The sequence below is a fragment of the Melanaphis sacchari genome, unplaced genomic scaffold (genome assembly GCF_002803265.2).
Source record: "Melanaphis sacchari strain LSU unplaced genomic scaffold, SCAv2.0 Contig91_pilon_pilon, whole genome shotgun sequence".
Classification (NCBI taxonomy): domain Eukaryota; kingdom Metazoa; phylum Arthropoda; class Insecta; order Hemiptera; family Aphididae; genus Melanaphis; species Melanaphis sacchari.
Genome location: NW_020271649.1, coordinates 271,995 through 344,083, shown reverse-complemented (window position 1 = coordinate 344,083; position 72,089 = coordinate 271,995). Strand labels below are relative to the sequence as shown.

Sequence of the window (72,089 nt, the reverse complement as noted above, 5' to 3'; positions counted from 1 at the left end):
TAGTTAAATTTAATTAGTTTCAATAGTTAATAAGGTGTTGGTTATAGGTCAAATATCTAAGAAAAAAAATCCCTTGAAATAAAATTTTATTTATCTATAATATTTAATTAAATATTTAATTAGAAAATAAATTGGAATAATAATTATTCATGTATTTAATTTTGTTTCAGACTAAAAAGTCAAATAAAATGAGAAATAAAAAATAAAAAAATAATAATGGACGTAGAAATTGAAAAATATGTGAAAAAGCAAATCCAACTCCAAGAACAAATCAAGGAGTTATTTGTCGAGAAAAAAATGTTACAAGACCAAATCTGTGTACTTTATGAATGTTTATCATTAGAAAAGGTAAATCGTAAAATTTCTGAGTTGGAGAATAAACAAAAAATATTAACATCGTTAGAAAGTATGGTTAATAATTTAAGAACTGACATTGAACCATTAGAGTATTTAAAACAGGTGTTGCAAAGGCAACTTATGGTTTCAACTCTACCTACTAATGATCTAAATATCGAAGAGCGGAAATATTCTGATAGTTCATTATTAACAACAAATAGCTCATGTGCCATTGAAACATTGGACTCTTTAAGTGATGTTAGCTCAGAAGAAAGTATCATGATTTTATCTGATTATGATGTGGTTTCGGATGAAGAATTTTTTAACAATACAGAAAAACCTGTTGAGAACAAAGTTATGTATGATGAAGCATTACTGATGGCATCTAGTGTGCATTCATCATTGGTTGATCATCTAATCCCAAATATTGATTCAAATCAACCTTTAATAAATATTAGTGATCAAGTTAAAAGCAATAATTCTTGTCTTCAATTTAGTTCTAAAAACACAGTTTCATCGATCGATTTAAGCAATAAGAGTGAGCACCTCTTAGAATTATATGATGTAGTCAACGAACTAGACCTTCTAAATTGCAATCAAAATGTTAGTATATTATTTATATTTATTTGTTACAGTATTCTATCTAGATAAAGAAGTATTTTTAATAGTTAAGTTTTTATTATTCAATAGGAAAACATTGAAATTAAATGCGATAAAAGAAAAATCAAACCAATTCTTAATGAAGCACACCAGCCATGTATATTTGATAAAGAATTGAGTGATAGTGAAATAAAATTGTATAAAAATGCATCAACTTCGGTTAATGATTCATGGGTAAAAATCAGTCCCAATGAAATTTCTAATGAACAATTTGTTGATATTTTTCAATCAATTACTGACTCACAGAAGGTATTGTACAATACTATAATTTGTTCATACTTATTTTTATAATTTAAAAGACTAATTATCTATTTTTTTAATACTTATGTAGGATAATACAGTGTCAAAAGTAAAAATGGATATAGATATTTGTGAAAAAAATATTGATAAAATTATGAGTTTTGATAATAGTAACAATGTTGATTCTAATTATGAAGATGAAATTCAAAAACCAAGTTCGGTTGAAAATAAAATTCATGTCAACTTGTTACCTTTTACTGAAGATTCTAATGCACTTAAACAATTAAATGGATCAAAAGAAAATTTAAATGTAGAAATACAAGGACAAAATGATCACTTATATAATCACCAGTTTGCATCAAAATATAATAATGAAGTTATGAATTATAAGAATAATTGCAATGCTGTTATTCATTTTAGTGAAAATGAAATTAATAATCCAGTTTGTCCATATGATAAAGTTAAAATTACACCTTCATTGTTATTTACTGAAGGTTCTAACGTATCAAAAGAATCAAATAATTTGTTTACCAATATTAATGATAAACTGTCTTCTATTAATAATAATGTAAAGCCTATTTTGTTATGTCATACTATAGACTTGAAAGATGAATTATTAAATGGTATTCATCAGTATGGCATTCAGAATCTGATGCCCTTGCAACAGGAATGTATGTCCCATTGTGTTAATGGACGTGATGTTATTTTTCACTCATACCCTTGTGTTGGGAAATCAACTGTATGTCTCATTTCAGTGTTGCAAAGGATTAACACTAGTTTAAATGAATGCCAAGCAATTGTATTAGTACCAACGTTAGAATTGGCATTGTCTGCTCAAAAGGTATTTAGTTTATTATTAGGACCATTTGCAGTTTTAATATTTTTAAATAATTAATATTTTTCAGACAATGAAATCAATTGGGAAATTTTTAAATGTTTCTACGTGTATTGGCGGTACCAATGTTCCTCGTAAACTTTCTCCAGTCCCTCATGTAGTGATTAGTACTCTGCAAGGTTTATGTGAAATGATCAATTGCAACTCGTTATGTAAAGATTTTATAAAAATGCTTGTAATTGATGATGCAGAAGACATGTTAAAATGCAATGGATTTTTTAACAAAATTAGATATGTTTTGTTGTTCCTTAACAATAATCGTCAATTAATTATTCTATCCACTTCAAAAATAGAGGAAATCTTAGATCAGTTTTCTGATTTAATGCAGAATCCTGAGTATATATTAGCACCAAATGAAAAACCTTTGTTGAATGGTATTTATTAATCTTCAATTTTTATATTGTTAACTATTATACATTAATAATAAAATTATTTATTTTTAGATATATCGCAGTATTGTGTTTATTTACCTGAAGAATGGAAATTTGATGCATTCTGTGAACTCTATGAAGTACTCAATTTAACACATGCTGTTGTTTACTGTAACACATGGAGCAAGGCTTTGGAAATAGCAGAAAACATGCGTCTTAAAACATATTTAGTATCAGCTGTACATAACGATATAGATACACATCTGCGGAATCTCATATTACACCAGTTTCAATGTGGTACTAACAGGGTGTTAGTTACTGCTGAATTACAGAGAGGCGAGGATTTTTCAGATGTATCTTGGGTTATTAATTATGATCTTCCTAAAAGTCCAAAAGATTATGTGCGTAAAATTGTTGGTTGTTTTAGCCGCAGAGTGAAGGTAATTAATTTTATCACTACAGATGACAAAACAACTAAAGAAGCTATTGAGACTGCTTTTAATGTAAGTATGCTTAATATGCCTCAGGATCTAACTGATTTATGTGTATCTAACCTGTAATCTATAATATATTAATAATCCAATATTTAATTTTAAATATCAATAAATTTTATTACTATTTTGGGATTATATTTTAATTTTTTAGTTATTATTATTTATAATTACATATTTACTATATTGTATAGTTATATAAATGTTTTCTATGCATGATCAGACGAATTTGAGATGTTGGATAGATATACAGTACATCCTAATATTATGTTTACCTTATTTATTTTTGTTTTATTGTAACATTTATAGGTCATTAAATTTGTAAACATTTATTTTTGTGATCTATTTTTTTTTATTTTAAATATTTTTTTTTTTGTTTTTATTAACATTGCCAACTCTAACCACATTTTTATTTTAAAAATAAATCATAAGATAAGATTTAATATAGATTTTATTTGTAGCATAAATGCTAAAGTTATATTCTAATAAATGTTTATTTCAATTGAATTATTTAGTTTGTTACATTTCAAATAATATTTATGACATATTTTTATTATTATTTCTGAGTACAATTATCTTATAAAATAACAGCTAACTAAAAGACATAAATACATTATTATTTTTTTGTTTGTAAATCAAATATTTTTTTATGAAAGTTCATTATAATATATACATTTTAATTTTAAAAATTTAAATTAAATAAGAAAATATTTGATATAATTAACTTGTCCATAATCAAGATGATTATGATAGTATTATAATTTTGAATGTGTTATTTTGTCCTCTGCAAATATAGAATACATAAGTTATAAGTTATAACAAATGTTGAAACAACATTTTTAGTTTAATAAAATATGAACAATAAAAATTATATTAAATTTAATCACATAAACTAAAAAAAATTGTTACTTATGTTGTTACATTTAACAATAGAATGAAAAAATATAATATTTTATAACATATTAAGATGAATCTTATTAAAGCAATATATTAAGATAATGTTTGTGATAACTGATAATTATTGTATTATATTTTATGAGATTAATTCATTCTAAATTAAAACTAACAATACTCTTATTGAATACAAATTTGTTATACTGCACCTGGGTAAGAGAGAAAGTAAGCAGTTTATTGACAAACTACATTTTTTTCATTCTATTTTAATTTTTGGATACAAAATATTTGCATTTTTTCATTAAATAATATTTTAATAATTAAAAAAATCTAAATCTTATTGTTTTTGTATAGACATAATATACCTATTGTGCTATGTAATTATTTAACTATACTTATAGAATTTATTCACATTTACTGTATCTTGATAACTAAAAAGCCTTATAATTTAGTGTTATTATTAATAGAAAAAAAAACTTTGTTAGTCTACTAACAATAGTCAAGCTGTTTAGGCTTATTATTAGTATACTGTTATGTGTGCTTAAATTTTGGAAGAAATGTTTGTACATTATTTTGTTTAGTACGGTATCAGTACATATTTTTAAGTTTATAAGGAAAGGTTAGGTATGTACTACAAGGCTTTTAGTTAGTAGTCTTAGCTTAATTAATTGGAATGCCTGAATTGGCCTGATGTTTGAGGGCTTGACAGAATCCTAGATTGTGATTCTATGGAAAAAAACATCCTACTGCAGTATTGTAACTAATAAGACAATCTAAATTTGGGGTTGGGAACATGCGTCTCCTTAGCATGCAATTTGAAGCTCTTTGGAGTATATCTTAATATTGATACCCATAAAATATAAATTAAAATTTAACATTATAATGAATTAAAGTTTTTCTTAAATTTATGATTTATTATTATGATTTTAATACCTACCAATTCTCAATTAAATTGTTTAGTTAGATACCTATATGTAATTTTTTACCATGGTTTATTTTTATATTTACTTGTGCACTTGAGCACTTCTGAAAGTCATGATTTTGCAATTATTTGAAAACGCTTCATTTATACAAAAAAATTCACCACCTCTGATTTAGATTGTAAGAAAAATATCGATAAATAAAACAAATTTATATGTTAATAATACCTATTACGTGTATTGTTATTATGTATTAAATAGTCTTCAGAATAAAAATATTAAAATTCTTTTCGTTCATATCTTCACTATTATTATAGCACTCTTCTAGATTTAAATTATTGAGTACTTATCTTAATTAAAATATGAAATTATCACGTATAGTTATAACATATTTTACACTATTACAGTACAACATGTTAATTATAAAATGACCTATGCTAATTTATTTCTTGAGTTATAATATTTAACAATATTTAGGTGATAGACGGAAGACTAATTTGGTACAACTAATATTTACTATTTTATAATTTGTAAATTATACTAATTCGTTAGTGAAAAAAAAAAAACGAAAATACTCATGAAAAAAAAAATTGTCGATCCACGTAAATTTAGTTTAATATATTATAAATTTTCAAAATTATATATTCGCCACTACGATAGTGGTAACTTTGTGTTAGTAAAATAATAATAGAACTGCGGTCGTATTATTTTTATATACCGCGGTCGATATGACGATATTAAATTTGTTTTAACTTGGTCCTGCCCAAAAATACACATTAATTAAATGCTGTATAACAAAGAATTAATCGCTTTTTTTCGTTTACACGTATAATCGGAATAACCTACAAATGTAGATTACTCAGCACTTTTCAGTTTTCACTGTTTTCTGTTTGACGTTTGATGAGTTGTCGCGTGACGCGTATTCGCGTGGTAGTCGGCAGCTAACTTTTGTCCATTTCATATTATTTTGTTGCTCGTTGTAATCTCGTTGATTGTTCGTATTGTATCTGTTGACTGTTCTACAGTGTAGTTGTAGTGTCACTCATAAATAATTCATCATAAAAATAATTATTTCTTTCGTAGTGTTGTAATAGTGTAATTATACTACAGATAATATTTACATTGATTTTGCCATGGTATTTAGAGTTCAGACTTCAGACTTTAGTATCTATCGGAGGCTGATCATTGATCTCCATGTTAACCGCATTGGTAAATTACTGGAAATTATAAATATTAAAATATATAATTTATTTTGACATTTGATGTGGCTAGATTATGTTTGGGGGGATGGGGGTTAGGTTAGTCTCCTACAATATCCGCCTTTGTTAAGACTTAAGTGTATAGTTGTCTATTGTATTTATTTTATCTGAAAGTTCTAATTTAGCTTCTTTAAGTTTACTTATTAAACTATAAAATCTTTACTTGGATGTATTACATTAGTTGAATTATGTTAAATTATTTAAAAAAATATTATATTGAATACTACCTCTTAAAGTCTAATAAAATTTTGAGTCAGGAAAAAGTGTTATTAGATTTATTGTAAAAAAAATTTATCAGGTATGTTTGTTCTGAAAATGTTAAGGTACTACTAGATTTATTATATTATGTAATAAAAAAAATTAATTAAATAATAATTACTGCTAGGTAGGTACTAAAATTATTAGACATAAATTAACATAAGAAATCTGATAGTGAAATTAATAAATTATGATTCATAAAATATAGATTGCATACATATAAATTATAACCGTTATAAATTATATTGAATGTGGAAAACATAATTTTATGGAATTAAACTGTGTGTACACATACATACTTGTATACACAAAATTTTCTGGCCGTGAAATTTTAATTTGACAAAAAAGAATTGTTATTTGACTCATAAGTGTCCATTATGTGATATTTGTAAAACATACAAGAAATTACTTGTAATTTAACCTATTAAATATAAATTAAAGATTTAATTAATTTTAATGAACATTGTGAAATTTGTAATTAAATGAGTTATTTCATGATTTGTTTCTTTAGTTAATAAATTGTTTTACAATGTAGGTAATTGGGGTATAATTAGCGAACCACGTTAATAATCAAGTAACTCAAATCAATTATTTTCATAATAATAGCTGTCAGTTTTTTCCCTATTTTAATACAAAATTTAATGCAGCATGCTCACAAATAGTTCAAAATAATCAAGAAACCTTTTAAAGTAAATTAATAATTATTTTTGAAGATATCAAATTTGAATATTTAATATTTTTGATATTATTTAAATTAATGTATGTAGGTATATTAGAATATTTTAGTTAATTATTTAAACTAAATTGGTTATGTTGGTTTGTTCTTTGTTTTATATTTAGACTTTAATTTTAGTTAGGTTTGGGTATCTACTATTCAAATTATTTTTTAACTACAACTTTAAATTTATTAGTTAGATGTTATTATGAACTGTAAACACAAACTATTAGAATCAATATTAAATTAGACATTTTTTTAAATAATACAATAATATATCCTAATATTAAATAAATTGTATATTATTTATTGTAACACTCAACTTATTGTAATGTATTTAGGTAAAATAAAGAAGTATAAAAATGTACTAATTCAATATGATAAAAATACTGTAATTAATTATTTTTGTGAAGATTGAATAAGTTAATAATTAATTTGAACCTCTGGCATGACATAGCGTTCTGTAAGTTCAAAGTTCTTAAGGGTTGATTGTTTTAGAACCATTAACGTGATTTTGCGTCTCCGAGTTCAAAATTAAGTGTTTTTATTGTTGTGAGTATTTGTGTTACCATTGTTGTTTTAAAGTCTGTTATTTTTGTATGGTATGGAGGAGTTGACACTTCAAACCCATCTTGTAGGTACTGTTATGCAGTTTTTTTGTATGCTTGTTTTTGGATGGGTGACCACCCAAGAATTGAAGTGTATAGCATACTATTTATCATAATGTAGCCTTTATTTGAGCTTTAAAATAATAACTGTTGAAATAAAATTTAAATCAAAAAAAAAATTTGTATACTGAGTTTTACAAATTATATGAGTTTTATCAACATATTATTGACCTAATATATTACAAATATCTTGAGTGTTATAAATAATCTACAATTATAATTAAATTTTCAATTTGATAATTTATAGGTATATTAAATTTATTTATTTATGCTATTTAAAATTTTTTTTTAGTATAGAAATGCTGGATAAATTTAATTAGGGTATTAGTATTCTTGTAGTTTAATTTCATTACTTAATATTTATCAATGAATAATACATAAAAAAAAAAAAAAAAAAATTAATAAATAAATATAAATTTGTTAATTTAAATTTAGTAAGTGATCAATGTTTTTTTAAAATTTTTTAAATTTTAATTTATGTAACAACCTAACTTGACCATTGTGATAAAATGCCTTACATTTAACAAAATATGTGTAGCCTGAGATTCTTTAATAAATTGTATTGGTTAACAGTTATTAAATTTTCAAATTCTTGGTGATTTGTTTTAAAAAATTTAAACTATAAAGCCCTGAATCTTAATATCAAGATTTCATAAATGATATATTTATTGTTTTTACAATTCATATACCTACTGTTTTTTTTTTTTTTTACTTAAAAAGACATACAAGAAACTTATAAATTTATAAATATTTTATAGTTTTAATCAATTATCGAAAAATAATTTAACTAATTCAAGTATGAGCTACCTACAATGGAAATTAATTTTTCTATACACTCCAAATTAATCTTGTGTAAAAAATTATTGTAGATTGTAATGTATGTGTATATACATCTGTATATTATGTTTTTATCCTTTTTTTTTGCATTTATAAATAGATGACTAGGGGTTGGTACTAAAGTTAGTCATCATGATTTAGATTAAAAATTAACTTACAAATTACAAGGCAAGTTTAAAAAATAAGGTTTTCACATTTTTAAAATTTAAACTTGTTTTATTAAAAAAAAAAAGTTGCAGTGTATTTCATGAATTCATAATATATAATATTTAACTATTTTTCGACGTGGTAGTCGTTTGTTAGGTATAGAGACACCAATCTTCTGTATGTCCTCATCGAATAACTTTCACTTTACGCCTTTTCTCTAATTCAATACAGTTAATTTAACTTCGTACTCTTCATGGCGTTCGTTTCCTCAGTTTGGAAAATGAACCTAAATTTCATCACTCCACCATAAGAAAGTTGTATGCTTTTTTTCGAAAACGCTGCAAAAATTCTCAGCAGCAGCCGCTCTATTTTGTGTTCAGTCAATTGTTTTGGAACCTATCGCGCAGAGTTGGCGGAATTTCAATTTTTTTTGTGATTGCTTTATGAATCAGACTCCGAGAAAGTTCAGGGATAAGTGCTCGAAGTTCATCAAAAGTCAAAAAATGATCTTCGTAAACAAAATGTTCAACTTTTGCAAACACCTAGATTGTTGTTAAAATGAAGAGCCGTCCATTTCTTTATTCATCATGAACATTTATTGTCCGTTCCTTAAAATCGTAAACCCACTTCCTTTTTTATCTTTACTCATCACACTTTCTCCATACAAATATTTAAGTTCTTGAAAAATTTCAATTGGGATTTTACTCTTTGTGACAATAAACGAATAACAGAACGCATTTTACACCGAACGTATTTGTAACAAATGTAAGATGGCTAACGCATTTTCGGTATTTACAAAGTAAAGTGAATACCTAATTAATCAAAAGAAAAAAAAATACTACGGGAGCATATGAATTCATATGCGCGCCGGACGATTGCTATCTTAGAACTCTATTATAAACTGAAATGAAAAAAATAACATGTAAATAAATCGTTCGTATTTTACTGTGAACAATGTGCATACAAATCTCTACGAATAAACGAAAACATGGTTACCTGTGAAATCGAAAATACCAAATTTAAACAATGGGAATAACTTTGTTGTTACCACTCACTACAGTCTACTTCTCTTTTCACTAATTATTTAATGACTTAAACATGTGCAGTCATATTGTGGTCTTTACTCAGTTTACTCGACTGGAGCACGTGGTGGCCGCGCGTGCTGTTTTATCGGGTCGGTATATTCATGCTTATGGGCGCATGTGTGCATTTATCCGTTCTAGTCTGTATGTCAGCGCGCAAACAACGGCGGCGTAATTGTGATTCTATTTTACGAACGTTTTGTTTAATTTTTGGACGGAACACGGAACCCCAAGGTTTTGCGGACTACCTTTCGGAAAACGCTTGTACCACTCAAAAGAATGTCTGTCTTTTCCACAAAAGTAAGTTTTCATCAATTACAAAGCTTTGAAATGGAATTATAGCATCTCAAAGTTTTTTACTTCATTTAGAACCATTTGTATTTTATATAGTGTAATAATTGTAAAAGGCCTTTTTTATATCGGGGTTCGATTATATGCCTTTAAATTAATTAAAAATCATTACATTACCTTTCTTCTCCTGGCAGCGACTTATCTATTGATGCTATAGTGAAGGTTTTTAATATGTAGTAGGTAAGGTGACCAGTATATATTAAATAATTACAAGACTTTCTTTACTCAAGTACATTTATTAACTTTATTATAACTTTTCAATACATGAATTATTCGATAATTTTAACACTTACGTCTTCTTGTATATTAGATCTGCGTAATCTTTTACACTTGCTTGTGATCGTCTATGCAGAAAGACCGGCGATGATCGTGCTTTCTTATAACTAATGTACTGTATGAGTATGAGTGTATGACATACATTTTGTATACATGTGTACGTGTGCTATCTATTATCCTTATAATTTTATCTTATTTAATATTAACGACTTATTATAATCCTTAATAACTATTGGTTATCATAACTATTTTAAATTATTTTATTATACTATATTTAAATATTTAATTTTAATTATACATGATTGCTTAGACGCACATCATTACAATAGTCTATCATTGGCCACTAGTTAATTTATTAATTCTGAAATAATTTTATCTAGCATTTTAGCACTTGTATCTACATTATGTTAATAAGTTCATTATTAATATTAGCTGATAAATATGAAGGATTTCCTACAGATCTCTCTGTATCTTTCTCTTCAGAGGACTAAAAAATAAGAAAGTTTATTATATTATAAAAAATACAATATATGAGTTATGAATTAATTATTATTATTTTAAATAAAAACTTAGAGTTTTTCTTTGATAAAAAGGTAAACGTCTTTTTTTATCAGTGATTTCCATTATACAGAGTGCATTTAGTTTGAGAGTTACGATCCTTAGTACGTCATGCTGTTAGCAAATGATGTTTGTCAGTTGTCGCAAAAAAAAAAAAAAAAAATGGAAAAGTGATTACTAATTACAGTAATTACAAGTGTGATCATATACTTTACAGCTGTGATGTTGCAGAATTTATTTTTTGGATAGGGAGTTCAAACTTTAATTTTGGTCTAACACAGTAAAGTAAGTTTGAAAATATCGACGTTTGTTGGACTTGGTTCGATATCAATAAAAAATATCGTCAAAGGTGTTTTTGTGAACTTGGGAGTTACAGGCATGTATTTTTGGTGAAATGCCTTTTTTTCAAGAGTTGTTAATAAAAGAGATATCGGTGGAATGTTGTATGTTTTTGGTTACGACGCAATATGCTTTTTCTTTTGATTAGGAAGAGTGAAATGAGACATTATTATTTTTGAATTATTTAACGAATGATCTATAAGAGTCACTATATATTTTAAGTTTGAGACCTTTGGTAGAGCTTTTGCAATAAAACCAGGAGGTATAGTTAATTCATTAATTTTTTGGCAACACAAACCACAATTATTATAAGATAATTGTGGATAAGATGTAAATTAAATAAATTCATTTTTATTTGTGCTTTTGGGGTAGGATTTAATATTGTAATACATTAATTTGGTTTATTAATTTATTTATATTTTACAATTATTAAATAAAAAATGAATCTTCTTAAAATTCTGAAGTTGTTGCTCAGATATGCGGTCTATATATTATGTAGACCGCACACCTATAATACGCAGTAAATAGTAATAGTAATATGTAAATAAGTAATCAAATTATTAAAATAAATATTTAAATATTTTAAAAAAAGCAAAAAAATCTTGCTAAGAAAATTAAAAAAATGTGTAAAAAATATTAAAAATAATTTTATGTATAAAAACCTTAACGATAAACTGCTTTAATGTCACTCATAAATGTAATAAATAAATCAGGTTCTTCTTTTCTAGCAACTTTTCAACAATAGTGGTCGAGATGTGATTGCAAAAGTTGCATGATTGTGCCTCTTATCGTTTTCATGGTTTTTGTTTTTGCATCCAACTACGATCTCTTTATGCTCTGAGTGTGAGCTTTCGTCAAAGGATCAACGTAGTCTTACTGGTGGTTAACAGTGTTATGAATATATCCATTATCTTTCAAACATTTATAGGCTACCCACTCGTCTGAATGAATAACAAAGCCAGTTTCACACTCTTGTAGAATAATTGGTGGTAATGTGTTTTTGTCTCTTCGAAGAACATAAAAATATCGGCAGTCAGAACCATTTTTAAGCCTAAAAACCCAAAGTCCATCGACACTTCGTCCATGGTTTCTACCGTTGTATAGTTCAGCATCACTGTCTTCTGATGAAGCGGGTTGATCACCATTAAGTAACCTTCCACGATTATATTTCCTTTTTCCAGCAAATCTTGCCTCATCAATCTGTATTAGATATATGACAGTTCCCAGCATCTTTGGTCATTTTTGAACAATACTTGAACATACTTCACGACACATATTAAACCAGTCGGTAAACTATCTCCTGGCATCTACCTGTTAGGGTGGCTGTTGTTCTTAAAGGTATGTCCAATAAAAAAAAGAAAACCAATTCTAATATTTCTGTCAGTTTTAGCTTACTATTAGACTTGTTCAAGTCCTCATAGTAAAAAAAATTATTGCCTTGTCGTACACTGCGCGAAGTCTGACACCTTTTTTTTTTGCACCGAAGAACCGGACGAAATTCACCCATGCTATCGCGTTTTCTACTATTTATCATTTCACTACCGTACTTATGGTAACGCATGGTAACGTTTCGTTGGCAGTGTCTAATAAGCCATGCTCCCTTAAAAATGCAGTGGCATTTTCTTCACTACAGGCGACGGTCGAATAGAACATAGAACTCTTAATTGCATGATGATATGCACTAATAAACGGTTAGGTTACTAATCGACGGCTGTTCGGTTACTAACAAACTTATTAAATACACTACCACACCATAGGCGTAAATTTGGCTTATTAGAAGGGGGGGGCTAAAATTATAAGCATAGAACAGGCCCGCGGAGGGCTTCGCTAACCGCACCCCCCACATACGTTTTACAATTTTATTACCTATAACATTTATTTAAAAGATATATATAAATACATCAAATTTATTGGACCAGATTGCAAATTGCCAACATCAATTTTTTCGTCATTTTTTGATGAGTTTGTATAACTAGAGTTAGATTCATAATCGGTTTTATTTAAACACGATGTGCTTCTAAAAAAGCTAGAGAATGCTAATAAATCAGAATCAACGCTATCGGAATCATCCGAATTTTTTTTAAATTTATCTGGTTTAGGTTTTTCAATATTAAAAATATCAAACACACGTTTACTCATAGTCAATGCTGTTATAAAATAGTAATTGATCAATCAGTATTTAGTGTGTACCTACTGTTTACTGTAATACCGTCGTCCGTCATAATAATGTCTTCAGTTATCGTAACAGATTGTTAATTGTATTGGGATTTTACTTAAATATCGAAGATAGTGATTTTTCCTATTAGCGAAATAATAGATAATAAATACACCAAACGTCGTGTATACCATTTCTAGAAACCTATTTTATCATGACAATTAAAACGTTATTGTTGTAGTTATAAAATATTAACGTAATTCAATCATTTTAATTTTATTATAAATTTACAATACAAAATTCATACATGATGCATGAATCTTAAAGTCTATATTATAACACATACTTATCGGATATACTGTTTAGGAACTACATGGTGTATTTTATAATTTTCTTTAATAAAAAATCTGAAATTTGTTGAAAAATTAAAAAAAAATGTAAGGGGGCTATACACTTTGGGGGGGGGGGGGGTCTAAGCCCCCCTAAGCCCCCCACAATTTACGCCTATGTACCACACTGGTATATCAGTGATTTTGTCTTTTAGTACCCAACAATAAATATAGGCGGAAAATACAAAACTATATCGTAGATATTAAACATTATATTACAGCAAATTATATTTGGTCAATTTTATTTTTTAATGTTTTTTTTTTATCGCTGCTCAGATATGCGGTCTACATACATGTTTGTAGTCTGCGTCCCGTCGGTTGACCGCATATCCGAGCAGCACCAATCTGAAAGCTCGATTTGAAACCCGTAACTTATCGATCGGCAATCGAGTCATCGATGTAGATTACGTAATCAATGTAATGCAGGAAGCGGAAACCGTATTTAGATTGGCGGTACGTGTGCGTTGATAAATGTTGTGATGGCCGATGGGTGGTATATGTTCAATGTATTTCTCCCTAAATTAATGTCATCTCAGAAGAGGTTTTAACTACAATTTAGGGAAAGTACCTCCAAACATACTATTTTATTTTTAATATTTTATTATGTTTTATTTTTTGAGACCGGTCCAACGTGTGATCTACCCAGGGCCCTATTTATGCAAGGACATTGTGGGTATTTTTTTCTTTTTGTCCCGGGCCTACAAAACGCTAAATTAGACTCTGGATTTACCGAAAAAATGGGTGGATCAATGTATAATTTACCGACTAAATTTTATGCTTGTTATATTCTAAAAGTATTTTTTAAATTTGATAAACAAATCAAATATTTGATTTTTTATCGAATGGCATGACCGCCACCATTCTTCTTTAAGTTGTCGGTCTAATAGTGGAGATGCACCATTAACTTTTATAAAATATTTAGACTTAACTAACTTTCACAATGATTCTATTATTTGATTATGAGCTTCAGGATTTGAATCCACAAAATTGTCAGTATGATTTACAGTTTGACGAATAAATCAATGGTCGTTCAGAGAACTATATGCTCGCCACTGATCGCTGTGATTCGTCTTATGAATTTCTACCTCTCTGTTAATGGTTAGAGTGTTAGTCGATCTCTCTTTTCTATAATGAAAACTTGACCATCTGTTTTGTTGTCATTATTACAACAGAAATCAAATACCCATGGTCCCTGTATTCTATTTCCGTAATTTCGTTGGTTATTTTCTATCGGAGTGAATGAACTCGATTATATTTTCATTTCCTTTGAAAGAGGGATTCATCTATCTGTACAATGTAACCAGGACCTCCCATTTTTGGTCTTTTTGAAAACTAATCGTTGATCAAAAATCACGTCGCGGTTCAGATTGTACCAGTCAATTACACTAGATTTATTTCTACTTGTCCATAAAACTGTATTATCATATACCCATTACCAGACAAGTTCTATTATTTCTGTTAGAGCTAAATTACTATGACATTTACCATTGAGGTCTGTGTTAGAATAAAATGTTCCTGCGCGGATTGACTGATATGTTTGACATCCCTTTTTAATACACTTCATAGTCATAATTTTACCAAGTACCGTTCGAATATATTTTTTTACTAATTCTTGTTGTTTCACGTAATTATCCAACACATTATCGGTGCCATCAATATTCTTTTTAGAGAAAACCAAACAATTGTTTTTAAAATGTTTTTACTTTTTAAATATTCAACGCATTTTACTTCATCAATAATTATTTTTCTGCCCCATTGTTGAAATAAAATTCATTTTAAATCGGGGCAAAACATACGTGACATTAAATCAAAACATATACTCACTCGTGAAAAAAAATGGAAAAAATTTACTAACAAACGAAATCACTCAGAATAAACGCTAAATGGTAACTGAATGTCTAAATTATATTTTAAAAATACAATATAATCGTAAATTCTATAACATATAGATAATTATGTAGGTGTAGCACTATAGAATGAAATATAGGTATCTGTTATCGGTAGGATCACAGAACACTTAATCGTAGATAGCCATTCATTGGTAGATCACACATTGGACCGGTTTCTCTTTTTTTATTATTATTTATTTTATTTAAAATATATTTTATGTTTTTTATTATTTGTATTATGTATTTTTTTTAGACTAAACAATAAAAAAATGATATGAAATAAGTTTATATATATATACCTATTTTATCATTTTTATCTCTATTACTATTATAGTATAATTATTATTAAAATCATTTTTAAAATGTATGTAAAATCATTTTACAAAGAAAAATATTGATATATTTTACGCATGTACACCGGTGTATTGTATTGTTAAAGGAAATGCACGCGATATTATTATAAGTTCCCCTCAATTTGCCTAACAATATGATGAATTGTTTAAACTCAACCGGAAATCTCAATTGATTATGTGCACTCAGAGGAAACGCATTTTTCCACTTTGTTATAACACTGAGTATTTTAATGAAACATGCACAGCTATCACATAAACTAGTATATATTATTACAGTTCTGTATACATTAGTATATTATATGGTTGTGTTGTGCGAGTGTTAAATAATAATTGAATGGTAGTTGTATTTTTTAAATCACGATTTTAAGTATTCAGAAATATTCATTTAGTAAACTATACAATTATTTACTTATTACAATTTTTTTAACATTTTTATCTCATAATTATTTGTTTATTAATTATTGTAATTGTTATATTGTTAAATATCAATCGATAAGTATGTCATGTACAGTGTCGGATTTAGGACTTTAAACACCCGAGGCTAATTAAAATTTAGTACCTTTACATAGTATTATTAGCTACGGGGGTTAGGGTGTGTGGGTTATCAATACAAAACAAAACGTTTAAACAGGTACAAATCAAAAGTATATTTTTATTTAAATCGTCTTAACTTATACCTATTATATTTAAAAATCATTAAAACATTTAAAAACTTAAACATAGGTAAATAAAAAAATCTCTTGGTTATTTTAATTAAGTAAAAATAATTGTATTTCTGAAAATTTAAAAATTAACTTTTTTAACTTTTTTTGTGACTAAATTATTGATTATGTCTTTATAATTGAGTCTTGCAATTTTGTTTTGTATAGATATAACAGATAAGTGGTTAAGTCTTGTTTGCTTTATTAAGGCATTGTTAATAACAATTTTCATCATTATTAAAAATTTATTTTCTTCACTTATGTTACAAAACTTAGAAATCGACGATTTCGGTAGTTTTGTATATATTTTTTTAATTTTTAGTTTTATTTTCTGTTTTCAACCCCACTAAGATTTTTTTTGAATTATTTATCTTTTTTTTTTTTTTTAAATAATGTTAAAGTTAAAAAATTGTTAAGTTTAAATAAATCTGACAATGACTATCGGTTATATGACACGAACAATTGACAATAAAAATATTATCGTACATTCGAACATTGTAAATATATTAATATACATTTATCGTCGACTCGATAGCCAGTTTGGGTTTTCTCCGAAAACTGACTGATAAAGATTGGGCAACTATAAAATTTATAAAAGATGTTATTATTGGACAAAAATATAAACATACGAATGTCTAATATTATTTTTTCTGTTTAAAAAAATAATATAATTTATACATATTTTATTAGATATTTTTATTTTTCATCTATTTAAGAACGCCCGGGGCAAGGATACCCAATAATTGCTCCACCCCTAGATTCGGCACTGGTTATATATTATATATTTATAGCATAATACAATTATTTTTTTTGTGTAATTTAAATTTTGGGCGTCCATAAAATTTATAGAATAATATTTCGTTTGTTTAATGACTTCTGCCACGCTTTGATAACATGAAGTAAAAATTCAAAAGAAATTCAAAAATTTTTTTTTGTTCAATGTCCATCCTGAATATGGATAAATATATTTAATATAGTGTTATTAAGTATTGTATAGGTACTGTTCGGGAGACCTACACAATTTCTAAGTGATTTATTTAATTAATGTCTATACTAAATTTACAAAATGTACATTATGATAATTTAAAAATTGTATCTACATGTATGACATTTTACAGTTTGTATAATATGGTAATGTACGATTATACATTTGATGAAAATGTTTTTGACATTTGACCTTGGCGCATTAAAATTAACAGCACTTCATCAACTACACTATTGGCTGCGGGCACAGGAACTTACCTGTTTATGTATACATTTATTTAATATATACATGCGCACATACACACAAAATTTATTTTGTAACTAATGTAGGTAGTAAAATTAATATTAATTTAGTATAATGTCGAAACGTGTTATCAGTTGGGCAGAACTCGATCTAATGATCTTTCCGGTTGTCGCAGCACACGATGTACGAGATCGACAAAAACAGTGGTCGATTGCATAATAATATTTAAGTATTATTATCAGTTTTTTGTTGTACAATGTACACGAGTAATTAGCGAGACTGTTGATAATGGTGGAGAACTCATCGAAGGATTTCGATAACAATTGATAATCACCGCCACTACCGCTCAATATATTATAAACTACATAATATTATGTTCATCAATAGATTAACAGTTCACACATCGATCATTTGTACTCCGTCGCTGTTGACGGCTTGCAGGAAACGTTTTGAAATCTTTGAAGCTATGAGCCACTTGTCGCACGTTTCCACGGACTTGGCTGGCCCGGCGGTCGGGATCTACAGGTAATTTTAATATTGATTTAATAGTAATTTTTATATAATATGTACACCATGTTATATTATATTATTACCACTATCTTATAACTAGTTTAATATTGACGTTAACGACCCAATCGCACATAAACCGAGTTTATTACTTTCTTGCGAATTTTTTATAACGGTCAAAGTTTTCGATTTCCGTTACTCCTTGTGTAGCCGTTTAAAATGTACGTGTCATTTTCACGGTAACAATATATGATAGAGTGGCGCAACAAAGTACCTACGTCAACTTCGCAAAACGAGGCCGTTAGCGATAAATACCGTTTTCATACAGTTTGTGTTTGTGATGCTGCTTTCGTCGTGGCCTAAAGTAGTGTACTATGAGACATTAAGTTGAATTTATTATTGTGAAGTTTATTTTATGAAATGCATTTTCTGAATAGATTACACATGTCTTGTAAGTTGTCGGCTCAATCTGTATGATACGTATATAATTCTCAGAATACTTGAGATACATTATTCGAGCTTAAGTATTGTAGTTATTTGACCTGGAACGGTCACTAACACTGTCTGTTCTGACTATTTGGAGTATAAATAACTCGAGTAGAACTAACTTGAGTATAGAAATATAAATTCTGATTGAAGTGTAAAGTAATTCTTATAGTAATGTCATAGAAAAAATGTATTTTAAATCTGCGTGAAAATATATCTTTGATATATAAATATTATATCATAATAATTTCATAGGTAAACATGAATAAAGTTTCTGTGATATTTAAATAAAAAAATTTACTTTAATATATTTCGTACTAAACACCATTTTTGAATTATAATTTTAAAATTAATGTCTTAAGGTTGTTAATAATAACTATAGTTAAATATCTGTAAGTTTATTAAATATTAAGATGATAAATTTCAAATGTATGTGTTTATATTTTATATATTTTTTTAGTACCTACACTAAAAGAATCAACATTTTTTTTTGTTTTAATTAGAGCATGTTATTATAATATTTTTACTTGCGTTAAATAGTTATTATGCATATTTTAATGGAAATAAATAATAATTTTTATGAAGTATTGGTTACAACTTTTCATGAAATCCATTCCGAGTTTTGTAAATGTAAAAGTACATAATATTTACTTATTGGTTTTAAATACGTTTGAAATTATTAAAATGAAATTTATAATTATCGAAAATTAGTAGTTTATCAAACTTAAAAGAAATTGTTTAAAGTATCAATCTTTAATGATCATAGTTTATTTCTTATTCAAGTATTAAATATTACAGATTAATATTGTTTAGAATGCAACAAATTATTATAATTAATTTGCTGTTAGCTCGTCGACTTAAAAATTATATTTTATCATTTATGGTATTCTAAATAAATTAGTTATGGAAATTATATGTAACTATTTGATAAGTATTTGTTTATCAAAGAATAATTATTTTTAACTTTAGGTCAAACTGTTAACATTATACCTAACTATATAATATATTTTTTTTGTACTTATCAAACATTATTGAGTAATTAATTTAATGTTTTGGTGAAAATAGATTTAATATGAGGTAGGTATAACTAAAAAGATAAATTGTATAATCAAGTATTTGTACTTCATATATTATGGATTTATTAGTGATATACTTACTTTATTATATGGTTTATAATTACAATGTATAGGTTATAATATTTATAAGTTTATAATTATAATTATAATTTATAGCATTGAATCTATTTGATTTAATGTTAAAATTAAAATAATTTTTATAACCAAAAAATGCATTTACATTTATTTCATTTTGAATTAATATCGATAACAAAATAATATTTGTATGTATTTAAACTATAATGATATGTTTTTAAAATAATTAAAAATTAAAAAAATAAAACATTGAAAATTATGGTTAATATTTAATGATATGTTGACCAAATATTTTGTCTGTAAATAAGGATTTTTTATGAATTTAAAATTGATTCTCAATTGTTTGCTCTTTCGATATAATTGAACTGTGGACGATGCAATGTGTTCTTGAGTATGTATAATATTATCTCTTTTCACGAAGAATTAAGTATATAATTTTATTCTAATCTTATCATTTTAATTAGTCTAGATTCATGTAATTATTTTGAATAATAATGTGAAAACATGAAACATTTAACACTATAAATTATTTTAGGACGCATTCAATTTTTTTTTTGGATTACTCTAACCTTGTTTACAGTTGATATAATGTTAAAATAAATGGATATTTATGAAAGTATCTCTAAGTATGTCATCAATATTAACAGGAAAATTTTCAGTTTTTAGTTAAGAACGATTTTAATTTTATTTGCAGCCAAGCAGTTAAATACGGCGATACAGTTTATTTGTCAGGTACCTTGGGCTTGGATCCTAATACAGGTAAACTAGTTGAAGGCGGTGCCGCACCCGAGATAAAAAGGGCATTAGAAAATATTAAGCATGTTCTTGAAGCATCTCAATCGTCTTTCAGTTCGAGTAAGTACTTAAAGATACGCAACAGATCAGTAGAAACTTATTAATCATATTTAACATTATATTTAATCAGTTAAACCAGGTAGTTATAAATTTTATCATTTAACAGTAATTGCATATTACTATTGTGCGTGTATTGTTTTTTTTTACATTTAAGTTAATAGGAAGTATAATTAATATAATTCGTATATTCCGTATAAATTCCATTATTCAAAGATTATTATTCTGGAGTTTTCATATCAGCATTTGATTGACACGGATCAGTATCACATAGAACAATATTTATAGTTTTTTCTGTAAATATTACGAAGCCTAAAGTATCAATTGTTCTTTTATATCACATAATACAAAGAATTGTTTTCCAAATCGATGACGCTTACTTTACATAAATTGTTCTAATTTAAGTCGACTTTTTCTTGTTTATAGCACCAATCTTTCAACTAGAACAAGATTTTGAAATGATAGTACAATAGAAGATCTGAAATTGTTCTGTTTATCGTTAGTTACTACAAGCATTTTAAAATTAATGGTCATTTGAAAATTGATTTTTGTTATTGCAAAAAATCAATTCACGTAACGTAAAAGTAATTGAAATTGATTTCTTTCATACATTTTTCAAAAATAGTTTATTGAAGTAAAGGATCTGTAGAAGTGTAGACCAATATTTAATTTATATTTTTTGCGCTTTGCCATATTTAAGTTCAACGTCATTTTTTAGCGTAGATTTTAAAATTCATAATTTATTATTATCATACCTATAGTTGATTTTTATAACTGATTTTATTTTACTCTCAAATTTCAGCGATCATTGTAATACATCAAGTAGTATAATTAAAAATCTAGTAGTGTTTTTTTTTTTTAATACCTTTAGTGTGTATAGCTATATAATATACAACACGGTATTGTTTTTAAAAATATTTAAATTTAATCATGATTTATATTTAATGCCTATAGGTATTAGGTATGCGGTATCAGCGGTGGGTATCATATTTAATACTATAATCACTGAATTTGTTGATATTCATCAATTAAAATATTAAATACATTTACCTTTTTTATGCTCAACTTCTTTAACAATATATAAAAAATAATGGTAGTTACCGCAATACATTATTATATAATTTATAAAAACGAAAAATACATGACAGCACATAATTTTGTATTAATGATGAAGTGATAAAAAAATGTTAATTGTTCCTGATCAATTTTAAAATTCTACTTGAAAAATGATTTGTGCCTTTTGAACTGTTGCATATTGTATAACCGTATTTGTTCATTATTCGTTATACAGCAATAGATCTTAATAAAGATTCGGTGAAAAAGTAACGCCATGATGGTGTATTAAAATTGTGAAACTGCATATAGAATTTAGCTTACATAAAAAGTATGTGTTAGATATATTATACTATTATAAATCCTGGTTAATTGATTTAAAATGTTAACTTTGACCAACAAATATCCGTAGTAGAAATGTTTGAACAAGCTAAAAACATTGACCTAGAATATTTTATCAAACGTTATACGATTCGAAAAAAAAAAATAAAAAAAAAAAAAACGTGGTAGTCAAAGTCGTTTACAATATATCTGATTTTCATATATTTATTCTTGTTGCAATATTCTTTGATATTTGATCCCTAAGCAAATAATACCGTATCTATAGTACCTATACACTGTCTAGAAGTTATTACTTTACTTGTATACAGTATATCTATATAAAACTGTAATGTCTTGAGTTTTATATATTATTACACTGTTATGATTGATTCATTAAATATATGTTTTCGATCGCTATCGTTGTACGCAGCGTCACATCATTAGTTGATTTCCTCTTATTTAATTTTTTTAATATTGGGTGAAAAAGAAGTATTTTTAACAAGTAAAACTTCATCTATGCATCGGAACTTTAGTACATGCATGATACACATAATATTTCGTTGGCATGTATTCAAACTATGTCATGTTATTAATAAAATATGAATTATAATTAAGGATCTGCTATAGATTTAATTAAGTTTTTTTAAACTTATAACAATAAATAGCTATTTATTATATATTTTAATCCCTATTAATGTTTTACTTTTTTACTCTGACCAAACATTGATTGTAATTATTTAAGTAGAAATTCGATTATAAACCATAACGGTATGAGAATTAATAATATAATGTAATAACCTTATAATTATAAAATTGTTCATTGGGCGACAAGTTATTTTTATTATTCAATCAATTAATTTGTACTAAAAATTAAATCTTTAATTTTTGACTATTTGCTTAGTTATTTGATAAAATGTCTGCAGGTATGACTTGGCAATACTTACAAATTATATATATATATTAATATATCACATACTTCTTGTGACATATTTTGTTATATAAGTGTGTTTTTCTGGCTTTTGGCAAATTTCCACAACTTGTAAGGTATTTTTGACTAGCTGCTTGGCCAATTATGCGTATTCATTAGGGAGTAATTATCTGTTGATATCTTCATTCACAATAAAAATTTGAAAAGCTTATATAAATACATTTAGATATTAAATTTTTATTTATACTTTATTTTTGAAAGAATTTTTATTATTTGTTCGAATACTCTATTAAATAATTACAATAATATAATATATAGAAATAGTCAAATAGAATAACAAATTTATATTTTATATATGTGATGAACTGATGAAAATGTAAAAGATGAATAATTATAGCAATATTAACGACGAATAAGTATGTAATTTTATTTGTATGATTTAAAAACTCAATAGTAAATAAAAAAAAATAGAATCAAGTAAAATTTGTTTTATTTATAAATTATTCAATACACTTAAGTAGACGATAACACAAAAATAATAGTCACATTTTAAAACAAAGCTATTTTGGTTAAATATAAAGGGTAAATTTATTTATTATGAATACAGTTATTCTTGTGATTACGTAAAAAAACGAAAAGAGACCCCTCTATTTTGGTGGTAACATGTTTGATAATTCTTATAAGTATATATTTTTATTATTTCCAGTCGTTAAGACCACGGTTCTGTTAGCTGACATAAAAGACGGTCCAACGGTAAACGAGATTTACAAGCAATGTAATTATGCGGACTCATTTGAATTTCAAAATAGATAGCACTAAGTACTGATTAAAAACAATAATTTGTCTCTTTATTTTCTCTTTAATAGTTTTTGTGCCGCCATATCCGGCTAGAGCAATGTTTCAAGTAGCAAAATTGCCTTTGGTAAGTATTAAAAAAAACTGACAAGACATCATTGATGTGATAAATTATAGTTTATGTTTTTTTTGCCATTATTTATATGAGGGCACTTGTGGCTTATTTTTTTTCGGAGGTCAATAAAATCACCAAATTATATTTGTGTCACTTGGGTTGTTAAATATGTAATGATTAATCTTTTTGTATTTTTATTTTTATAGGACGCCAAAGTCGAAATAGAAGTTATTGCAGCGGTTAACAAGTAATCGCAATAAGGTTTATTTTAATTTTATTTGTTAAAATGTTTTACAAACTTGCTCCGAGCAACAGAAATAATTTAAATATATTATTTACAAAACAAAACGTGCTGTATACATATTAAAGCGAGGATTTAATGCCTATTCGAAGGATAGAATTATCTGTCTCAGTATAATTAGAAATGTGACAAATTCATAGTTTTTATTTTATTTATTTTAAATACCTCGATAGATATTTTAAAAAAAACATGCAGTAGAATAATATTATAACTGAGTTATTCATTTAACAATTTTATTAACTCAATTAGAGCAACTAGGTACATAAGTTCTATATTACATTCTTAATTTTTTTTTTTTTTTTTTTAATATATGTTTTTCTAATCGTACTTTTTAGTCGTTTTCCACGTAAAATTAATTAGAATTTCAAGTGTGTTGATACATATTGTTGAAGCAACGGGAAAATGCTAATTTCCTTAACGTATAGTTATCGAATAGAGGAAATAAATTTAAGTGTGGAGACGCAATCGTATATGGAAATGGGCTTTACTATGGTCTCCACTAACAACCAAGTACCAATCTCTGGTTTTAATATTTTTCATGAGCATTTCTGGTTATGACATTAACTGGTTAGGTAACGCTAAATAGGAACACTAAATTTAATTCGGTGTCATCAGCATAGTGGTTGTCCTGTTGTTGTTGGTCAATACACCAACGGTAATTCCGTTTTCCAGCACCATGGTGCCGTTTTCTTTGATAGGGTCTTGTTTGCTTAAGATCATTTTATGTGGAAATCTCAGCGTTTTGTCCACGGTTGACGACGTACCCATGTCGCTAGTCTCGTTGATTGCTACGATTGTAGGTTTCCAGGATTTGTTGGTTATCATTCGTTTCATCGAACTTACCTAAACAATTAAAAAAACAATAATAATAATAATAACAACCGTGCGGGCAGTAGAACAATAAAACATATCTGTTATGAGAAACAAAATAATCATAATTGTTAGATAAGTACCTACTTTAAACAATTATTTTATAACTTATTATTCAAATCCTATATTTAAAAAAAAGCTTTATATTATAAGCAAATACATTTAATTATATTTTTTAGAGTTTAAAACCTTTTTTAATTTTATTCTAATGTATTGTTGGACATATTTTCTATGTAATTTCTACCAGTAACAAATGAATGTTGAAGTAATAATTTATAAATCGTTATTTTATTTTCAAAATGAGATGCACCATAAAGATAAAGAGAAAATGTGTATCATACTAAATACGCAAACCACTATCTTGGTTATATCTAAATCTTTTTAATTGTTTGTAAATACTAAACTATTTGTTTAATATTTGTTCTACATTGAAAATGGCATACTATTTCCGATTTTAAATATTAAATAAAAAAAATGGGAAGTATACTTATACAACATTGTCTATAATACTATACATGTTAATCTCTATAGGTATACGTTTATTGAGTATCGCAAAGTACGCTTCTATTTTTGATTCATATATATAATAAATAAGATGGCTAATTAAAATTGTGATTTGTCTCAAAAAGCTAATTAAATTTAGATTAATAAAATTATTTAGCGATAATCAGGAAAAGACTAAAAAGTAATAAATATGTAATGTAAACAATTTGAAATATGTGTTAAATTAATTTTTATTGTACTTCATATTATATTTCCTTTTTTAAGTAAATAAATAAATATAATGTTACGATTAAAATAAAAATGAAGATAACAAAATGAAGCAGGTTAATTGGCTACAGTCAGATATTTTTTTATCACAACTTTTAACTCATTTTCAATTGAAAACAGTTAATCAGAGTTTTTACTCTTAACGTGATAATTTTAATTTTCAACGGCAATAATTATTATTAAATAGCTCTCTGTACCTCGTCAAAATGACTACTGCTGAAACTTCTACTATGGCTGTGGTTTCTCTGCCATTTGTAGTCCAGATTAGGCATACTGTGATCGGGACTTAAACCACTGGCTCCTTTGCAAGATCTCCAGGTTTCCTGAAAATAAATAATTAAAAAATGTTGATTGAAAAGTATTTGTATATCACTTAAGATAAATATTTGAATTAGATATATTATAAACTATTACGATGGTTTAAAATAAACGTAAAGGCATACAATGTCAATTTTTACTTTTAAATTTGTTATTAGGTATATTAACAGTTGCATTATGGATAAAAGAGTTAAAGATCTTTAGTTCATACAATTTACTTTTCTAAGCATTTGTAAAACTAAGATAACGTAGCGTGGCCATCTTAACAATAATTTTGGTGAGACTAATTTTAAACTTTTTACAGCGTGATTGCTATTTATTTTTTCCACGTTAGTACTCTGGGAATGTGGTGCCTTTTCAGAGTAACGCCACATACATACATTCACATACATAAATAATAAATATATATATGTTAGGTATTTAAGTTAGTCAATTAATTAATACAGTGTTGTGAATCTGAAATATTGTTTAGGGTTTAGGTGCTTAAATTAATAATAAATAAAATTATAAATCCATTAATTACCGGTGTTAAAAAGTTAAGTGTGTTTAACTTTCAAGTATAAAGGTTTTTGTTGATAATTTATTTGTAATGTTTTTTAGTCAAATAAACCTATATTAATAAACACGGTGGCTAAAATGTAATACAAATATTACCAATAATTAAATATTTTTATATGACCTCTAAATACACAAATATAGATTACTCATAAGATTATTTTAGCATTTTAGTATTATATGCACCTTAATAAATATTGCTCATCAAATTTTATTGTTGGACCATCTGAGTCAATTGATATAATACAATTGATAGTATTTTAATTGTTCTGTGCCTTGAATTTTAATCCTAAATGTTTGACTATGGAAATATTATAGAAGCAGTCCCGTCAAAAGTATTAGTATTTACGATAGCACCGTTTTCGTGTATAATGAAAATTTTCCAATTCGAATTAAATGTAATAATTAAAACGAAATAAAAGAACTTAGGTAGTTTTTGGCATTGCATCAGAGTCATTCATTTTATAGTCATAATGTATTCTGGAGTACATAATACGTATTTATACCGTAGTACATACAGTAATGTTTACATAACAAATCATAAAACTTAACCAAACCATTTCACCTTTAAAAAAACAATATCGAGATTTGACAACATATATTTTTAGATATTAGGTATACCGTATTTCGCATCATTCTTTTCTATCACTCCAATGTCGTTTAATTGCTCTTTACGAGTATAGTAAATTAGTTATTAGGTTTTGTATCCACTATTCAGTAATATTATGCACTGAAACATTATCAACTATGCATGTATCTCACAAATAAAATTTACAAATTATTAACAGTACAACCGTTGAATATAAAAATAATATATTAGACTAAATAGAGAAATCTAATTTTTTATAACAATAATAATACCTACTGCAACAATAACCGTCAGCTTAACTTTACTAATATACTCGTTAAATGGTTAAAGGCTTGTCAGCGACCGTTTTTGGATAACATGCTAAATACATAATATCTTTACCTATACTTGTTATATGATACACTTTGCAGGGACTGTACACAATAATATGTCACATAAATATATTCTAAATGTCTCGTTACGTATTATTATAAAATCATAAAAATTGCTTAGTGTGAAGCATTGTGTCATATTATGTTATGTTATTAACGGTTTACTACTACTCACTTTGAATGCAGTCCGGAATTTGTATGACATGAGATTATACAAAAGTGGGTTTATGGTAGCTGATAAGTAGTACAAAATTCCCGATACATAGTTCAGCACCTGATAGACGTTTACATCGATTATCGAAGTGCTCGAGTGGTCCTCGTGATTCGCGTTTCCGTAGATGGCGACCAGTCTTTGCGCTTGGAATGGCGCCCAGCAGACGAAGAAGGCTACCACCACGACCACTGCAATGTACAATTGAAATTCGTTTTAAAAATAATAATTCCAAACCGCATATTTGATCTATGTTTAAATAATATTATGTTAAATGGAAGATTAAAAAAATGGTAGATAATGTGTAGGTTAGTACCTGATACTACTATAAATAATTTCAATAATGAAATAACAATAAATACAGTTTACCATATAAATTTTATAAAAATAACGTATCATAAAATATTAACTAAGTTCATACATTTGTACATCTTATGCGTCTCACATATCTTCATACACATAGATATAATATCCCTTTAAATATATTTTTGAAGTGTCAAAACCAAATTTATCGTTTGTTTTCTGCCGTCATTCTTACTTAGATTTACAGCCACTTTGGAAGATATTTATTGTTGGTTTGGGTATAAAAACATTCAGAATAATTACTAATTACTGAGAAAGAATATTGAGATGAATTATTTTTTTTATGTGTTAACTACGAAATATTAATTGGAAATGTTATCATTCAGTAAGACATAGAGTTAAGTTACAAAAGAGAATAATCGCGGAAATTTCGTAAACCTCTAAAAGTTAATAATATTATTGTAAGTTGTGCTGTATAATTATGGATTCAAAGCACGGAACAGTGGATTTTCGATTTAGATTGATTGTTTCTTAAGTTTGGTGTGACCTATAAGGTTATAACCTTCACAAAAAAACTTTAAGAGCTAACTATGCTTATATCGTTATAACTTGTTTTCAAAATCTTAGGTTAACGTTAACTTGTTTTTAATTTACAATATTATTTTTAGCACTGTTACACAGAATTATTCAATGAATACAAAAAAACATTTTAAGTAACTTGAGTTACTAGAAAATAGTGATTATGCGTTATTAATAGATGCAGTTATTCAATACATATAAAACAAAAATTAGTAATATGCTTGATTAATTTTTTTTAAACCTAAGCTCGACAACTAGGACCATTAATTGTGAGAAGGCACGGTTGGTTTTTTTAGCACACGGAGTATAATATTACCCATGGTGACTAAAATTGTTCAAATTAACAAGGTGACTAACGAAAGGTTAAATAACTTACGCGATTTTGCAACAAAACAAATCTATTCAAAGAAATACTCCTGGGATAAAATTTTATGGAAAATTAAAATATTTCAAATGACATGGTCCAGAGCAATAAACGAAAAATAAACTCGAAAAAGTGATCTTGTCGCATTGTGGGTTAGGATGCTCAACACGTTCGGGTGTGTTAGATAGCTGCTATAAATGGCTTTATTTTCTTGTGTTTTTATGATAATCTAACGTGGAAAGTCTTGAACAGCCATGTTGACAATATTATGTTTTATTCATTAACCTCTATTTGTGGTTCACTAAAATGTATTAAACATCATTTCGCAAGAAAACATAGTTTGTAATAATAAGCACTATGTAACACTATCTTAGAAATTTGGTCAGCTCATGCATCAATCAGTGTTAAACTGCTTATTCGTTCAACGAAGGAAAGGGTCTAGTCTAATGTGTATTCTTCCCAATCGTAATATTTTTATCGTTAATTATTTATTTTTTTTTAATATAGTAATTAATCATTAAAATGTGTAATTTATTAAACGACTAGCGTTTCATTTTTTTCTTATAACAGTAAGTTTTCAATATTTGAAAGATCTTTACATTCACCTTCCATCTAGAGTATCTAGACTACAGATTGGTTTAGGACTTAGGACAGAAAATTACTGGTATTATCCTTTTTTTAGAAATATGTACTGGCAAGTCTGAAAAGGACGATAAATAGCGTTTAGACTTAATATCATGTTAGGCGTTGGTGATGTGAAGATCACACCATTAACTGAGCATTTTTTTAATGTAATTAATGAAACATTATGAGTTGGCCTTGATTAAAAAGTTGGTTACCAGTAGACTAGGGTTGATATGGTGCCCTTACGAAGGATCAGGGGAAGGAGTAGGAGTAGGACTATAGAAAACATATAAACATCAACATTTTTTTGTTTAAAATAAAACTTTTTTATATTTTATAAAATAATATACAAAAGCATTTAAAATTTTAAAATTTATGATTGAATTGATTATTATTCATTAAAAAATTAAGTTTTTGTTTTACATTACACTTTTACATGAAAAAAAGTATTTTTTCCTTGATTTTAACGTTGCAAAAGACTCCACTATTTCATCGAAAGAAATATTTTTCATGAATTCACTTTCAATAAACAAAAGTGCAAGGGCCTTTGTTTTAACATATCACTATAGTAAAACCAGAAATAACCAATGTCGGCTACGATAAAACACAATTATTATAAACCTTGATGTAATAAAACGTTATCGTAAATATTTAATTTTCAATTATATTTATTATTTTTCCTCATATTCCATAAAAGATTATTAATGAAAATTTAATAATATTATGTGTTGAATTCTGATACATTGGGACAGTCAAAAAAAAATAATTTTACCTTTAATTGAAGTATATATTTTGCAAACGTTCTTCATTCATAATAAAAATCATTTTTTGATGCCTCCAATTTAACATTGGCCGATTGGTGCCCTAGGCTGTAGCCTACTCAGTCTATTGGTTAATGAGGCCCTGATTATGAGGCTTTGTCATAATTATAGTAATTATTATCTCGTAGATTTTATAGATATCTAAGTACTTCACCGGTATTATTTTCCTAAACACATTCGTTTTGATTCCAAGTTTGATTGTACAATCTAGAACTTGATACAGCAATGTTTAACTTTGCCCTGTACTGCTCATAAATGAGTAAACCACTAATTCAACATCGTACTGATGTAGTTTTTGGTTATTTTTTTATGTTTTATTTTTTATACTAACAATATTTTCTTAAACTATTATTTTGTTATTTTATTATTATTGAAGTACATTTTATTGTATACATATCTATTCTAAGAACTCTGTGGTTTACCCATACATGAAATCTCCAAACGGATCGTAGATAATGACATGAATGGATAATATGCTTCTGCTCCAACAATATTAAAACGATGCGTATCGGAACGTCATATGTACATAAATTAATAAAATTCATTTAAATATTATAGTAAATTAATTTCATCTACGTCTACTAAATACTCATTTTTTATGCGTACCTATATAATGAATTTAATTCCATCAATATTACGTAATGATATTTATATACAAAAATTAAGTCATCTTTTAGTTGATTTTTATTATACGGCGTTTGAGTAGGAAAAGGATTTTTTTAATTAAAACAAGAAAAGTATTGATTACGTAATATTATTCGTGTTTCAATAATTTTGGCATTTCATTTTAATAAATAACTATGCGTAAATAATATCAAGAGTTTCATTTAATTTTATTGCTAATCCTCCAATACTCGGTCATGAATTTAATTTTTAATAACATAGGACTTAATTTAATTCGCATTTGTTATATTATTTTTTATTTATTATATGGTGTATAGTGCAAGGATTTAGATATTAAAAGTGGTAGCATGACAAGGGAGGTACTGAAAGTTACTTTATTTTTTTAAAAATGGATTACAATAAAATTATAAATCTCTATGAGACAGTGTAATCTTTTTGCATGCATTTGTTATTTGACAGTTTTTACTATGAGTTTTCTTGAATTACATGTTTACAGTAACCTGTGATGGGCGTGGTAAACTGGTACCTAACTGTCTTCTTGTATAATATGCATTCGTTGAACATTTGAACAGAATGTATAAAATATTTTTCTTATAATCTAATATTAATAAATGCTTAGGTTTATATTTTCAACTAATGAAATAATATCCAATTTCAGTTTTAATGATTAACTAAGAGATAATTAATAATGTATTGATATCTTGAATATTAAACCGATAATATACTTATAATAATATTTTCTTTATCAACTTTATCTAATATCAAATAAAGTCAAGTTTTCTCTCATGTAAAATATTGAACTGGCTGTTTTCAGTTAGGTATGCATCTAAAATAACTGTTATAAGCATAAAAAAGTGAAATTTAAAAAAATTCAAAGTTTCATTATTTTATTAATATACCTAATTTTATTATTTCTGTTTTAAATTTGAAACGAAATAAAATTGCTTTTTAATTTTAAGTACATATAATACTAAATATGTAATATTTCATAAATGTATTATATTATGTAAAATTCTTCTTATTGAATTTTCAGAATATTTTGGAAAAAAAAATTTTCTTATAATTTAATATTTTGTATTTCAGCTAGTTATAAATACCTGTAAGTTGCAATCAATATGATAATTTTCTTCTAATGTTAATTCAAAACTATACATATTCAATCATATTCGCTATAGAATAGCAAAAACCAATAAAACCGAACAATAATATACAAATAAATATCCTTAAATTGACCCTAATTAGTGACTATTAGGGCATATTTTAACTACTAAACGCCAATTATTTACTATATAAAACCGTACAGCAAGATAAAATATTAAAACACATGATCTATCAGTCACAGCCACCAGACGCATTTATAATAATAAATTATAATCTAAATATAAATTACATTTATAATCTCATATTTAAGAGTAGAAATAACTTCATAAGCATCAATAAGCATATTTATAGGCTTGATGAGCCATCAAAGACTCTCTATCATTACTTTCTTGTCATTCCCTACTTCAATAAAGTAATTAACTTTAACGTACTACACTCTACGTATATTTAGTTATATATTACAATAGTTTGAATTACAAAGTTCATCATTCAAGAGTAAAGTTGTAGGTACTATTTTACAACTGTGTTACATTTATTTCAATTAAATGTTTTTAAATTATTTGTACTACCTTATTCTTTATTAATTGTAGCATTATTAGAATATTAACTCTGTTTAATAAGATTAAAAGAACAACTCTAATTACAATCTATTATCTAAAAGAATTCAAAGTAATCGCAAGAATTCGGAGGTTTTATTAATATAAACAGAGATTTTGAGTAATTGATTCGAATCCCGTTGGATTCTAGGGTTATCTCAACACATCTATGTGGTACAATTTAGTAAGACTTATTTTGTAATCTTATTTTCATTATTTAGCATATTATATGCTGAGGTGCAAAACCAGGTCGGATATTGATGCCTAACATCGGGCTCCGGTTCAAAGCTTATGCTAAATTAAATTTTATTAAAAAGTATTGAGGTAGTCTAAATAAATCTGTCTTATAATGAAAATAATGGTTTCTGGAACTACCGTTCGCCAAAGCGCCACACTTCTTATTCTGGAAAAACTCCAGTTCTTATAAATCATAAAAATCGCCAGCGTCATGCAAAAAGTAGTGAAGTGAACATTTTGATATTGTATAGTCGCTTATTTGTTTTCTATTTGTTAGTTTTTACACTACGAAGACAATATCAAATATATTTAAAAAATATTTTAATTAATTAAAAAAAAAAAAATCAATTAATGATATTGGACTTAGCTACCCGTATAGAAGTTTATTGTGTATATGTGAAAAATAGATTAAAAAAACGCCCATCATTTGACAACATCAATTATTTTCTTAACAGTTTGTCTCTTCTATTTTCTATCAATTAATAATCAAAATTATTTTCATTCACCCATAATAGATATTTAACATGATGTTCACTAATTTCACATTTTTAAGTGTGTATCTTCAATAAAATTACTATCTTAGATATTACATTTTCACATTTCAAAACTATTTATTGATTTATTTTAAGTAAATCATGTAAATTCAAGGGAATTCCTCACCTGCTCGGATATTCTAAAGTTAATATCGATGTTTACTTTGTGTAATTTATTTTTATAAATTAATGTTATAATTTACAGTAGGTTTTGTGATTTCTATTCTTCCAGAACTTTCTATTTTTTCCTCCTTATATTATATTATAGTACCTATTATATAAATCTATATTCTTTATTATCATTTTAAAATAAATTAGTGATTATTATAATTCTATATTTGTTTTGATGATTAAATGTTGAAATGTATTTATTATGAAGTTTCCTGATTTTGTGAATAAGGCGAAACAATAATTTAAACTTACGTCAAAAAACAATTAACAAGATACAATAAATTTCAAATAGAATATAAATTGCATAATATTATTATCATAATTTTTCAAGTCAAGTCCATGATTTTTAAAAATTGTTTAAATATTATTTCAAAAACTTAAAAGTTAATTAAATTGTGTAATATTTTTTTTACATTTGATATTAAATTTTACTATAAACTTTAATTAAAATGCCGTTGTTTATTATTGAACCTTTTATTATAGGTTTATTTCAATAGCTGTTATTCCATAAAATAAAATTATTGGTTCAGTACAGATAATACATTTATAAAATTATGAAAGTGTTATAATGATATAGTTTTCAACTGTTTTAATATTTAAATATAAGACAAGTAGTATAGACATTCTTTAAGACTAAACAATTGAACAATTAATGTTCGTTAGTTGTTAGTTTCTTGTTTGAGCATTATAGAATTTGCTTCATCATTTTCTTGTAATAGCTTAGGTTATTTGATAAAATTTAATTCGCTAAATTTTAAAAATTTTGTATTATTAAAACTTTCTAATAGTTTAAAATACATTTTACGGATTAAATCGTAAATTTTTTTATTATATAGATATTTTTTTATACTGGGATGGAAATAAAATAAAATTGAGCATACATAAAGGCTGTATAAAAAGTTAAGAATATAGTTTATCAAATACTTAACGGTTTTAGTAAATAACATTCCTAAAATTAAAATTAAAGCTTGTTTTTTTGAATTTTAACTTATTACTCAACACTTTTGCCAATTACCTATACATAAAATTTCTCAATTAGTAATTTTTCATAAAAATGATATCTGAAGACTAAAAAATAGACACCATATAAAGTTTTAAACTTTAAACGAGTTTTTCAATATTCTATAGTAATATTAGTAATGCACCTATCATAATACACATGATTAAATTCACTTCTTGGATGTATGTCTTTACAGAAATCATATGTTAGCGTTTCCTTCTAACTTAGATTGAATCAGAAAAGTATCTATACCATCTATAATAAAGTACCTGTAGGCTACTAGTAGATTTGATTTATTTTAAAAATAGTCACATTGTGGTAAAAAGTAATATAATAAGTTATATAATAAACCTAACATTTATTATAAAACTGAACTTTTATAGCAAATTTATTTATTTCAAATAATTATTATTCTTTAAATAGAATATTCACGTTTATTTATTAATGAGTCTTTTCTTATCAAGATATAATTCTCGTCTATAATGTATATTTTCAATTAGTAAGTTTACTTATTTTTCACTAATTGTGTAAAATATAAACTAAGGAAAAACATTTAATTAGGTACTTGAAGGATCATAAAACACTCAAAATCGACCTGTATTTAGAAAATTATAAAAAATGTGACTAAAAAAATGATAAGTATCTATAATATTTGTTGAATAGTTTCCGAGTTGAGACGTTATAAGATACTACTTATTATCGGTGGCCTATACAATGTTTATATGTACTAAAAATCTGGTGAGTTCTCAGTTGATTGATTGTTTGTTTAAACAGTATTAAGCTTTTAAATATTTTTTATACATTTCTAAACTTGTATTATTATCATTGCGTTATAATATAATATTATTAATTTAATATGAATAATAATAATAATAATAACAAATAACAATGTATTTTATTACCTACGTACTAGTTGTTTTAACTTATTATTATTAAAATTATTGTATACAACCGTAGTTGACAATTTAAATTATTTTAGAATTCGCAAGTATTTTATTTTATATGTACTAAAAAAAATCAATAGCTTGTATAACAATAATATATAGTTTAAATATAAATACATAAAACATTAAATTTTTATATATTGTAAGAAATTGGGTAAGAAGATTATCGTTGGGCTGAAATCCTACATAAGCACAATTTTTTTTCTGGATAAGCCTGTCTAATTTTATGAATTTCACATGATGGTATTTCTGTTTTGTGACTTTTGTCGATCACAGTTTATGCATTTATCCATGAAATAAATTCTTTGTAAGCCAAGTATTGCCAAACTTTATTTTGTGGTTCACTTATGCTCAATTCTTTTTTTCTTTAGATTTTAAAATTAATTTATAACGTGAAATATTTAATACATCACGTTCCAATACTAATTTTTTGTAACGTATTCATGTTTGTCACTAACTTGTTTTATTTTATTATTTTCTTGACAACAAACACTTTCTTGATCCGTTTCTATAACTACATACTAGTCATATTTACATAAATTCAATGTATCACTGCGATTATTTATATTTACTTCATAAGTGTTATTTTCAAACAAATTTGTTGAATTTCATTCATATTCACATTTGAGTTCGAATGGTAAGGTTTTACACCAGTCATAACGGAATCGTTCGAACTTTGTTACAATCATGATAATACCGATTAGAAAATCCCAACTAAGTCTGATCATAGTTTGTATGCAACAAAAATTGTATGAGGCACGCGTTCTAGCGTTGATTATAAACACTATATCATTAAGTTTATGATATTATCATAGAATATACTAAATTGGTCTATTCTATGCTATAATACTAATATTTATAATTAATGATTCTATTTATATTTTGTTATTCATTATGAGTAATGACATAGGAAGTAGAAGAATTTGTACATAATTAATAATATAATAATTAATATATTGTATTACGACTTTAATATTATTATAATATACTTCGTATAGCGTATTAGTGTATACAGTTAAATTTAATGTTATAATTATTATATTTACTTTAAGTTACAAAATTTCAGTTTTTATAAAAGAATATATTTTAATATCTTTATAAATATTTACTTACTAGATATTACGGACAAATTAGTCCGTGTTAGATATAAATTAAAATTAGAAGAATACAGACTAAGTACCAACTTATCGGATAGTTGTTTCATTTTGGTCATTTTCGATTAGGTTAGTCACTGGTAATTGGTTGAAAATATTGTAAATATATATTACTGCTATTTAGTAAAACAATTCCGAATAAATTTAAAAAAAAGATATTGAATAAATATTTTTTAATATCTATTAAATATAGTTATGAATATTTTGAGAAACCGCATGATCAAATGTTAAATCTGAAGTTTTAAATTAAAAATTATATCAAAAGAAATTAAAAAAAATATTAGGGCCACAAATTAAATTCTTAAATATAGTAGCAATTCAAATTTTAAATACAATTAAATAAATTTAATAAAAAAAATAATTAATAATTTATAACTAATTTATGATCTATGAAAATACCATGTATCGATTTTGTCTATTAAGTAATACATAAACATATAAAAGTTCAATAATGCATTTTCATATTTATTAAATATTTGACGGTTTTTTAATTTTACATCGCATTAAAATTGTAGACATTATAAATAGAAATATTATTTTTATTTAAATAGTATTTATGAAAATAGGTAACCTAATTTTTATAGTTTATATATTTGTATGATATTATAATGGAAGTACCTGTAGAATTTCGAAAAATAATAAGCTACTTTATATATATATATATATACGTATATATATATGTACCTATGTATATACATATATAATGAAAACTTTTGGTATTCTTGTAATTGTTTAATTTTGAAGCATGGAGTGAATCAAAACTTGACATCACTTGAATTTGAAATAATGGTTTTTATTACGTCTTTAAATTGCATTTATGTTGACAACGTCATGTCTTATGTTTTAAAATTAAAAAAGTGCAGAAAAAAATATAAAGTTCAAAATAATCGTTAAATGTATTTTTGCCAACTTAATGTATTTCTACATTTTTTTTTTTTGATCTCCATTCCCTATAAATGTCAACAAACATTTAAAACAATATAAAGTTCCGGGAAGACGTACACCCAGTTAATATTGAATGCGCTGTACACTTTATTCGTTAAGGCTGTATTAGATGGTCTGAAAAGAGTGAAGTAAACAGTTTATTTTTTTTTACTTACGTATGTGTTTAGTTATTTTAATTATTAAACGATATTGCGCAATACATTTTACAGTCAAGACCATCAAAAGACTTCCACAAAAACTAAAAAATACACTATTGTATTTTCGTTATCATAAACTACATCAGGGGTCGGCAACCTTTTTAACCACACGGGCCATTTTTTTTTCAATTGTTCATCAAGGGCCACATTAAAAAAAAAAAATTACATATTATTATGATATAATACTTATAATTGTATTGCTATTATGAAACGGTTAGATTAGATTTTATTTATAAAGGAAAAATAATTATATAATATTCAAAATTATATGAAAAATGTTATTGAACAAAAGTAAAACACAAAAATTAACCACCTTTGTGCGGGCCATCAAAAACTGCTTTGCGGGCCGTGGGTTGCCTACCCCTGAACTACATCATTGGTACTGAAATTGTTCACCGAGGTTTGACGAAAATGCATTTGATATGCCCTGCGCAGTACGCCAGTACGTGAGACTTATCACAGCGTTTGCGATAAGCGGTATATATTATTTGACAATACGCGTTTTTAATTATTAAACGTGCATCTATTTCAATGTAATATATCGAACTTACCTAGCATTTTGACCACGCGCCCAGTAGCCCTGGTATTGGTAGAGCTCAAACACGCAGTGTGCCTGCAGTGAGCCGAGCATGTTGTCCTGGACGAGTCGCGCTTAGATTTGTACAGCTTGAGGCCGATGAGTATGTACAGGACGATGATGAGTGTCCACGGAGCCAGGAAGAATAGTACCGAAGACAGTTCAAACGCGTACGGGAGTTTGTTGGCCAGCGCACACGTGGACAGTTCGGGTATGATAGAGTCGTCCTGTGTACGAGCGTACACAAGTCCCATCTGTATGGCCTGCACAATCAGAAACGATACTTATTATTGTTCATACGATGCAGTTTGCGATGAAAAAAATAAAAAAGATTCTAGTGAATTTATTTTTTATTTTCACCCACAACCGCTCTTAACTTTAACCCCATTGCCACCATCATTCACAACCGCGAGCTTCAATCCTGCCGGGGTTAAACCTTTTTTGTTTGTTAGAACTTTGTAAATCTCGTTGTGCGTGCAGTTAACCTCAAAAACCCCGTGTTACCCCTCTCTCCCTCACGTCAAAAATGTACGTAAGTAAGTTTTTTGTTAAGTCTCGACAAGACAAATAGGCAGTAACCAGTCGTGACTAGTTTAAGCGCAATACTACGGACTCAAAAGTGCGATTTAAACCCATTTCGTCAGCGGTGTGTATATAAATATAATACTATAAAACTACACTTGAAACAAACCATGGATATTATTTTTTTTAAACACTAGAAAATATATTTTTTTCTATTAGTTTCAGAAATAAGTATTCAAATCAAAAAACTTCCGTGTATATATATAAATAATGTACAGACGATATAATGTCATATCAGACATTGCGATTGCCTTTTCAAACCTAAGACGATTGCAGATTGAATTAACTCTAATACCATGTATTTTGTTTCTATAATATAGGTATACTATTTCACTAATACACATTTGTTCTGTAATTTTGTCAGTGTTTTCATTTTATGTTAGTAATAACATTCATGGATTGCACACAATGAACTATTGAAACCAGACAAATTGTTAGTGTCTGGATGGCTTGGGAAATTCAAATCCTATATCATTGTGTTTTTCATTACATTGTCATTTTTAGATTTTTCTACCTCAGATAAAAATAGAAAAATATTAAAAATAATATTAACTTTACAAATAATGCTAACCGAACGAGTAAAAGTTCATCGAATAATTAAGTTGTATGAATAAAAAATAAATACAAATTTTTCTGATAACTGCAATGACTGTATTGTTATAATACATATTTTATTCTATTATCATAGCAGTGTGTATAGTAATAACAATTTGTATATCGAGTAGGATTTTCAACAAAATTTTACTCATGTAATATTTCATAAATGCTATAATAATTATTATTTTAAAGTTAGATTTAATAAATATCTTATTTAAAATGTTTATATAAATTGATTTAAATTTGTGAATACTTATACATATAATTGAATATACTTAATGCACCATTTAAAAACATATCCCGAAACACGAAAAGCCCTTTATTAAATATGAAAATTATAACAGTTTCAATTTCCAAGTACTATGATTCTGAAATATTCAATATACACACAATGTATAATATATATATATATTTATATGAAATGTGAAATGTTTAGAAATATATATTTCAAATAATTACGGGGATGTTGACTGGTATAATGCTTCGGACTATGAAATTGTCTGACCATGTCCATTAGGCACTCTTGTTTATATTTTACCGGAATGAAATAACATAAAACTGAACGGTGGCCAATGCAAACTGAAAAATGCTTTTAAATTATTTTCATTTAATGTAGAACAAAGTATAACAATATCGGTTATATACACAAATCATATTTGTTAATATCATTCTTCCATATTTTTGTAATATGTATTAGGATGTGTAGTTATTATTTATAATACGTGTAGTTACACTAAGGATCGAAAATTTCACGCACAGCGCAGTTCAAGATTTACAGTCAACGAGACTATATTAAGTGATGCGTAGATTATATTTTATATTTTGACAGTTGTATTTAAATTATATAAAATACAGGACTTTTTATTTCCCGTGTATAATACCATAAATATTATACGCCATGATATTATAACGCGTCCAATGGCCATCGGATCGTTTCATCATTATTCCAACCAACGAATCAAATATTTAAATACATAATACATGACTTTACTTCGTCAATCGTTACATACGTCAATTCGATTTGGGGGACGTTGGCCATCATGTATAGCTAAGTCGTTATGGTCTCTGGTCAGTATGGAAGAGTGCAGTATCAGGTGATGTCAAGCGGTCGTGTAATCCTACCACAGGAAAATGAATAAAATATGTTATAAAAATACTTGATACTATTGGGCTGAAAAAAAGAGATAAGTTTGCACGCTGAAAATATACGTTAAGTATTTTAAAGTTGATCGTTTTGTTTTAAATAATTTGATTTAGAGTATTGAAAAAAAAAGTTTAACAAAAACAATATTTGTCACGTGTGACGTATATGATCTATTACTTGTAAGGACAACGAAAAACCATCAGTAAACTAATATATTTTTACGCTTGAATAATTGGATATAGTAACAGAAAAAAGTTTGTTGAAAACTTATCTACCATAAAGAGCCACGTGAAATGATACAAGTAACTTTAAACATTGATGGATTTTCGTGAGCAAACGTGGCGGCATCTCCTTTAGAATATAAATATTTTTTTAACGTGCGAGCTATACAGTATACTACATAAAACGTGGTATAGTAAAAAAAGGAATGAAAAAATATTTATCTCAACACCAGTCGCACAAATTTAAAACTAATGGTAAATACCTTATACAAATTTTATAATTAAAATGTAATAACTTTATTAATTAATGGTTTAAATGTGTATTCTTGTAATTTATATAAGCACAGGGTATTTACAATAACAGATATACTTCTTATTTCTTTTATCTTTATGTTAATGTATATTTTTTATCCAACTCACCCTAATTTGTCAGTAAGTGTCGTGAAATAAATTAACGAATTATGATGGCTTAAATTTTAAGTTCAAAATACGGTACAATTTATATTTAAATTATTAATTTGATAATATTATGAAAAGTATTATTTTAGTTATTTTATAAATTAATTAAATTGATTAAATTAAATTAATTAAATTTGATAATAATAATAATTTAATTTGAAAGTCATTTGAGTGTGTAATGATAATTTATTATAATAATACAGATACATTTGGTATACGTATTTTTAATTATGTATATAACGTATATAGTTAAGTACAGTATAATAGTTAATTATTTTATTTTTTTAAATATCAGCATCTTTAACAGTAACAGTAATATATCGTAGACATTTTACGTAAAAATATTATGTCTATGTTATTTTTTAAAACTTAATCGACATTTAAATTGTTTTGAACCATTCTAAATAAGTGATTATTTAAACAAAAGTTTTTGTGAATTATTTAGGTAGGTATCAGATCTATTTGAGATTTTGTATTTTTATATTATTATTACTATTTATTATGTTATGTATTATTATTGTGGTTAATAATTAATTAAATTAATGATCTATATGTGTTACAAATTATGGTTTTTTAGTGGTAAAATTATTTATACTTCTTGTATGAAATTTCTTTGAACAACTTTATGGTCACTTGAAGGTTTTGGCGAGTAAGGAAATTAAATTACAATTAACAAAGCACTAAATCAAAGGTTTGAAAACATAGGTCAACCGATAATAATAATTAGACACTTTAGTAGAGAGAACTATATTATTGAGTCAGGCGAAAGTTATGCTTACCTAACAGATTTGAGCGTTGGACTATAAACTATATTTTTATCATGACTCTTGGTTTTGTACAGAAAATAGGAATGGTTTGAAATAGAAAGCACGCTATTCACATTTTAGATACTGAAGCGAGATAGAAATGTTTGACTATTTTATAGGCTCTCTTAAATAGAATTGTTTAAAAAAAATAAAGCAACATATTATTTATACATATTTATATATCTTTTATTTGGTATTTTTCAAAATTAAGTTAGTTTAAGTTCACTTATAAAAATAAAAAGTATATTAAAAAAAAAAAATAAAAAAAATATAGAATTTTATTAAAAATTAAGTTTGAATACGTTAAAATAGATTATTGTATTAACCGGTGTCTAAACATATGAATAGTTTGGAAATTAAAAACTTTATGCAAGTGACATTTAAATGTTTATTCATAGGTCGAAATCAGGTTTCGCTTTAAAGCCTAAGGATTTTGCTCTAACCTTAAGCATCGTAAACAATAAATATTCAACTATGATTGCATATTATATTGACTTTATTGTAATAAATTTGTATTAGGTCGAACATGTCAAATATAAAATTCCATGTGTGGAAATGGACAAAGTTTGGATTTGCTGTCGTTACTCGGTGGAGGTTTTTCATTGTATAATGAAATGATAAGTCTGGAAACAATGTTTGAGTGCATAAGTAGTTAAAGTTTTAAAAGGTTCATTTCTTGTATTAATGAAACAATCAGATTCTGTTGATAAAATTAAGAACAAAGTTAATACCATCGCTGTAATTTATGGTTCTAAATGCGGTTCACATTTAGAAAAAGCAGATAGTTTGTATTTTAAAACGTTAAATAAACCGAAAACAGTTTTCCATAAAATACAGAGCATTGCTTCTTTATACTGGTTAATTTAGACTTTTATTTTAACTACTATAAACAAAACTAAACAACTGTCATATTTTATTTTCATTATTTTTGTTTGACTCATCAAAATAATAGACATATCAATAATTTTATAGAAACAATTTATAATTGTCAATTTATCAATACATTCTTGAAATTTCTTGTTTATTTTTGAAATATATATTGAGAAACAATGTTAGTTGTACAAATTTTGTGATAAAATCTAGCAATTATTCAGTTATGTTAAATTGTGTTCTATTAAATTAAATTAAATGTAAAATACACATAGTGATTTGAAAAATTTAACCAATTTAGTTGTTGAAAATTGTCATAGTTTAAGGGGCAAGTAATACTTTAAAAATTGTTCGAATTAAATAGGTAAAATAAAATAATGTTAATAATTTTATTTTGTTTTTGCGATGATAAACAAAAAATATTACAAATAACTTTATTGTTTTTAACGTTTATGTCAGTTTTCTATTTAATGATTTAAAATGCAATTTTATCATGTGATGATAAAATATTATGACCATACAATATAAATGTTATTAAATCGAAGAAAATATAATATGCGTTTATGAAGTGTATAAAATTATGAATGTTTCTAAAGTTTTTAGATTATGTGGTGTATACTTCTGTTAAATAAGAGCTTTATCTGTTCGAATAAGCAAAAATAAACACATTTCAAGACATACCCACATTGATGTTGACAAAATTGTGGCATAAAGAAAAATGTCAGGATAATATTTTGTTGACACATCTGTGATTATGGTTATAGCTCGATTATTAAAATGAAACAATTAGTATTTAGCAATAGATTCATTGAACAGTGAAAAGAAGCATAGGACACATCGCGAATTATGTTGAAAATATAAAAAGCCCGTTATGACTGTGTCATTTAGTTATAACTATATCATTATCAAAAATAAAATGAATAAATCTATATAATTTTAAATCATATAGACATTTATAGGTACTTATTACATATTATACAAATTATGATAAAAATAAAAAGATCTTGAAAGAATATTTACTTGTATTTTTGGCAAGTACACGTATTTCCACAACCATGATGTCATTACTTGTTAAACATTTACCGAATACGGAAATTGAATTTTATAGATTAAAATTATTTTCATCGTACCAACGGTATATTCTATTGAATACGTTATGGGATTATATCTGTTGTTGAATATATACTTATACGACTCATGTATGAGATATCAATGTTTGCCGATGTTGATCAAACAATAATATTGAAAAATACAGTAAATACAACTTCGAAAATAAGAATGATACTGTAAGGTCTAGACAGAAATGGATTTATGAGTTCTTACATTTAGTGATAATATTAAAAAACGCTAATTTTTATTGAAATAATCATGACGTAACTTAAATATTTCATTATAATATTAGATACCCTTAAAAAATATATACTTTGCTCATAGTTGAATTTTTTGAAGTGTACAAAAAAAAGAGCTGCTATTATATCTACAGTAAAATATAGTAAAACAGTATTTGATTTGGTGATAAAAATAGTATCTATTATAACATAAAAAAATAATTGTACAGAATATATTATTTATATTTATAGGTCGTTAAAATTGTTGAGCAATTTAAGTGATAATGTTTTTTTTTTTTTAACTTTTTGGAGGTTTTATCTGAAAGTATAGTGCAAATTTTTTAATAACATAGTTAAATAAAATTTGCTATAGTTCTAATAATTTTTAAAAATGTAGAAAACGTTGTTTTGATTAAGTTTTTTAAGTTGAAATCTACGTGAAACTCATTTTTTATTATCTTTTGTTATTCTTTTTTTTTATGATTAAAATGACAAAACATATATTTTGTTTTTGTTTTTAATAAGTCGATCTATCGCTACTAATGCTTAAGTTATAAAAGGAAATATGTCAACGCTTATAATTTATGTTGGCAGATGAATCCACAGTTTCAACATCATAGACTGGGTGTTATGTCTAGATGCAACTTAAGAAGGTCAGCCTTGTATGCGTTGACAATATTCTTGTGTTCGTATAATTTATGAAATACGGTTTGTAACTTTTCTCCTTTCCCCACATCGGAGCAGTATCGGTAAAGAATATAATATCGAAACAAACCTTTAACTTCCGAGTATGTTATAGTGGTTAGATATTCAATTCGCACATATCTATTATCTATACGTAAATATTTGTAAATATATTTTTAATTTGTTTACAGGAAAAAAACTTGACGAATTGGGAAGTTATATACCATTGTTTTTCATTTAAAACTTCTGGCCACGAAATTTTCAATTGCCTATGGCGAGACAATGTAATAAAAGATCATTAAAAACACTGATGTGTGAAAGTTTTATTCGAGAAGTAGCTTAGATTCTGCTTAAGCTTTTAATATAAGCCTCGGAGCTTTTATTATGAAAGAAGAAATTTACTCTCTGAATGAAATACTCTATATTATAAAGATTCATACAACGTAACTTGTGCAAATGTGCTTATTATTTTTTTTTGTTTTTTTTTTTTTGTATTGAAAGTAATAAGACATTAATTCAAAAATGGAATATTTGTAATGTTCTAACTTTTAAAATCTTTAATATAGGTACCTACGTATAAAAATGATGTGTTGAATCTTTTTTTTGTGCCAAGGTTGCAGTGAACAAATACACATTTTTATTTTTGATAGGGTAATATTTGAGTTATTTTCGTATGTTCTCATCACATGTACATTTATATTTATACATACATATATTTTATATTGTTATTATGTATATTTTATTAAAAATCCTAACTTATATACTTATATCTTATTACTTGAGGCTATTGAGATTATAGTTATTATATGAACTTATACGGAGTAGAACTTCTTTAATTTAATGTACTTGAAATTATTTTTACAATGTATCTATATATAATACAAAAAATATTAAATTATTAATTTTTGAGTATCTTTCTGTTTTTTTGATACACAAATTTATAAAGTTCATACACGGTTGTATAATGTAAGTATATTATAATAATAATTAACAATTTAGAAGTTCAAAATATTTATTTTTTTTTTGACTTCTAATATTTTTTTATTATATGAATTATTGTATTGTCACCGATAAATATTTAACTTAAATTAAAAATCATTTAATTTTTAAGCATGTAGACACATTTACCTGAGGAAACGCAAGTGTTAACGCTACAACCCAAATGATTAATATGTATTTGAATGCTCTGGACAGATTGGATTCTGTGTGTGATAAAAATGGATGACAAATTGCAACATATCTTTCAATGGTAAATGCTGTAATTGTTAACACAGTAGCGTTCGTCGATGTCTCTGCAGCAAACCCTCTGACTATACAAAACATCTCTCCAAACACGTAAGGATACCTAAAAAATACCAAAATAATAATAATAATTAGGATGTATTTAATTAATTTATAAAATCATCTAATTATAATAATTATGCGATATAGTTTGTAATATGTTAGAAATGTATATATATATTTTGAGTGATGTATTAGTTCATTCTGTAGGTTTCCCATTCGAATAAGTTGAGAGGTTAGACGTGTACATGTGTATGTAGGTATTTGTTGAATTTACAATTCCTATGAGACAAATACCTCAACACAATTATTAGTTGTAATATTGATTTCAATATACATCCCTGCCTTAGTAATAAACATAAATAAAAATATTAAGGTTTTCTTAATGTTAAGCTTTGTGCATAAATTAAGTGTTCATTGGTCTTTATTAATTGCACTATGAGTAAATTTAAATATGATGACACTTTTAAAAATGTAGTTTTTTATATTTTTCAAATTACTAAGTAAAATATTAAAACAAATTCATAATTATTAATTTAAATAGTTATCATTAGAACTTGCAAAATTCATATAGTGAATAATCAATATTGTAAATAAAACACAATATTAGCAATATTATATTAAATTAATAATACTGTATACTATGTTTCTTTCGATGAACGAAATTAAATTTAAATCACTACACTTATGTTAGTATTAAATTAAGTACCGTTACATAACATACGAATTATACGATTATACGATTGTTTCTATAAATAATATAATAAATATTTATGTAATATGCATTTTTAATTTATGTTTTTAAAATAGCTCAAAAGATAATAATTTGTGTAATGATGCACGGAAGGTCGTTTTATATCCTTTACAAGGATATACACAATATAAATCATTCGAAATATCTTAAAATGTGCAAGAACTATCCTAAATATATTAAATATATTAATGACTATTTAGTAAAAATACAATCATCCTTTTTAAATGGTAGTAAAAATTTAAATAAAACTGGTACATTTCAATATTATATATTACTATCATCATTATCGATTTTAGTGTATATAGTTGGTAATAAATTTATATCTTGTTTGTCTTATAGTTTTTCTAGTAAATTATTTAATATTCTTCGTGTATGTGGACGTAATCATGATATTTTATAAATATTTAATATTATTCTAAAATAATAGGAATAAAATATTTAGTAATTTTAACTTTGTCTTTAACAAATATTATATTTTTATCGTTTATTTTTGAATCCAAAAATTGTATTTCAATGTCTTAAAATATTTTAAATATTTGAACATTACTGAATTATTTTAAAAAGACTTCGATAAGTTTTTATTTTTAATAATTTAATATAAAATTAATTATTTTAAACCCACTTATATTATAATAATGTTAATTATATTTAATCTTTTGGAATATATACTATACTGATTTATATACTTAAACATAGTTAGCTATATATTTTAATTAAAATGCAAGTGTCTAAAATTTGTATATTTAAATATTTACAAAAAAAGACACTCATTAATTCTTTTGTGATTGAGCTAAAGATATTAAAATTAATTACTAAATTACACAAACGAAAAACAAAGATAAATATATATAAAAACAATAATAAAATCGTCTAGGTAAAAATATAAACTATACTGCATTTAATATGTTATTTTTGAAAAATCATGCAACATTTTTGATGCATATGAAAATATGTATACATTTAAGTAATGTTAAATAACTTTATTTAGATACTCGATTTTTCAATTAATTAAACAAACAAATATTTTTATTTAATTTAAGGTTTGCGCTTTTGTTATTATTTATTTTGATTATTTTCATGATGAAGCGTAATAAATAATCTTTTGTTTTTTTTTGAATGTTATGATAAAAAAAAAAAAAAAAAATCGTTTTTGTGTTTTTACGTGTAAATAATCACTTTGATATTATCTTCTGTTGATTGCGTAAAATATAAACATAATGCTTCTTTATCCGATCTAGTCTTTAATTAGTATAAATTATTCCTCTTTTCGTGTCTAATCAAGTTTCGCTTTTCATTCTACACCTAAACGTATGTAATCTTTTCAAATGTATTTTTTTTATGTCATTGAAGAGCGCTAAAATCAATATATACATATTCATACACATCACCCTTAAATTATATAATTTTAAAATTTTTTTTAGTTTATATATGACGACTTGCAGTTATACAAATTAAAAATACAATGCGTCCCTGAGGCACTGTTTTATAAGTTTTTTTCGGTCAAGTACGAGAATGTTTTATAATGATATATTATTTTAAAACTATTATATCTTTATTTGTTATTCTTCATACACTTATTATTTGTTATTTTTGATGCAATTTTCCCCGTAGATAATTTATCATTTCAGAGTATTTTGTAACTATAATTAAATCAAATGTCCTATGTATAATTATTTTTTTAAAAATTAGAACGGAATTCAATTAGAAAAAAAAAATGATAGTTTTAATTTTGTTTAAATATTTTATGAACAGAATTTCAAAATTGTGTTATGCATAATTCTTATGAATAATATTTTTGTTTTAAAACACAACAATTTTATTTGATGGAGTTAGATTTACTTGTACTGTGTCTAGTTACGATAATTATATCAATTAATTTATTAATGATACATTATTTTTTCATTTTTATTACTTTTTCTATCAGAGTGATCTAACGGGCAAACTGAAGACTGATAATTCACCAGAAAAAGTTCATACTTGATGTTATCAATATTGTAATAACCATCTAGTCATTATAATCTAAATATTTACTGAACTTATTGCATAATATCTGACGTTATAGATGAGTATAAATAATAAAAGTTGCTGTCATGAATAATATAAATAATAAGGAAAAAATATGGTCCATAATGTGTTTAAAAATAACATTAGACGTCTTTGTAGTATTTTAGGGACAAAATGTGTGGATAATTGTTAAAAAATTTTGGAAATCAATAAAAGTTAATAAGTAATAAGTTTGTATAAATTTTAAAAATAAAAAAAAAGTTTAGTAAGTTAGTGTAGAATATAAACTGTATATTATGTTTAAAAGCTGCGTATATGGAACAGTACGCAAAAATAAAAAATATAAATGTGTTTTGTGATATATGCTCCAAAATTGAAAATAATGAATTTTATTGTGTAATTGTGAAATAACAGGATCACTGTGTACATGTTTAAAAAAAATTTATAATTTTAAGCTAACAGCCTAACCACTAAAGTATCTAGAGGGTACATTATCTTATTATATATATAAATTAATAAATTATTTATTTATTTTTTTATTTAGAATATAAATTTTATCATTTGAATATAATATAATAAAATACTACAGTTATTTAAATAAGAATAACGTTATCAAGATAAAATAATCAATATTATATTGTTAATGAAAAATGTTTTGATAGAAATCAAAGATATTAAAATCCGTATCATTATTTTTGTTCGTTTATAAATTTTCTGAGGAAAGCGAAGATTTTAAAAATGGATAATAATGATGTACCAACAGTGGATATTTTTTTGATAACGATTTAAATTTTTATAAGCTACATTAATATATTTTGAACTGTCTAAGAGAAGTATAATTTTAATCGTTAGAACATATATATAATTATGCGACCGTTTTATCGTTGTTAATGTATGTTGAACATATAAGTAAGAACTGACGTGTTAAGCAATAAATCAAATACTAATTTTAATTTCACCTACAAATTTTTGTCACGAAATAATATTTTACATTTACTAGCAAACACAAAGAACAAATATTATTCATATAAATGGGTTGTGTAACGTTTTCAAAATATTGCAAGAAATTTAATTGAAAACTACTCGTAAATAAGACTCGTTACTCACTAATGCGCACTACGCGCTAAATATTATGTTTTATGTATATAAATAACGAAATTAACATACCGATATTGTACACATTGTAGGTTCTTAAAAATTTAGAAATTAAATTTTATTTGTGAAAAAATTGTTCATAATAAATTAAAATAAATATAAATAATAATTTTATTTGCATAATATTAATAAATATAATGATGATCATTTTCCTGCTACGATTTGAAACTATTGCACATTTATTTATAATGCCTACGCTGCTATTTATCATACTTTTCTCCATGTCGTGCGATCAAAAAAAAATTCGGTGGGAGGAGCTAGGCCCACAGCCCCTCTAGTGGCACTAATAATCCGCCTAAATACACTTTATATACTGTGAAAACGATTACTACGTCCATGAACGTCATCATGGCATCAAATTGACCGGCGAGTGTGTGCGGTTCAATCAGAAATTAATGGCAAACGATACTTATAGGTACGCACGTATACTATCCTGGATATTATCGTTAATACGTGATGGGTGCGACGGCAGTATTTATTACACTCATACACTCTATAATTATTCGAGATAAAAACATTTTTTTCTCGCTAATGCGAAAATACCAGGATTGATTATCATACCTGGACCATGTTTGGTAAATTTCTTGCGGCAATCCGGACAACAGTAGCAGCAGGTCGGACACGGCGAGGCTGAACAGATAGTAATTGGTGGCGGTGTGCATGTACTTATTTCGGGCGATCACTATGCACGTGCTCACATTTCCTACGATGCCTGTAGCAAATATCAGCGTGTAGATGATCGTGACGGGCACGACAACCGGTAGCGGGTCTCTCTTTGGGCCCCACGGGTCATCGTGTAAACTGTAGTTATTGCCGTAACTATTTAAAACCAGAAACACGGTAAACGTCAACGATATTAAAATAACATTATTAATATAAAATATAGTGATAGTGACAAAACCAAATAACAAAAAAAAAAAAAAAAAAAAAAAAAAAAAACACTGATAATGATAAAAGAAGTAGTTATAGTATTATTTTCAGCGTACGCCACGGATGTCTGTGTGCGTAATAGTCGAACTCTGCCGTAAGGTTACGAGTGCTCGTTTGAATATCTACTTAAATTAAATATGATTTACCCAAGATATGCATCTCTTCTGTCTCTTACCTACCGAGTCGGTCTCACTTAATACATATTTTTGATTCTAATAAATTATAGGCATCTGCATGACTTACAAAATTATTCGCACCCTCTTCGTGGAATTCATTTTATTATACATTTAAACTTTAAAGTGATCTGTACACTTTTCTCTTTTTAATTTTCATAGGTAATATTTCCTACAAAATAATGTTAGATATACATTTTCCTCTTCCTAATAAATTACACATTGTCATTTTGATTTAATCCTATTTTTTTCCAATCATTTGTCACAGCAAAAACAAAAAAAAATAATTATAAATAATTTTTTAAATCATAATTATTTGCTTTTTATTAACTTTCAAAGCTGTAAATATTATTGAAAAGTCTAAGAAAATTTAAATATTGTTAACGGTTCGTCACGTGCAATTTGCATGTGATATTATTGCTTATAAAGTTGGCAGTCTGAAACCTTAGATGAAAATGGAATAATATTAATAAAATCGATAATAGTCTGGGTATTCCAGCTCATCGTAAATATAAGAGCATATTTAATATGAAATAACGTGATCAATGGAGTATACATGGGACAGTGACATCATGGTATAAGGTTAAAGTTTTTGATTCAAAATGCGGAATTTCATTTTCTTGTAACGGTGGGTGTACTTGATGGTTATAATGCATTGTACACGCCTTACCTATAACATATTGGGAATTCAAATCTTGTCTCCGACGAAAGCCATATACAGTGATACAATTGTGGCTATGTAAAAAAACCTATTCAAAATCGACTTTAATCACTAAAACATTCACATGATTGCACACTTGATTTAATTGCAGTTAGTCGCGTAACGATATTTCTATCTCTCTTGTATAGTATATACAATTTATCAAGTAGTAATATATTTTACTCATGTTCTTCATTTAATGATAAAAATTTTAGATTCAACTGATATGATGAAACATTGTTTTTCACAATTATGTAAGTTTAAGATTCAGGTTAAGTTTCAACAGGACATATCCTTTCAAAAAAAAAAAAAACACATTATTTAATAATATTATTTATTTTATTACACTAAATGCTTTAGTATTTTTATTATAAACAGGATAAAAATTCGAAGAAAGTCATTATGGTTAACGTATGATACAAGTACCTATTATGCAATTCATTTACAATTTGGAAATTTTATCTAGCTATAAACCATATTCTGATAGAAGTTTTCAAGTATTGATTTTGTAATAGAAGTGGAAGCGGAACTCATTATTGTATTTTCTAAAATTATCTTTCCTTTAGCTGTTTCCAAACTATTGTCCTGTTGAATTCGCGCCAATAGTACGTATTCTACGTATAACTATTATTTTCCATATTTCCTTCAAATTAAGGATTTCTACGAGGCAAGCTTTTTCACTATTTTTCAGGGATTTAAAATCATTTGAACGTTTTTTAAGAATTTTAAAAGTAAAATGTAAATCATTTCTAATAGTAATAATTTTAAGGTTATTTATATGATCATTTAATATACTTTTATGATTTAATGCAGTCATTCTGTTTATAATATTATTAGTCAGTTAAAACTAATTTTTACCATTAATTTAAAAATAACCAAGTAAATATTCCTCAGTAGAATCAGAGAAATTCTGTAAGTAAGGATGTAAAAATATACGATACATATATCTTTAAACGTTTGAAGTAGATAAAAATACTATTGCTCTATTATAATAAATTTGCATAATTCTTTCTTTTTAAATTTCGGTCCTATTTAGATCGGAAGCAATACTATTATTTAAAAATTCTCCTATCGATCTGATCTTACCCAGAAATACGCACCATTTTACTCATGTTTATTATGAGTATTGCTTGTTCATTGCTCATTTTTTAGCTTCTATTTAAAAGAAAAATAAATTTCAGTTTAACATTGTTGAATTATTATTATTTTTCAATTATGTAGATAGAGAGTGAGCTTATAATTTTATTTTTATAATTTATTTTTATGAAAAACATATGTCATTAATTTTCAACATATATTTGTTACAGATGTTATACTCAATATCTATGTGAATACTAAAAAACAATATATTTTTTACGATCTATATAGCTAAGTATAATTTTATCCCACTATGTGACGGTTATAGTACTTGTGAGCATAACGCACGCATTTGTTTTTATCCTCACGCGTTATTTTAACAATCTCAAGTTGATGCCTATTTGAATGTTTTATTCTAGGTACAAGCGTTTTTACCTAATGTTGTCGTTGTAGGTGTCGTTTCTTAAAGGTTCTTCAAACAGCATACTCAAATATGCGGTACAACTGATACATTATTCAAACCATCATCGCATTAGGAGTCCTGAAAAAACGTTTATATTTAATATTTATAATTTTCATTGTCTGTTTTCAATAAAGTATTATTTTTCATTTTTTTAGAACCAAGCTTTGACCACTTTGTCCGTGGAATATGTATAATACATGGCACTAATATTAGTAAAATCTAGTTTATCAATTTAAAGAAATAGGATAGCTTTTCATAATCACTATAAACAACTTCATATACGTATATTATAGAATTGTAAATCGTAAATCAACGTACTTATAATAATAATACATATTTTGTATACTCAATTTTCAAGACTATATATTAACGTCAGTAACAAATGGCCACTTTTTAATTATTATCGCACCCTCTCGTATTTTGTTTAATTTATTATTTGTATGAAAAAAATACTTGACACCTGTTTCAGTATTAAATAATATTTCTAATAATAATAAGTTATTACGCTGAAAAAAAAATCTAAATTAAAATTGTCATTATTCCTTTAAAACCAATATTATCTTATATTATTAATTATTATGTTTAGTTTAAAAGTTTTTTTTTCATTTTAATAAAATTTTTTTCTTTAGGTCTTTGTTAATAAAGATTATATGCAGACTAATAGTACTAACAACATCAAAATAAAAAAAAAATAAATAAGAACGAAAAGAACAGAAAAAAGTTGAATTGTTCTATAAACAAATAATTAAAAAATTTAAACTATTCTCAATTTTTAAAGCTGTTATTTTCTAATAATAAAATATATTTAGATGTAAATTTATAAACATTTTAATTATTTAGATTATGTAAAAAGTTATTTATCATTTTTATGTTTTTATATTAGTTTTTCATTTGAATACGTTTTGTTCAAAATAAGATATAAAAAAAAATGTTGTTTATTAAGTTCCAACCTTTCTATCTTATTTTTGAGAATCTTTCATCGAAGACAACTAACATGACGTGTTCAAAATACTAAAGACTTAATGAAATTATTTTGTGTTTATTGCTTTTCTAAAGAAATATATCCCATTGTAAGTGACATTGAACGTAGTATGCTTTTGACATCGCGTGACTCCATAATGTTTATAATATTTTGTTGTACTAATCAAATTTGGTTAAAATTAAATACATTTCAAACAAACTTACTTTTTTCTTAATACGTATTAAAGGCCGTGACTATTCAAAATAAAATTAAAAACATGGCCTCAGTTGTGACACAGTTATATTTTTATAAAATATATTTTTTTTATAAATTGGTCTTTATATCGTAATTGTATTTTACAGGTTTTGGAATTACAGTGAGATTGTAGAACAGTATTATTTAGGTAACAGGATAACTTAATTAAGGTTCGAAGGTTTAAGCTATATTTATCTATTTATTTATCATGAATTAAACGAGTGAGTCCAATTCAAATGGTAAATATAGAACATAAACATATATTACATAAAAATTACCATTGCAATCGTATCATTCTCATCTTACTGATGAAATTATATTAAAAATATTATTATAATTTAAAATTTCACTACACATTTAAGCTCAAAATAATAAATTAAAAGTTGTTGGATGTCACGCCGTTTCTTCATTTAAAAAAAGTGTATTATTGATTTTAAATAATATATTTACATCTAATTGAGGTGTGTTATATTATTATCAAGTGTTATTGTATCATCTATATCTATGTCTAATTTAATACGAATAACAATTTTTAAACTAAACTAAAATTAAAAGTCTTACGAAAAACGAACGATGTGCGACGCCTATATCTATTTACTGTTTTATTTGTGAAGTTAATATATAAGATAATAGGACAAACTTTAGTAGAGGCATGGTTGTAATCTTGTCGAAATTACGGTTTGAGACGTAGTGCACTTTAATAGAATTGAATCAACTCTGTGTCTGTTAAAGATATAGAGAGAATGCACTTGAGTAGTCTACTCAAAAGATAAACATATTCATTTAAAATAACGTCGTCAAAATTTCTCAAAGGTCGAGAACTTATTGCGTTTCGTTAAAAGCATTGGTTACAATATTCCCTGTCAATGTCATCATAATTATTCGTTATATCATATTTAATCTTTTAGAAGTGTTGATGTGCGCTAACATTTTTATTTATTTTAGAGTTTGTAAAATCTGGAGCACGTCAACATTAAAAATGGCACGGTTCGTTTGTTTTTTTAGTTATATAATTCGATAGTCACTCATGTCAGGATTTAAATATCCTGTTATGTTTTTTTTTTTTTTTTGTTAAACATTTTATTTCTATATTTGAGCATCTAGTTACCAGTATAAATTAATGCATAAGTTACATAAGACAATACATACTAAACAATCAAAGTATTCAGTCAAATATATTCATTATAATTTAATTGAAGCTCAAACAGTATTGAATGGCGTATCATCGTCTACTATTATGTGATATAGAAAGTTTATTAGAATATATATTCTTGATAAAAGTGTTCATCCGTAAAATTGAAACTTAATAATTGCGGGTCTGGTAATTAATTTTAATTGGCGATACATATTAAAATAAAAGTTTACGTTTTACAATATGTTTAATGAATAGTTGATACTTACAATAATAAAGCGAACTATGATCGTAAAGTTGTGATGATATAGGTAAGACTAAGAACCAGATATAAATATGTACTCGTATTACGTCTAATGTCAGTATACTTTTTGAAATGTTGATTCTGTTAGTATCATTTATTATTTGATTTATTCAATTTTGATGATAAAATAAATTTATTTTTATTATTAAGAGTTATGGGCCCATAAATCTATCAATAATATAAATATCTTTAAGTAGGTATTTAAATAAATTATTGATTAATATACTAATAATAAATAATAATATATACTTAATTTTAGTTTAACCAAATACAACAAAAGTTTTAAGACAAATGCAATTTTATTATAGTGTATAGTTAATATTAATAAAGAGCCAATTTAATATATACATATATACGAGTATGTAGCTGAATGCGGTAGGTACTTAATAAAAAAAAAATAATAAATCCATAAAATGGTTAAAGAAGTAATATAAACATTCATCCGACACATTTTATGTCAACATTTTATATCAGTAAGAAAGTTTTAGACTTAAAAATACAATAAAGAAATATTATTGTAACTACATTGTTATTCAAGGTTATCACAGAAGTTTATATACGTTAAAATAAAAAAGAAATTACCTATAAGTTTAAAAAGATACGTTTTTTTTTTTTTTTTATTGATTTTTAAGAATTAAATTAAAAAAAAATAAATATCTTATACTTTTATTAAAAGTTAAAAGTCGACTTTTCCAGATAAAAACAGAATAAAAAAATAATCTGAAATAATATTTTTAAATCTAAAAAGTAATGTATGACAATACTCTTCCCTCTGGGATACATATTACAGATATATGTGTTGTAAATCTTATTGATGAGATGTCGCTCAATGATAACTTTCTACTTTTTATTTTTTAGTAATTTTTAATGCCTATATATAAATATATATAAATTATGAAATGTTTAATGTTTTTATATATATTTAAATACTCAATTAAGTTACACGTTAACCAGAAAAATAAATTTACTGGTTAAAATATGAATTTTAATATAAAGCTGTACCTGTTGTTATTTATTAAACGATTAACTTTTGCGACGATCACTAAAAATAAAACAGTAATTATAAATTCTTCTCGTTTGAATATTAAATTTTATACCAAATAAAGTGGAATTATTTTTATTTAAATAATTAATTCAAGAGGTTAAATTATTTCTAGTATTTTTTTTATGATAAAATGTTTAAATTAATGTTTTTTTTTTTTAATTTTCAACAGTATAGTTAAGTACAATATTCATATTCATATTGATTCTGCATCATATTATATTTTAAAATTTGATACAACCAGGTGGAATATACTGATAATGTTTTATCAAGTTAATATTTGGTTTCTAATTATTGGTTATGTTTTATTATACCCATTTGATAATTTACGTTTAGATAGTATTTAAAATTAAAATGCATTACTATGGTTTTATTGTAAAAATAGTTTTAGAACAGTAAGGATGTAACAAAGTGTTTTTAAATATCAATATTTTATACAAACCTTATATTTACATTTATTAGCATGCTTAAAAAATATGTTAAATTAAAAAAAAAAAAAAACGTATGATTTTTTTTTTATTTTGTCATTAACTCGATTGGAACCGAAATTGTTATAAGTACTGTTTGACCGTTACGACGGTAACCGTCATTAATTTATCATAATAAGAAAATGTGCACACAACACTCGTACTATTATCGAACAAATCCAAAAAATATGACTACCTACGTAATTTATAATGATAACTTTCTGTTTGAATTAAAATAAAATGTGTTATAGTTAGTTGACATTTCGATGTTGTTTGTGGGCTTGTAGCGTCCATAATGTTTGCATGTCATGTATAATAATATCTGACCACTGACCATTACAATTATAATTTATAAGCATCAATGTATTAGACCAACATGTATATAACATTTACTTATTCCATATCAATTATACAATTTACATATCAGTTAATTATTTTTTTATTCTGATATACTTCTCTTGGTATTTATCTTCACCTCAACTTTCATTCTACCGCAGTTATCACCTTTGCAAATATAATTTTATATGATATAATATTACTTATTGTCTTATAAAACTGTGCAATTATGTAACAAATGTACTCAGCAATTAAATCTTTTAATTTTTTTGATATAGTATAAATAAAAAAAAAAATGAAGGCAATGTAATATATAGTAATAAAAAATATTATCGGTTGTAGTTAATATATTATAATAAGTATCATAATATAATATCATTCGTTATATTCAAACTTAAAAATTAAAAATGAACACAAGTTGTTTCTATTTCATAATAATGCCATTTGTGACATTATTTTATTGTTATAGAAAAAACAATTTCAAATTTATGTTTCAAAATAATCCTATTGGTTTTATATTAGTTGTCTATTTATAATAATTTATACCAATATTCGAAAAAGGAAAACTAGAAAATGGTTTTGTTCTCAGTATAAAATATTCATATAGATAACGCGTTGAAAGAAGTGATAAACCATGATCAATTTAGTATCTGTCAAAAAGTAAGTATAGAATCGTGTTTATTTGTATTTATTAAGGTACAATTATTTTTAAGCTAAATATTACTTAGAAATAAAATTATAAACTATCGTGAGTCGGTAAGCATTAGATTTCAAAATAAAAGCTTATACATTTTATAAGTTTATAAATATTTCACAAAAAAAGGCATTTTTTTTTTTCAAAAAAAAACTATTTAATGTCAGCGGGTAGACCGTAATCGTGAAATTAGTTTCAAATTATATATTTTTAATAACGAGTACTTTGAATGGTATCATTTTAATTTATTATACTTCAACGTGGGCACAATGATATCGGCTGATAATGTATATTTTGTCTATTATTAATACACGAATATCAAATATAAAGTTAATAAACGGCGACATTTGTAAAATGTGATTAAATTACAGGCATAAACTAATAAAGTACAAAGTTAAGTGTAGAAATACGAAAACACTTAAAATATTTAGCTGCGAACAAGGTGTTTCAAACGAACAGATAGAGTCACTGAACTTCTTCGTACACTATAAAAATACTTTAACTAGGTTGTAAAACGGTTCAATGGTCAGACGTAATATTTGGTTAAATTACGGAGAATAAACATTACGTTGGTCAAAATATTGTCGACTGGTCAATCGCAATGTTTTTGGTAACGGGCCAATTAATAATATTATTAATACAACGCGTGAATGTTGAATACATGCGTATGCAAAAATACTATATCGAAAACTGGAGACTTTTTCTTTATGTCTATTGTATAATAACGATCTAACCGTATTTTTTGCACCAACATTACCTATAATAATAATCATTTTTTCGAAATAGGTCGGTACATCTAATAAAATAGATGTTTGGTATATTTTGAGTATTTTGATAACTGAATATCGGATAATTATTATGCACATAAACAATTTTAAATCATCAATAAACTAAAATTAACAAAATAAAAACTTATCATATCGCTCACATTTACTATAGGTCTCTTGGCTGTTTTAGCGACTACATTTGAATAATTAGGTATGCAAAATTCAGTATCGTACATGTCATAATATTCTATTCAGATATGTGTGTATAATATTAATTGTATTATCTTCAAATAATGTATTATGCATACAACATTTGTATGGTATGATTTGTGGGAGGGGAAGGGAGAGGAAGTGAAAGAGTCACGTAAAAACGGTTATTATTCCTCTCTACCGATATTTTTTGGGGTTTAAAACCTTTTGTTTTATATTTCAAAAGTATATACAATGATTAAACGTTATATTCTATATATATTGGTTACTCAAAATACATAAACATTTAAACATTTTAAACTGAAAAAAAAACACACAATACATATTATTCAAGACGGTTTGTTATTTAATAACGGCTACATAAAATAAAAAAATAAAAATAAAATAAAACTATGTAACTATGTAAATTCCGAACGATCGTATTCGTTTACTTACTTTTTCTTCGTCATCCGTCGTATTATACCATAGGTATTTCAACAGTATGTAAAATTGTGCAAAGGAATGCCAATTATAAATGTTATATTGCCCTGCACCCTTTTACTTGTTCAAAATTCTTTTGAAAGGTATTCGAAATTTGCGTTTGAACTCGCGTGTGAGAGTGTATATATTTTGTAAGTATTTAGGTAAATGAGAATAGAATTTCTTTGAGTAAATGCTTAATAACGTTTCTATTTTTCGGGATAACGAGTTTACTGTTAAAAGAATCGGTCGGTGTTAATATTTTTGTTGGACGATTAAATGTATTTGAAATGTAAACAAATTATTTATAAATACCTAGCAAGTAAGTTCAGTGTTGAATCCGTTTTAGTGAAGCAAATAGTATGTCCGTTGCACTTTTATGGTATGTTTAGGTGCGCGTTGTCGTCGTAATTGTGTTATTACATTATATTATTCTCCGTGCCATCGGAGTTGCGTATGTACTATGTATAATATAATATATATAGTGTAAACAACTATATGCCACCGTTCAATAAATTATGAATTGAAAACGCACATACAAGTAAGGATAATCATGACCGTCTTTAAGTACGCGTGCGTCCGAAAACGTCTGTGGAATTAAAGTTCGATACGTTGTTTGTAATTTTTTTACCAAAACATTATTTTACATAATCAATATAGAGATATTGTTTATGATGAAGATTTATATTGGTCGTGTCGTTGTGTTTTGAAAATGTCCTTTTTTTCTCGTTCTGAACAAACGATTTACAACGGTGATGCTAATATTTTCAAGCGATTTTACACGTTTATCGTTTATATATATATTGGAACTATGATATAATAGTATGCGCAAACACATAGTATAGTATATAATATGGTAATTGCGTGTATAGAAGATCATTGGAAATTTTCATACCCAAAAAATCCATAATTTTTCATATATATTGCATTCATAAAGTCAAAAAGGGTGTTAGTGTAGATATTGGATTTTTGAGTGTCTTTAAATTTTCACACTACCATAATAATTTATATATAATATACATATAAATGTATATAGACGAGTTCGCTTTAGGTCAATTTAATGTTATTATACCGGTGATAACCAAATAGCATTTTCGAATAACTTGAAAGTCTTATCGACAATTGGATATTATAATATTTAAATCAAAACTGTCAATATAAGGTTGATTGAGTATTTCAATATAAGTTAGTTTTACTAAAAATCATGATAAATAATGGTAGCTTAATAAATATGGCTATAATATTGTGGTAAAATGAGTGTAAAAAAAATATTTAATTGCATGTTAAAAAATCAAATACTTACGTAATTATTGTACCTATATAATATAATATATTAAAAAATATGTAATGTATCGAAAAGTGTAATAATATAGTAAATAATTTCGTTGTTCGCGCCTATTGAATATTTAACTTCCTGTTTCGTGAAAATTCCGGTCAAACTGGCTTTAATGTTCCGGAATTAAAATAATTGAATTTTTTAACATCGAACGCATTAGTGTAACTGTACACAACATTCTAGTAGACGATGTAGATTTACTTAATAGTAGCGGTTATTTACCGACCGCGTTCTAAAATTGTAAAATCCTCCACGTTCAGTCGTTCAGATCCTTAATTTTGTTCAGAATATTCGTGTTGCGTTTTCTCCGTAAGCTTGGTGCTGAACGTGTTTCATAACCACGTTTCAGCCTTTGCGAAATCCGATTGAAGATTTTGTGGTTATACCTTTCTCCCTACATAAGGCTCCTTAACTACAATAATGGTCACCATTGATATCATCCAGGTGTGTTTATTATTGGATTTGTGTCATGGTCAGCCACCACTTCCGTGTCCGGTTACGCTATATATATATAATATACATTATAGAATACACCAACAAACTACGTCTCGAACACATCATACACGCGTCATGCATATAACGACGACAGTATGACATTTTCCTATTGTGTGTTGCTTATACGCCGACAGGGTTTATAGTTCACCGCTTAAACGCGATATATTATATTGTGTACGACCTTGTGGCTTCCGAAATAATGAAAATTTGATGTACGGAATCTATATAATAACACCGTCAATGCAGTGAAAATAGCGTCTAATCTTTATTCGCCAAATTGCGATGAACATATTTTTACCGCTACCTACCGATCTGCTATTTTTTGATATATATGATAGCTGCTGGTGTTATATTGTATATAAATGTCTTGCGTGTTGTACGATTGATCATTGTGAGTGTGGAATCGCGAAGAAATACTTTTGCAACCCCATTGGTAATGCTTATTATATATTAATCGACCGACAACGTAAATGCATTAAAATAATAGTTGGTGTTCGGCCGTATATGTGTGTACTTTAACGATGCATCGCGTGTGCGTATATCGACTAACGAGTAACGACATGCTGAATTCGAACACATATATTATGACTATTATTTTAGTATTATAGTACTTGATGGAGTCATACAACAAACTCCAGTATAGTTAGCGTTTCACGACTGTTGTTTTTGTTCTGTAAACGTTTCAAAGATTATATCATAGGTCAATTTCTAGGCATTTCCGACTCGGAGACTTAAAGCTATAAATATATTTATGTAGCCTTTGAGTTTTTACGCAATCTGTATAGTTTTTTAGCCAACCCAAACTCATTCAAAGTCTTGTTCGAATACAAAAATAAAAACATTCATTTCAATCGAATTTGGTTTTTTCTTCTATTAAATTTAAACATGCTTATTTACATAATACTTTAAAGGAAAAAAAAACTGTACTAAAGGGAAACAAAATGTTCATAACATTTGATATGGGGTGTGGTTATTATAATACTAGTTTTATTAAAAAAAAAAACTCCTTTTTGAAAGTTCGACTAATTCTTTATTTATTATCTGCTTATTGAATTATGTATTTACATTAATATTATCTATATTAAATTTAAACGTTTATATAAGAATAAATGTTCAATGGAAAAAAGCGGGTTTAGAAATTGCCAAGACCGCGATAAAATGACTATAGGTACTGGGAATAAAAAAATAAGTTTCCAATTCATGAAAACATTATTTTTATACTTTAGACGTTGATAATTGTTTCTGGTATCTTACCAGCCAATTAATGATGCTTAAACATCAGAGCTAGTGTTTTGTATATATTTTATTTTTTTCTGGCGATTCCCCGAACCGTTCATTTCGGCAGCGGTGCACGTGAATGATCATATCGAGCCGCGAACGAGCTTCAAAGACTAATTTTACGACTGACACGCAATTATACTGCGCGCGCCACCGCCGTCAGACGACACTTATGCACGATTGTATAAAAATAAAACGGTATTGAAAAATATAGCCACGTCGTATTTTTAAATTTTGTTATTTATTTTATTTTATATTTTTTGTTTTTGTTATATCGCGATGTCTGTGTTGTGGATGACATCGCAAGACCAGATGACGGTGTATATTATAATGCGACCTTAAACTCAAGACCTATACGCCTTGTCTTACATTCTATGCGTAGAATGACAACGACTGGGCGAGGGTGATAGAGCTGTAAAGTATCGTGTTTATTGTTCCGTTGGTACATGATAGTCTCCACCAAAGTGTATTATAATTTATAATAATATTGCAGGGAACATGACACACGCAATATGACATTTGTAGAGAATGTATATAATACTGTTTACATCGTGTGTTTCGCATGTCCCGTGCTTAAATTTGCAAGCCACGTGTTAACTGTTGTAATTTTGTCTCCACGTGCATTGACTGACGTTTCGAATAAATTTAAAAATAATGATCTATAATTACGAGTCGCAGTAATCATATTTGCGGGCATGATGACAAAAAAAAATGTGAGTGCACGAAAAAAATATAAAATAATTATTAACATTAACACACCAAAATTATGACAGTAATAATAATAATGGCTGATACCAATATTGATTTAAAACGAACGGTAAGAAAAAATAGACAAACAATGATGGGAAAACAGTTAGATTTGAGACTTTATAGAAAATTATAACATAGTTATGGTACTCGACAAATATGACGTACATTTAACGGAAAAGAAAATCTTATGAGTGAATTAAAGAAAGACGAATTAGGCTTGCATAGAGTACATTAAGAATTTTGTTTTGTACATATAACATACTTAATTAAAAATACTTATGTATTATTTCATGATATATTGAATCTCAATGTAATTTATATCGACAGAGTGCAGTGGTACATATTTTATTGTTGAGCGAAATTTTTAATTTTTAATATTAGATGTAGTACGGATTTATAAAAAAATATTCGATTGAAATGAGTAAATATAATATATTATAATTATTTTAGTTTATAAAAAAAAAATTGATTTTAAAGAAGTTTTTCTTGTCTTTGTAAATTTAAAATTTTCAATACTAAAGCGTATCTTTTTACTCGATTTGACAAGACGTGTCATTCACAGGGTTGGAAAAATATGCGTATCGGGGATTTTATGGGGTATTATTAATATTATTTTTAATATTAAATTTTATATTTTATTATTTGATCGATATATTTGCATAATACTTTTTAAATTATAAAAGCACAATTTTTAATCATTTTAACTATATTCAACGCTCATCTTTGTAATTAAAATTAACGATAAATTGAAAAGAGAATATTAAATACAAATAGGTCAAGTTTTAAAAATTTAACGTTACTCAAACTGAAAATATAAGTAACCACAATTTCACACTACATTTATTAGAATTTTGTCACATTTATGTTTTGAATAATATAAATAAACATTTAAAACATTATAATACTATACTAATTTATGAATTACTTAAATTAAATTTTAATATATTATACTGTAACAACCATGTCGATTTTTTACTTTAGTTAATTATGCGTTAGTATATGCACCGGCTATTATTGGTGATACACAAAAATGTCACAGCGTAAAACACAATTTATTTGAAATGTCAAAAAGAGCGATTACAATGGTGTGTAGATAATTTTTTTTTTTTTTAGAAAGTGAACAAACTAATAAAATGGATTTTATATTGAACACAGATAGTACTTTAAAAAATTGATTCCGTACTTCCCAGTAGTATTCGGTTAACAAGTTAGGATGACAGCAAAATAAAAAAATCCGAAGAAATAGAGATACTTTTAGTAACAAAATTCTGATAAGTTATTTGTTAAATTATTTTTTAATGTGATAGTGTATTAAGTTTAAAGTTGATATTTACTATTATTCTTGGCCGGTATGAGTGATTAAGCTAATAATTACGTATTATAATATAAGCATATAACATAAGTGTCATAACCAATTTTTTTATATTCTAAATATATTATTTTTTTTATTTAATACTTATATTTTTTTATCTTTCGTATGATTTGTTAAAAAAGTACTGGTTTTCCTTCATTTTCTTTGAAAGATGGAATTTAGATTAGTTATTTACAACGTAAATAACATATGTTTGCACTTAATACAACTAGCCATACGGTAAATAAAAATTAGTAGAATTGACTTTTCAATGCAGAAAAAATACTTATTATTATTTCCTTTAGTGTTTCACTAGATTATGGTTTTTCCGGAAATTGAACACTAGATTTTTATCAAGTTTATGCAAGAAGAAATAATTATTTGAATTCACAATAATTATTTTTGTAGTATACTGCTATAGTTAAATTTTCAGATAATGGATAGGTACTATCTGGTTAGAGGTCGGTTAAAGTGTTAACATTTGTGACTCCTCCTGCTTGGCACAGAACATTCATGAGCCATCTGTTGATGACTTTTAGTTCTTATTGTATCTGCTTATTGCAAGCTATTTGTGCTTAATAATATAATTATGCGATTTTGTTGCTATTTCATAGTTTCGTATACAGAATGGTTAAATAAAATAATATATTTAAGTGAATTTAAATTTATATTAAAATCAAACTATTATTTTAAGTAGCCAAGGTGATAATCTTGTAGTTTATCACTTCAGTTTTCATCGTATTATTATTATCATGATTCAAGTTAGGATTGTGATTATTTTTTTTTTTAATAAATATATTAAGGCGGTTTACAAATTTATATAATATCTTTAATAGCTAACTACATTTTGTATTATGTTTTTAAGGATTTAATTACAAACGAACGTTTTCATAGAAATGCATTTCATCCAAAGTGTATTGATTTAATGCAAAACTATGGTAAATAAAAACGACAAAAGATTTAAGTTCAATAATTAAAACAGTTTGGTCGTAAGATTTATTGTGTTTGTTATAAATTAAAGTAAAGATTAAATCGGGAATAATTTTATTTTTGATAAAAAAACGTCTTTCTTAGTTTTTGTATTAGTTTTAATTTTAAATAATATAGTATATTATTTTAAGAATATGTGTAATTTTAGCCACAGTTTATTGAGAAAAAAGCTTATAATAGATTTTTATTTTCTAAAATGACTTAAAACGTGTTTGAAACCATGGCATTATGAATTTGTCGTTTAATTTATACTATATTACTGTGATTGTAATAATAAAGAAAACAACCTATGGAAATAATGCATCTGCGAACTTCAATATTATTCAGAATAAAATATGTTTATCATAACCAACTAGATCTTGTAAACTTTTAATTTTTTAATTTATACAATTACTTGTATATTTATTTTTATTTGGTATCTCAAATCGAGTATATGTCAAATAATTTTAAAAAATAAACCCACGTTACGTTTTATCTACATCATCGATTCGAATTCATATGTTAATTACAGTTCTACGAGTTTGTTAGATCATTTTTATCGCAATAAAAATTTTTCCATTATGGTTAAAAATTATAACACTATATTAGAACGTTAAACCGATTTGTTCTTCGATTGTAAGTTGTTATGTAGGTTCATTTTATTATGCACTTGTGTGTGCACTATGCAACAATAATTGACAAACCACGGTCTTATAATATTATGTGATACCGCCCCGATAATGACGATACCACGAGATTGCATAGAATCATATTTGGTGAGTATTTTAGGTCAAAGATAAATAAAAACCTTAGGGAAACTTTTGTATTTTGATCGTTTGTAATGGACCTTCAGATCGGGGAAGGGGGTTTATTATGGTCCGGTATATTATATGTTGTATTTATCGACAAATTTAATAGACGTAGTGTAAAATGTGATTTTCTAACTTATTGTACATCATTATGAGATGGAGACCCTGTAAATTTTGTTCTTTGATCGTTTAAAAGTTCTGGACGCTTAAATACACTATTATAAAACGACAATGTTATTATAACATCATGTAGACCCATCAATGTTGCTATATTATGTCTACCGTCAGCGGTCACCACATAATGAAAGCATTAAGACATTTATTAGTACAACTCATAGATCTTTATAAATTATTTTGTTCATCTAACAATACTGATCGATAAAATAAAATATATCGTTATAGTTTGCATATGACAACTGTTTCTTCTCCGAAGTAAATGAAAATCACTTGTTTCATATGCATAATAAAAAATAACGCGTATACCCGAATTCATCAATATAACCAACATTTTCGAGTAAACAAAAGCATTTAATTTGAGTTGTCAACTACAGACAAATATTTATAAAATAAAACCGGAATAGTATTATGTGCTCTGCTATTTGTTATATTATACTGTCACAGGAAAACCATTTCCTGGTTATTTTTGAAAAATAAAATATGCATTTGATACAACGTATTTTATATAAAACATTTATTTTAGATAATATTAAAGATCAGTGTATTTGTACAGTCAAATTATGCTAAATTTAAATGGAAAGGTGATTCGAACTATTCGAAGTAGTTTTACGTATCTATAATGTTATGGACTTCGTGTATAGAGAAAAAGGTCTGAAGTTTGGAGTAGTTAGAATGAAATCATTGCTATTTCCGTGGAAGAAACATATTTTGTATAATTGAAAAATTTATCTGATAGCTGGTATATTATGTCAGCACGCAGTCGTGTATTTTGTATGTACGTTGTTACGCAGAATAAAATATTGCATGTACCTTAATTATAATATTAACAGTTACACATATTTTGGACAATGTAACCAGATAACCATGAACAGAATTTATATTCAAAAGAAATATTTAGAATCTGTGAATTAATTTTTTTAAAGATCGTTGATAATTTGTTTATTTAATCAAACGATTATCTCTAGCTATCCTTTTAATACTAAAGGAAGCTAAGATTTTTAAACATTTTATCATGTTTAATTAATCAAAATTATAAGAATTATGCGAATAACTAACAGTAAAAAAATTGAATCAACAGTTTAGAATGTTTAAGAATTTTAATTTAACATTTTCAAGAAATCTTCTTTAACCTTGCAACTCGAAGAAGGCATTTTGGCATGGTACCCAGCTTTACTTGACTTTACAAATTATAGTAGATGCATATAATATGACTATATGAGTTTAGAATGTCAAATAAAAGTAAACATTAACTTGGCTTTAAAATATATGTATGTGTGTGTTTTGAAATGATAATTATGATTAAGGTTATATCTAGACAATTAGCATTATATAAGTATGTTATAGAAAATAATATTTTTTTTTTTTTGATACATTTTTTTAAAATTTTTTTGTTTACTCATAATTAATGTTAATCATATACGGTATTTAAAACGTTGAAACTTTTTTATCTAACTCATACATCTATTGGAATATATTAAATTTAAATTTAAACATCATAAACATTGTTCAATAAAAAATAATTTTATTACATTTATTGAAACTGCATATTGCTTAACTATTTAAATTATAAATTTAAACAACTTTATTGATTCTTTATGTATAAAAAAGGTTATTTTTTTATAAAATGTTTAGTGAGAATAAAAGAATCAAAGTTATGTATGCGTAAAAATAAAAAAATTGCATTTTACTTTCATCATATATAGCTGCATACCATGTTAAAATTAAGTTGACTTCATAAACAAATAGTTTTTAACTAAAACTATGCTAGAAGTATTTGATATTATTTTATATGTTATGTTTTATTTTTTATTTACTTGATATTAAATTGTTGCATATTATGTATGATATGTATGAGTATAATATTAATTAAATTCTATACTTATTTCATATAAATTATAATATATTCATAGTTTCCTTCTATAATTTTATTGTCGCAATTTATTATACTTTATTGAAATGCATTTATTTTTCACGAACATTTTACAACTTTATAGTATTTAAAATTGTTTAAATTATTTTAAAATAATATTTTGTCTCTTTTGAATGTATAAACCTATCTACTATATGTATATTTTGACTTAACACTATAATTAGGTGACTGTAGTAAATTGGGTTTATTCATTGCAGAAGAATTCGTACTTTTAAAAGATATTTTATTTAAAATTTGGAATCGATCATTTTTTTCATTATTATTATTAATTTTAATTGAGAATATGTATGATATTATATTTAGTGTATTTATTTATGTTTAAAATCTCAAAGATTATTTTATCATTTAAAATTTTAAGATTCTAACTATTGAAACACAAATCTTTGATATTTCAACAATTTTAAAAGATTCAATCAATATAACGAGTAAAAAATGTTTTCATGCTTATAAGAGTTATATATATATATATATATATATATATATATTCCACGGACGAATCAACACGTTCGATGTATTAAAAAATATTAAAACCGTATCTTCTCTTAATTAGGTATTTTAAATTTTAACGTATCACGACAACCCGAAGATTCATGGTTATAATATTATAATACTCTATAGTCTATCATGCAGATAGTACGCGAGGCAAATATAGATATATAAAAGTGTTACTACTCACTCGGTATCGACGAGGTCGTAATTTATTGCTGTTTCAAAATGTCACAATGCAATAATCACGATAGTAAGAGATCAGGGGAAAAAGTTAGGTACTATGAAAAAAAAACGATTTAAAATTACGATAATGATATTTTGAAAAGCTCACGGGTATGGTGCGTGCGCAAATATAAACACGAAACACGACTGCCGACACTCGGGATGAAATACGAAAACGAATCGTCAAAAACACGAAAAACAATTGAATTGAATCGATGTATGGGCAAGGCGGAAGGATCAGTATTAAATTATATTACAATATTATACGTCTATGACAACAATAATCCTCGAAACGTCAACGCGCTGTACGGCAGTCGCGGGGCACTATTCGCGTATGCTTGCGTATGTATCTTTTACCGAAACGCGAAAAAGCGACTCGCACACAGACGGTGAACGCGCGACTGACATGCGTGGGGTGTTCCGGATTCGTTGCTGGCGAAACCCGTGGAGGTGGTCCGTCGTTGTACTATCGTACACACACGTACGCAATATGTTTAGCTCCGTATATTGCGATTATCAAGCCTCCCCCTCTAAGAAATTAAAAGATCCCGCTGTTAATGAGTTTTATAATTTTCTGTTAAAGAATTTATTTATTTTTCTAATTTTAGAAACATTTATGAATTGGATTCGGTTTTGTTCTAATTTTGGACTTATTACACTTTTTATCTTCTGGTCAACCTGTCTAATCCTGGAAATAAAAAGTTTTTATTTTATGAAGGTAGATATTTATTGTTAGATGTCTTTATAGTTTAGATTTTTCATTGTTTTAGAAATATTAATTATGTTGTTTGATCATTATTAGCTGTTATAAATCTCGTCAATAGGTTTACCTGTAACGAAAGAAACATTAATACGAGTATGTAGGTAAAACGTGGTTAAATTAGGTATTTATTTTCTGATTTGAATTTAAAATTTGATTAAAATCAATGTATATATGATTTTATATGATTTTACGTACAGCCATGTACGCAATATTTAATATACGTATGTTTAATCGTAATTATTGATCTAGGTTTTTCTCAATTTTCGCTCGATCAAGATATCATAACATATGTTATGTAGATTTAATAGAAATAATCTAGTCGAACTTACAAATATAGAAGTCTTCCTAGGTTCTTTCTACCCTTCTCCACTTCTTATTATAATAGACAAAAAATGAAAATTTTGATACATTTGTATTCAGGACTAGTAAGTTATACATACATTACACACGCATGACGCGTTATATATTGACCATAGATTTTGAATATAAATTCACGGATTAATAAAATTCATATTACGTATAAATTACATTTGAATTTGATTCCAGGGATGCTTCATACCATTTAACAGATAAAATTGATTTAATATTATAAAATCATAATATTTGTACATACAACATACAGTAATATTACTGTAATTAATACTTTTCTAGAAAGAAAAGAGGCTAGAAATATTTTTATTCAATCTAAT

The 72,089-nt window shown here is 25.9% G+C and overlaps 3 protein-coding genes across 3 annotated transcripts in view; 2 read left to right on the top strand and 1 right to left on the bottom strand.

Moving 5' to 3' along the window:
• Window positions 1–3,124, top strand: part of LOC112602894 (ATP-dependent RNA helicase DBP5-like) — a 3,807-nt gene extending 683 nt beyond the window's left edge. Inside the window, exons 2-6 of the mRNA XM_025351243.1 lie at window positions 171–939; window positions 1,027–1,245; window positions 1,328–2,077; window positions 2,142–2,505; window positions 2,575–3,124. Of these exons, the coding sequence (XP_025207028.1) occupies window positions 217–939; window positions 1,027–1,245; window positions 1,328–2,077; window positions 2,142–2,505; window positions 2,575–3,062 (2,544 nt within the window). The 5' untranslated portion in view covers window positions 171–216 and the 3' untranslated portion in view covers window positions 3,063–3,124. The remainder of the gene's footprint in view (window positions 1–170; window positions 940–1,026; window positions 1,246–1,327; window positions 2,078–2,141; window positions 2,506–2,574) is intronic.
• Window positions 3,125–18,177: 15,053 nt separating this feature from the next.
• On the top strand, window positions 18,178–24,656 carry LOC112602922 (2-iminobutanoate/2-iminopropanoate deaminase). Its single transcript, XM_025351291.1, has 5 exons — window positions 18,178–18,537; window positions 20,851–21,011; window positions 24,017–24,085; window positions 24,177–24,232; window positions 24,427–24,656. The coding sequence occupies exons 1-5, from the start codon at window positions 18,386–18,388 to the stop codon at window positions 24,469–24,471; spliced, it is 483 nt and encodes a 160-aa protein (XP_025207076.1). The 5' UTR covers window positions 18,178–18,385; the 3' UTR covers window positions 24,472–24,656.
• A 170-nt stretch (window positions 24,657–24,826) lies between these two features.
• LOC112602921 (pyrokinin-1 receptor-like) lies at window positions 24,827–71,022 on the bottom strand. The gene is made up of 8 exons (XM_025351290.1): window positions 70,603–71,022; window positions 54,177–54,282; window positions 51,423–51,680; window positions 46,796–47,012; window positions 38,951–39,239; window positions 28,171–28,397; window positions 26,360–26,485; window positions 24,827–25,364 (listed from the first exon to the last, which is right to left on the bottom strand). The coding sequence occupies exons 2-8, from the start codon at window positions 54,224–54,226 to the stop codon at window positions 25,119–25,121; spliced, it is 1,413 nt and encodes a 470-aa protein (XP_025207075.1). The 5' UTR covers window positions 54,227–54,282; window positions 70,603–71,022; the 3' UTR covers window positions 24,827–25,118.
• Window positions 71,023–72,089: the final 1,067 nt, after the last annotated feature.

Excerpts from the sequence above, each read along its gene's own strand:
- LOC112602921 (XM_025351290.1), bottom strand. The coding sequence starts at position 54,226 with ATGCTGTTTGAAGAACCTTTAAGAAACGACACCTACAACGACAACATT. Across the intron at positions 47,013-51,422 it reads ATTTACCAAACATGGTCCAG|GTATCCTTACGTGTTTGGAG; the intron begins GTATGATAATCA and ends GGTATTTTTTAG. Across the intron at positions 25,365-26,359 it reads GCAGTAGTCATTTTGACGAG|GTAAGTTCGATGAAACGAAT; the intron begins GTACAGAGAGCT and ends TTAATTGTTTAG.
- LOC112602922 (XM_025351291.1), top strand. The coding sequence starts at position 18,386 with ATGTTCATCAATAGATTAACAGTTCACACATCGATCATTTGTACTCCG. Across the intron at positions 21,012-24,016 it reads TCAATCGTCTTTCAGTTCGA|TCGTTAAGACCACGGTTCTG; the intron begins GTAAGTACTTAA and ends TATTATTTCCAG. Across the intron at positions 24,233-24,426 it reads AAGTAGCAAAATTGCCTTTG|GACGCCAAAGTCGAAATAGA; the intron begins GTAAGTATTAAA and ends TTATTTTTATAG.